This window comes from Phaseolus vulgaris, chromosome 8, assembly GCF_000499845.2.
Source record: "Phaseolus vulgaris cultivar G19833 chromosome 8, P. vulgaris v2.0, whole genome shotgun sequence".
Taxonomy (NCBI): Eukaryota; Viridiplantae; Streptophyta; class Magnoliopsida; order Fabales; family Fabaceae; genus Phaseolus; species Phaseolus vulgaris.
In genome coordinates, this window is record NC_023752.2 from 38,055,631 (window position 1) to 38,127,396 (window position 71,766).

Below are 71,766 nucleotides of genomic sequence, written 5' to 3' on the forward strand. Positions count from 1 at the left end.
TAGCTATTCTAGGTCGATAAGATGTTGGTTTTCCTTCTCCGAGGTGAGAACCATGTCGTCCACATATACTTGGACGTTGCGCCCGAGCATTGGTGAAAGGATGTGATCCATGATTCCTTGGTAGGTCGCCCCAACATTTTTCAAGCCAAAAGGCATGACCTTGTAACAATAAATGGCGACCTCGATCGTAAAAGTTGTCTTACTCTTGTCTTTCGGGTGCATGCGAATTTGATTGTACCATGAAAAAGCATATAGAAAACTCAACAAATCCTGAGGCGTTGTCAACCAGGGAGTCTATGCTCAATAAAGGATAGGAGTCCTTGGGACAAGTCTTGTTCAGATCAGTGAAGTCAACACACATTCTCCACGTTTGCCAACCACTCAGGGTATTGGATTTCCCTTACGTGGCCAGCAGCTAGCATTTTCTGAGTTTCTTCTCGGATGGTGAAACGCTTTTCTTCATTGAATTTCCTCCATCTCTGAACCACGGATTTAACCATTTTATCTATTGTTAGCTGGTGGCACAAGAAATCTGAATCTATTCCAGGAGTGTCCACGGATGACGATGCAAAAGCGCTCATATTCTCCGAGATGACACCAGCTATCTTATCCTCTAGCTCCTTACAAAGCGAGGTGCCAAGCTTGAATTTCTTTCCCTTTATCTCTCTCCCGAGCTTCTTCGGCGGGCATAAGTCGTCTCTCATCGCTGATTTCGGCTTTTGCTACCCATCCCAACTCTCTTGGTTGGATAGTTACTACGTAGGTTCCCCTGTGATTTTTCAAACTACTCTCGTAGCACTTTTGTGATATCTTCTAGTCGGCTTTCATCATAATTATCCCTCCTTCATATGAGAGCAACTTTATTTTCATGTGAGTGGTTGACGCTACTGCACCCAACCTATTCAAGGAGGGTCGCCCCAAAAGCAGGTTGTATGCGGAAGATGCATTGACGACGATGTACTGGATAGTAATCGTCCTGGTCGCGTTATCATGAGAGAAGGTTTTCCTCAGTTCGATGTATCCTCATACTTCCACTAGATAGTCCTCATGGGAAAGCACATCTTCCAGGTCGTAACTTGTGAAATAGAGGAGGGCTCTACAAGGGGGTCCGATCTCCTTGTACCTAGGGACATCACCGTTCGCACATATTGTTTGCGTTTAGAGGCTGAGTTTCCACCTCTAGAGAATCCTCTTGCGATGGTGTTCAGGTCCCCATGGATCGGAGTTTCGAGTGTTTGCTCCATGGAAGTAGCTTCTTCTTTTGGTTCCTCCTGGTTGAGCTCAAGGTATTCCTTCAAGAAAACCTTTGTTCGATGCCATGCCTATAGGCCTTGTGAAAGTCACACCAGGAATCTCTTCGCGATCCCAAGAACCGATCTGTCTTTTGTGGAAATTTTAGCCTATCCGCTACCCCTGTCATGCCTATGAGTTCTTTACAAGGTAATAGGAATCTAGGTCTGATCGTCGTCTCCTCTCTGGCCTTTGTTTTAGGCTCGTCCTTCTTGGCAACATACGAGACATACCTCGGATTCGTTCTCCTCTCGGTGAAAGTTTCATTGTTCCTGACAGAATGATCTCGGTTGTGTTCCTTGTGCCTAGGCTATTTCTACCGTGAGCTACCATTTTTCCTGAGCACAACCTTTATAGCCTTGATATGGGTTGTAGCTCGTTCTCGCACCTTGAACAACATCTTCGTTGGCCTCCTAATTAATTAATCACTGAATGGGCTTGTTGTCATCCCTTATACAAAAGCAACAACCACCATCTCTTCATCCTGAGTTTGAAGTCTTACTGAGACTCACAATATCTATTCAAGTATTCTTTAAGCGACTCCTCATACCTTTGTTTAACATTGAAAAGATCATACAATCGTGGGGGTTAACCTAGTTGGCCGAGAAGTGCTCCTTTCACATTCTAAAGAAATATGGGAAAGAGGTGAGGTGACCATTCGGGATTCCACTAAACCATTGTAGAGTTTTTCCTATGAATGTACTCATGATCATCTTACATTGGATCGCATCTGACCCCTAGAGATGGTCATTTGAGCCCTGAACGCCTTTAGATGACTTTCAAGGTCCTCTACACCAAAGAAAAAGTGATATTGGGTGTGATGTAATGGGGCGACATGGGCTCTTCCATGATTTGTTATGTACCGATCAGGTCATCGGGTGTGATGACGTGGACAAGAGAAAGGTGGGTGGTCAAGAAGGCGACATAGTCGCCGTTTATAGAAGTGGCGTTCTGCGGCATACATAATCGGTTGTCGCCGCTTGGTGTGTCACCAACGTGTTAGATAATGGAAGATCAGGTGGTCTGACATCGCCCAAGAGAGGCATCGCCCAAGAGAGGCATCGCCCAAGAGAGGCATCGCCCAAGAAAGGCATCGCCCAAGAGAGGCATCGCCCAAAGAGGGGCGTCGCCAAGTTAAGGCGTCGCAAGGAGGCTTCGGGCCACGATAATCCAGAACAGTAGCAAGGAGAAGAGAAAGGTGGCTTCAAGGCCATAGTTCTAGCACCAGTAGGGGATATCCTGACTCGTGAAGTATCCACGCCACTGCTGGGAGACCCTGGTACAGATACGACCCATGAGAGGGCCATGACCAGGGGAGAACCACGTGCGTGGTACGAGAGAAAGGTAGATACACCCCCAGGACAAGTGATTAGTGATTGGGACGCATGAGTTGGCACCCATAAAGTCAACCCACGCGCCAAAAGCACTTCGAAGGAAGGAGGGCCCACACAATGGATTAACCCTAAGATTGGGTTGCGGCGCTATGAGACCCTCTGCGCAGAATAATGACCAAGTCAGAAAGGCACGTGGCAATGCACATGTGCTCATTAAAGGTTTCAGTGAAAGTTTGCCAAGGTACGCGTCAATTTAGTTTACGTATCAAATGTTTCAAGGCACATTTTTATACGCCTTCAATGCGCTTCAACGCGCTTTAAATGCAGAAGGTATATAAAAAGGGGCCTTGGGTCGTTTGAAAGAAAGGGGAGTTTTTTGACCTAATTCTCATAAGTTACACATAGCACAAACCCTAGTTGTTTTCGCTGCGCACCCACTGTGAGCACAAGGAAATTAGGGCAGCACAGTTTTAGTCACTCAGTTATCTCTGACCACCTTCAGAGCATTCGTTTACGGTGTTCCGATACGGAGGTGCGTCACCTTTGATGTTTCTCGCTAGCTGACTTGATCGTCGGAGTGCAAACGGCCGCGAGGGCGCCCCTTTGTTCACTTCTTTTTAGGTATTCACAGACGGAGCGGAACAAAGGTGCCATAGCTCGTGAGGACAAGCCCCGCACGAAGATGACCCTGGTCAACCGGCGGGAACATGTTATGAGAATGGCTTGGGGTTATCTCTTGATGATAAGTCTGGGGAACGTTCCCGGGTGGGACGTCAACCCTGTTGGTGTAAGTTCTTCCGGAGCTCCTCCTTGGTCTTGCGCAACTCCTCATTGGCTTGTGTGTGTTCCACCATAATTATTCGGGAGGCCTCAATCTCTGCCATAAGGAGAACCTGGCTCAAACGCATTTCCCCTCGATGGCGTTCTTGGTCGGCTTGGGCTTCTTCCCTAATACCCTCTTGCTCATGTCAGTATTCTTCGTTTGCCTCCTATAGGGACCTCATGGCCTCCATAATTTGTTGCAAGGTGAGGGCCTCGCTTCCTTCAGATCCCAACAGTCCTTGCCTCGCATTTCTCATTACGTCATAATGCTCAGTCATAAATGTGGGTGGGATCAGGTTTTATCGGGCCCCACGGTGGGCACCAAATGTTCTCGTCAGTTGACTTCAGTCGGACTTGGAGGTGAGCTTCGCTCTTGCTTGTCTCTACATGATGATCCGAGATCCTGATGCTTCATGACAAAGGGGGCTCTACCTGTTGATCACACTCTGACGATCAAGTCAGTGAGACCATTCAAATTGTAAACTTGCTTTAGTCTAGAGTTCTCATAAAAACTTACCTTTACTCGGGGTCTTAAACCTCGTTTATAAACATTTCTTCAACAATTTTCATCAACCAGAAAATTATTTCAACAACAAGAATATAACTCAACAAAAATATAATTTCAACAATAAGAACATTATGCTAATTTGTACCTTTATTTTTCGGGTACAATGCCACATCATTCATATTCTTGCTGGTTGACTCAGCCGCCGTTGACTTCAAAGGTAGGTGGTGGCTCCTCCTATCTCCTGGTGGTTTACACTCTCTTCTTGGGTAGCTCAGAGTGGCTCTGTTGAAACAGAGAGGGCCCTACCTATTGATTGCAGTCCAATGATCAAGTCAGTACTGGGCTAAGAAACAATAAGTGTTTAAAGTAGTTTCAGTCTTAGAAACGGCATACCTTTCTAGGGTTCTTACCACCCTTTATATAGGTTGTAATTAGGTCAACTTCGCTATCCCTCAAGCATCTTTCCTTAAGTGGAATTTGTTAGAATGGATGGCTTTAAACTAGAGGGGGGTGAATGGTTTAAAGAGGGATTTCGAAAACTTTTAAGTCAAGAATGAAATTATCTCAAGAAACAATTGATAAGGAATCCAGTTTGCCAAAACAATAAGCAAAAACAACAGCACCAGAAAAACAATCGGTTGTTTATACCAATTTACAAATATCAAAATTGAATTTAAAGAGTTAAGGATAGAGAAAATGCACACAGATGTTTATACTGGTTCACTCTAAACCCAGAGCTACATCCAGTCTTCTCATAAACCACTGAGGAATTCCACTAAGCAATCAAACCTAGATCACTTACAACACAACCAAGAAAGTGACCTTGATCCCCTCAAGACACACATTACTCTTGGCCAACACACCAACACTAAGAATGTTGATCTTGATCCCCTCAAGAACACACAACACTTCTCAGCAAACACACAAAAGAAACTTGTTCAACAAATACAAGGATTACACTTGTTACAGAAGCAAATCTGAAATCAATACAAGCAGAAATCCTATCTCACACTCTTTGATCATCAATCTCTAAGCAATCTCAACTCTTTGAAAATCAGAATCTTGTTGTTCCAAAAAAAAATTATTATTTCTCAAATCTGTTTTACTGAATTTATTCAAAGATGTTTGTTATCAAATCTTAACAAACTTATTCATTGCATTTAAAGATTGGTCAAAGCATTAAAGACTGGAGCGTAATCAGTTAGAATCATTTAAAGCTCAGTCAAAACAAAAACCATTTTTCTGTTATGGTACCAAAACAAACAATCGGTTGTTTTCTCGAATCAATTGGTTGTTTTGGTTTTAATAGCTCAACCATTTGAAAAACAGTTTTCAATCTTTTCTAAAAACATCTAAGTATAAAACAATCGGTTGTTTCGACAAAACAATCGGTTGTTTTTCACTTAGTTTGAAAAACACTTTTCTTTTAAAATATTGAGAATGCCTATGCTTTGGATTCAATCAAGAGTAGATTACAAAACAATCTACCCCAGATCCTATCTAAGACAACTCAGCAACAGCAAGCACAGCCAAGCCTTCAACATCCTTCAAAGGGTTTGGATTCTTCAAAGCTTGAACACCACTTGGTTCAACAGAATTAGGGTTTATTGGTGAGGCATCTTGTGACGCGTTGCACAAGCTTAGCGCAGTCGCGACACAAGACTTACCTCTTCTGGAGTGCAATCTTTCTAACAACATGGCCGCCAGGGTACCAACTCATGTACCAGCGCTGCGGCGTCATCTGTTATGTGGGTGCCCTAATTATTCACGTGCCATGCATGAAGTCTTTCCCTGGAAACCCTAACCCAGCAGTTAATAAAAACATACCAAAACAAATTTAAATGAGATTAAGGATAGAAAGAATCACACAACATATTTATATTGGTTCACTCTTATCCAAGAGCTACATCCAGTCCCCAGAAACCACTGGGTATCCCACTATACAATCAATAACCTTGATTACAACCCACACACCAAAAAGGATGATCTTGAACCCTTCAAGAACACACACCTTATTTGGCAAACAATACACCGAAGATACAGAACACCCTCTAGATCTGCACAGAACACGTTTACACAAAATTACAAGATTCAAGAGAGAAAAGGAATGATCACACCTGATACAGATTGAATTCAAAAGTTACAAAGCAATCATATTCCACTCTTAGCAAAATTCAAAGCTTGAAGAAAATCTTGGAGAAAACTGATTTGAAAGATTTAATCAGATATCTTAACACCAGAAGCGTAAAACAAATCATTTAAACTCCAAAAGTTTGTTAAAAACATTTAATGCAAACAATCAGTTGAAACGTCGAAACAACCAATTGAATTGGTTTGACAGCAAGGTCAACCAATTTCAAGCTTTGTCAAAACCTATTTCAAAAACACTAAGTGTAAAACAACCGATTGAAATGATAAAACAACAGGTTGTTTTTCCAAAGGAATTTGATTTAAACCAACTTTGGATCCTAACTCAGAGTGGATTACAAATTCAAAGTACCCAAAACCCACACACACAAGCAGCAGCAAAGCCTTCAACCAATCTTCATGGATTTAGAGACATCAAAGCATATCTTCAATAATCTCCCCCTATTTCATGAAGACAAATCCCTAGTTTGTTTGCATTGTTCGGTTTGAATTTGAAAGTACTTGCAAAACAATAAATGTGCATGTACCAGAGAGCAATCATATCAAGCTTTCTCTTGCACCAATGAACCAGTTTTCACCATGTGATTTTCATAAAGAAAACCAGCAAAATCAGTGTGAGAAAACCAGTGTGAATGAGGTGCATAATTAGAGTTTTTATAGTAGCATACTAAACCAGTTTTAACCAGATTAAAACATATATGTATCAACATACAAACCAGATAATTCTCCCTCTATTTGTCTTCACAAATAGAGTAGAAGAAGGTATAAAAACATAAAAAAAATGTTCAGCAAGATGAAACGAAATGAGAAAGAAAGCTTTAAAGATCTTCAATCCTCTTTCCCATATTTGTTCATCCAGATTCTAAAATCTCGCCAAACATAACTCATGAGGAATCCTTTGTTCATCTGCAAAGTTGTCCATTCTGCTCACCATCAATCTTTCAAATGGTGACATGTGTTCCCGCCGGCTGACCGAAAACGTCTTCGTGCGTTTACGACAATCTCACGCCCAAGAATCCATGTGTTCACTCGTTCTTTCCTTTCGATTGAACACCTAAAAACACAAAGACAAAGGGCGCCCTAGAGGTCGTTTGCCCTCCGACGCTCAAGTCAATCTTAGGGCTAGGAAACACCAAAATTGTGTGTATATGTGTGTGTTAAGCGGCGCAAATGAATAATGTACCTTACTAAGTTTGTTACTTCCCTTTATATAGCCTAGAGTTTCCACTGTTTCCATTACCCAAAATAGGCTTCCTGAGGGGGTGGGCCCCAACGTTGCAATTACCCACTCATAGGATAACCTAGCGTGTAGGGTCCCCTCAGAATTTTCCAGTGAGTAAATCAATTGCAATAAGGAAAAACAGTAAGCACGTTTTCAGAAAACAGAGGAATCCTAACAGGAATGAAAAACAGAATTAAGAACTAGCAAAGACATAATGGAAAATGATGTATAGGAACTTGTATAGGTCTAAAATACAAGTATGAACTCAATTCTAAAATAGAAAATGCACAAAGGATCAAATATCAAACTCAGAAAAATTATATGACACCAAAGCAAGAAACAAAAAATTCAATAAAAGTACTACAAGAAGTGATGACAATTATGGAAAAACATGACTATGACAAAACTTGTATGGAATCAAAAAGGAAAATACACAAACATATGATAGGCACAATTAAGAAAACAGCAAGAAAACTCAAAATAAGCCTAAAAACAGAAATGTAAACGGTAAGAATTAAAGAGCTCTTGAATTAAAGTGCAACACAACTCAAAAATTAAACAAGAACACACCTAAACTCTAGATACCACATGATATGATTCCAATAGCACAATATGAATGATTCTTGACATTCTTAGGAATCATCTTGAGTTGGATATGAGATAGGCACTTTAAGATAGAATTGGATCAAGGTTTTATGTTCAAGAACTCACCAAGACTAGTACCAAAACCCAAACTCATATGAAAGTTCTATGTATTGTCAAATTGAATCCAAAACAGCAACTAGAAAAGAAGAAGAATCAAAGATGAACGGCAGAAAGTAAATGACCGAAGCAAAAAGCAATAGAAGCTAAAAAACCGAACTGAAAAAGCAAAGGAAACAAGCTAAGACATGAACATAAAAAGAGAAGGAAGGAAGGAGAAGAGAAAACTCATGAAGATGGAGGATTGGTTGGATGATCACGCCACTTAGAGGATGGAGACTCCAAGATGAGTGTGCTATGCCGCCACTTGAGGTAACCAAGAACACTCAAGATAAGACTAAGTGAGGAAGGCACAAAGCTCTCTAATTCTCTCTCAAATTGAGTAGAGTTTCTCTAATTCAAAATTCAAATCTGAAAAATACAAGGGCAGCACCTTAATTTATAGCCTAGAGGTGCTGAAATGCAAAGCTAATTAAATTCAAAATTCCCCCCCAAATTACATGAAAGTGGCGCCAATCCTAGAGCATGAGGAAGGTGTGACCTCCTCTCTTAGTTTGGCACCTCCCTATTACATCTACACCTCCCTACTAAACGCACACCCCCCCTAAGACTCCTAAACTAAAGACCTAAAGATGCTTTTACAAAAGAGGTTTCTTATGTTTCCCTCTAAGCAACTTCAAACAAAGAAATTACAAAAAGAGAAAACAAACGTCCATTAGCTTCTAAAGCCTTGAACATGCTCCTTGTAAGCCTTTGAGGTGGGCTTTGAACTCCATGAGCGTCCTCCATTTGAGCCTCAACCTCTTCTTTCTCTTGATGATTGGCCTCCATGTCCACTTGAGCTTGATCTCCATCAACCTGGATGCCTCCTCGTGCACCTGATCTCTAGGATCACCCGTCCTGGAAGTGCCCTAGTTGTTCACGTGCCATGCATGCAGCTCGCCCCTGGAACATGACCCTCACAGGTCGTATCTTTTCCAGTGGCTCTATACTTGTGTTATGCCTGAACGCGTCATCCACATCACACGCATGGACCCTCGTGACCTAGGCTTCTCTCTAACTGATAACTGGTGTGTGTTGTCTGGGGTCCACCTTTCACGGCCCAGCTCTACTGTTTGAGTCACCGATGTCCGATCTCTCACTGTCCTCATTATACAGTCAATAACACATCACCACATCCTGGTGATCGACGCCTGACCACTCCTCGGCACCTTGGTTCACATGCCTGACGAGGCATTGGCCCACGCCGCTCGTGGGGCCCAGCTTACGTGGCCCCATTATTACTAGTGGTCAACGACGCCCATGGACTGGTCAGTACACAAGCCCCCCCAATCTCGAGCTGTAACTTGTTCAGTGAAGAGACTAAGTATTCGCCCCTGGCGACCTACATGGCTCTGTGTGACAGGACGTGAATAATGCGCCGAAGTGACGCCTTTATGTGCCCATTTTAACTGCGCACGCGTGTTTTGATCAACAGTCAGGGCTTAACGTCGCTTGCGCTTCTTTGTTTACGTTAAGTATTCAAAAACGCGCGCTTCCAATCACTGTTCCATCATTCTTAGAAACATCTTCGATTTCTTCATCTTCTTCCTCGAGCGCTCTCGCGTTTCCCTCTATAAAGTCCAGAACTTTCATCCAATTTTGATCAAAAGGTACGAACTTTACCCATTGATCGCCCTTATTTATCGATTTTGATGCTTAATAACTGTCTGGGACTGTTTAGACTTCTTTTGCATTTTAAGCTTTCTCTGTTTTTTCTCCGTTCCTCTGTTTTTCTGGGTTTTCTTTGAATGTGGGGTTTTTCTGAGTTTTCGCAGAGTTACGCCATAGCCCCTTTCTGAACCTTCGTTTCCTTCTTTTTCTTGTTTTCTAGCTTTCTTAGATATGGCTCGAACGAAAACGACATCCAACCCTCCACCCCATGTAGATTACAAAGCCTTGTACCCCTGGGCCTTTACGGAGCTTCTCGCCGAGACCTCTACCCTCACCTCTAGCGAGGATGTGAGGAAACACAAGGACGGAGAGCCTGGCTGTGCAGGGCGCGTCTTCGGGCATGAGAGCGACGCTTACATTTTCGTTCGACCCTGCGCTAAGGGAGAACCCGTGTGCTCCGACGAACAGACCAACGATGGAGAGCCCTACTTTTTCCTGTAGCAAACCGTCTTCAAACGGACTAAGTTGCGTCTTCCCCTCACTGGCTTCGAGAGGGCATTGTTGACAGAAATCAACGTGGCCCCCACCCAGCTGCATCCCAACAGCTGGGCCTTCATGAGGGCCTTCTCAATTCTGTGCAACCACTTTGGGCATCCTCCCTCTGTGGACGTTTTCCTCCATTTTTTCGAGGCTAAGAGTTCGGGGAAGAATCTCTGGGTGAGTTTCAATGGCGTGGCAGGGAGAGTTCTCCTCACACTGTTCCAACAATCATATAAGGGCTTCAAAGGGAAGTTCTTCAGAGTGTGTTGCACCGACCATGAAGAGGTGACTTTGAATCCCACAAAGCCTACTCACCCTCTTTGCACACCACACACACCTCAAGCCAGAATCACACTGACTTTACAGGATTTTACACATTTATACAGAATGTTATATGAACAATTACAAGAACTTGAACAGGATTAGAAAACACCTGGTAAAACATAATAAACCAGCACCCTATAGATCAATTCTTTTAACCATAACAAAGCACAAAGCAATCTTGCTAAAAACTTGGTAGAAACCTTTTCACAAACAGTTTTGTAATCTCTCAAATCAATCTCAACTCAGAGTATCAAAAGTTTTATGGTTTCGTAAATCTTTAAACGTTTGAATTAAAAACATATTTATAATACTTGAAATGTTAATGTTAAAGCAAATCTAAACAACCAAATCAGTTGAAACAGAGTTTCAAAAAGCTATTACAAGGACATACATTTAATCGATTAAAACCACGATTTAACCGGTTGAATGCTTTTGTCAGTTATAAAACAATTTCAAAACCTTCTTTGCCAGCTAAGTTACAAACAACCGATTATTTCGAAACTTTAATCGGTTGTTTTTCCCTTTGCATGGAAAAATACTTTAATCTTTAAAATTGATTAAAATGAGCTTTGTCTGAGATTCAAAACTGCTCTTTACAAAGATTCTAAACCCCATACCAAAACCTAAACCTAAAACATCACACAGCTTCAGGCTTCATTTGGATTTGACACATCAAAGCTTCCCATCTTCAACAATCTCCCCCTATTTGATGGAGACAAATCCCTGAGATGGTTTTAGAAAATATCTTTGTTGAGAATCTGTTGAAACCTGCAAACACTGAACAAACACAGAATAGTCTAGTCCAAACAGATTTGCTGAATTTCTTGGTCAGCAAGCTTAGTGCTTCTCCTTCACTGTCATCACTTGAGTCTTGACTGTTTTTATGTCCAGATCCTTCAAGGGATTGTTCCTCACATGCTTATCCCCACTTTCTTGAACATTCAGCCTATTCATCTCTAATTCATGTTCTTTGAGCTTTCCAAATAGTGAAGTTGTGGTCATAAATGTTAAATCCTTAGACTCGGAGATAACAGTGACCTTGGGCTGCCAAGATCTATTTAGGCACTTGAGAATTTTGATGTTGAGTTCCTCTTTTTCGAACATCTTCCCAAGACTCATGAGGTGGTTGACAATATAGGTAAACCAATGTTGTACATCAGCAATTGTCTTCCTTTTCTGCATCCTAAACATCTCATATTCTTGAATGAGAGCATGCTTCCTTGCTCTTTTCACGTCATTTGTTCCTTCATGAGTAACTTCTAGAGTATCCCACATTTCCTTTGCTGATTCACATTGTGATACCCTGAAAAACTCATCAAAACTTAAGGTAGATGTAATAATATTCTTTGCAATACAATCATATTTAGCCTTTTTGCTTTCATGCTCAGTCCATTGGGACTAAGGTTTTTCATAAATAACTTTATCATTTTCAAGCATAGGAACAAAAGGACCATTTTTAATTGCATCCCGAATTCCTTTATTAATTGATTCTACAAAAATCTTAGCCCTAACCTTCCAGAACTGGTAATTTACACCATAGAATAGAGGTGGTCTATTAATAGATGCACCCTCCCCAAAGAGTAGTTTATCATCCATGAAAAAATATTTTTTGGATCAAAACTTGAATGACTTTCTAGAACCTAGCTCTTGATGCCAATTGTTAGAATTGTAGGCCTTAAACAAGAGGGGGGTGAATTGTTTTTAAAAATTTTTGCAAATATTGAAGGTATAGAGAAAGCTAATAAAGAATCAAAGAGAAAGAAATCCAGTTGCCAAGAAACAAATATGTTTTATTATGTTTCTAGAAAATCAATTGGTTGTTTATGAGATTCAAACGGTTGTTTTTATCAACAGTTAATAAAAACAAATCAAAATAGATTTAAATGAGATTAAGGATAGAAAGAATCACACAACAAATTTATACTGGTTCACTTTTATCCAAGAGCTACATCCAGTCCCCAGAAATCACTGGGTATTCCACTAAACAATCAATAACCTTGATTACAACCCACACACCAAAGAGCTGATCTTGAACCCTTTAAGAACACACACCTTATTTGACAAAGATTACACCACAAATCATAGAACACCCTCTGGATCTGCACAGAACACGTTCACACAAAATTACAGTATTCAAGATAGAAAAGTAATTATCACAACTGATACAAATTGAATTCAAAAGTTACAAAGCAATCATATTCCACTCTTAGCAAAATTTTATTCCACTCTTAGCAAAATTCTTGAAGGAAACTTATTTGAAAGATTTAATCTGATATCTTAACACCAGGAGCGTAAAAGAGATTATTTAAACTCCAAAAGGTTGTTAAGAACATTTAATGCAAAAGCCAAATCAGTTTTGAATCAATTAAAACAGATTTACTAAACTTGAAAAATTTTGTTAAGCAGTTTTAAAAAACAATTGGTTGAAAAGTCGAAACAATCGATTGAATTGGTTTGACTGCAAGGTCAACCCATTTCAAGCTTTTTCAAAACCTATTTCAAAAACATTAAGTGTAAAACAACCGATTGAAACGATAAAACAACAGGTTGTTTTTCCACTTCTCTGGAAAACACTCTTTTTCAAAGGAATTTGATTTAAACCAACTTTGGATCCTAACTAAGAGTGGATTACAAAATCAAACTACCCAGAACCCACACACACAAGCAGCAACAAAACCTTCATCCAATCTGCATGGATTTGGAGACATCAAACCCTATCTTCAACAGGCGTAACCTATCTTAAGCTTCATCATCATTCTCCATACACCAAAACTTCACAATTTCTTTCACTCATTTTAGCCACCCAATCCCTCCAAATTCTGCACCCTAAAATACAAAACAAAAGACTCAAAGCAATGCAAGCTAGGATTGCATCAAAGAGGAAAGGAAAAAGGGAACAAAGATGAACTTACTCTATCAGATATTTTTATCTCGCAGTCTTGTAGTCTTCACTGTCAGGAGTCTAATGGCGTACTCCTATCCTCAAACAGATGAGCAAGGAGGTCAGAATCTTAGAGAGAAGGCAGAGGAAAAGAAAATAGAGTTTTTAGAAAGATGATGGTTCTCTTAAAATGAAACCTGAATAACTGAATTTCTATTTATATGCTCTTTTAAATTTAATAATAAAGTATTCAGGTGTCATTTTAATTATACCACTTCTACGTTAAAACTAATTTTCTCAGTCTTTACACCTACAATAAGAGCATTTGTTTGACTTATTTGGAAGTGGTTTATCCATTTCATTATGTATATGATTAGTTATTAGTTTTCTTGATTCCATATGGCATATGTAGGGGTCTGGGATGAAATCTGATCCCATATAAGTAATGTAACACCTCAAAAATACATCTAACTATTATAATACAAGTTCTATAGGTTTCTATACAAGATTAGAGTATTTCAAAAGGTTCATATGCACGATTAGGAATTATATAAATACAATATTTACATTATAAGGTTCAAAACAACATCCTAAAGCCCTTCAGACCCTCCGACACCTATATGATCATCTGCTCATGTGCGTAGTACAGTCATCACAGTTCAAATACAACAAGAAAAAGCAAGGGTAAGCTAATAAAAAGAAATTTCATAACATAATCATTTATATACATTTCTTTAAATGTTTTCATACAATTTTCACCATTCATATATGATACATTTCATTCAATCACATAACCTTTAAAAATTCACAACATTCAAGAACCTTTCCAACATCAAAACAATATTTAACCTCCAACTATCAAAACCTAATATTTATACATTTCCACACAACATAAAATCAAACAGTTTTATCAAATAATATCTCTACAAGAGAAATTGAAACTTGGGTCACGTCCCCTCCACATTCAGATCTTCTAACCTAAGGTACTAGTGAAAGTTAAAGTTAGCTTCCCTTCACTACAAAAAAACATGTATATTGCGGCGGTTATTTTTGCAAAAACTGGCGTTTTTAATCGCCGCATTATACGTCTGTGGTGGTACTGCGTACCGCCAGAATTCTTGCTGCCACAAAGTTTAATGTGGCGGTCAATTGAGAACCGTTGCAGCAGACGCCATATTATGCATTGTATAAAGCGGCGATTTTAAGGGTGTAATTGGCGTTAGTTATAAATGTCGTAATTTTAAAGCTGGGTAAACCAATTCTAACGTAAATAGTGGCAGTTTTAACCGCCACTTAATACAGTATAGTATGACATTTATAATACACTTTATAACTGTCATAATTCGAATATTAAATATTTAATTTAATTTTTAATATTTATAATAATTTATTTAATTCTATTTTATAATTTGATTTCATAATATTATTTAATTTCGTATTATAATTAAACTTTAATTTAATTTTTAACATTTATAATAATTTATTTAATTCTATTTTATAATTTGATAAATATAATATAATTAAAATTGATAAATATAATAATCAAAAGATGAGTTCATTCATTCATTGAAAGAACAAAGTTCATAATGTCAAACTAATCCAAACAACAAGTAAATTAAAAATTGACAAAATATAAATTGTTTCACTTTCTAAACATATTACAAGTAAATTCTCAATACTAATTTGTCTTACTCCCTCCTCCACTTGATCTTATATTCTGGTTTGTTGATCGAGCACCACTAGCAACATCCGGTGCCTGAAATAAGTTAAAATATGTTTAAAGTTAATTGACAATTTTTAAAAAATAAATGAAAATAATATTATAATAAAATTTTAAGTATAGTAATTTATACAAGCACATTATACAAGCAATCTGTAAGCTTCAAAATAGATCTGGATGGTTGAATATAAAGTTAGATCCAAACCAATTTGCAAGTTGGTTTGGATCGATTGTTGTCTCTACAAATTTCTTAATCATTCTATAAATAACCATTATCATATAAAGAACATATTGATGATGCAAAAGATTTTTGAAGGTGGTGTCATATTGGTTCAGCCGCAAGGCCAGCAAGGAGTTTAATCATCAACTTAAACCAGTGACAGGTTTCAATGAATCAATGTTTATTAAATAAAAGGTGATCTTTTCAATAATGCAGAATTATTCAAGGTACCAACAGTATTTTATATATGCAAACATGAAATATTTCTTCAACATAGAAATTTGAGTTTCTTAAATATGGAAAATTAGTCTATAAGCTAACACAATGCAGTCAAATTTAAGATCTAATTTTTAAACAATGCAGACATACAAGAACAAGTTGAGATAATTCATTTTATAGAGTTCAATGGTGTCAATTGATCCAAATAGAATTTTGTAAAATGAAGGATAAACCAAATATAGATCCATAATCTAATACAACTTCAATTTTAGTTGAGCCTAATTCAGTACAGTATTTCTCAGGCCTATATAAGCTCTACTATGGTCATATCCACCATTGATGTGAGATCTCAATAAATACTAACAACCTATAACCAATAACTTAGTCAATCATGCCAAATTACTTAGAAAACTATCATACCCCTTGAATAACAAACCATCAATATACTGTAGTTATCTTGGATTTGAATCAAAGAGTGGGCATCACCAGAATAAATATTCACAATAGACTAGGCTACAAAAGTACCACTTACCAAACACTAGATAAAAGAACGTACCTTCCAGAATTTTAGAAAATTTTCTTAAGCTCCCGAATTTCTCAATATAAAAATGGTATAATGGCATTAGTTAGAGGATACAACAATTATTAAATAAAAAACAACCCAAAACAGAATCTGCAACAAAGAATTATATATGATGTGATACATATACAAACTACACTCAAACAACTTTAAAACAGAAACCCCCGGTCAACCACTGCAAAAGGATCCTAATGCCTCTAAACCCAACCATAAAGTTTCTTTTGAAGCAAAATGAAGTTGAGTCCAGAAAGCAAACAGAGGAGCAAAAGCATGCTTGTTTTTGTTGGGAAAATGTTGCACAAATACAATAAACTAATAGACCATTACAATAGCATATAAATATACCAAAAACAAAAATCTGATATATTGCTTATACAAATTTAAAACCAACCTTGCAGCTATAAGGAACAAGGTGCAGGAGTATGTAGAGGCTAGAGTTATAATTCCTTGAGCATTCTGCATTAATAATTTAAAAATTCATCAAACACAAAGAAATGGTGTGAGTTAACATGACACCTGAAGATGCTATGAGCTCCAGTGCTTGAGTGAACCAACTGCACTCACCCTAGTGAACTACAAACCACGTGCAGTAGTGAATCATCTCATACACTTCTTTTGTTTTTCTTTTTCCTATCTCTTCTGCAACTATCTCATTCACTTATTTAGAACGACCTTGGATATATTTCAACAACAATTAGTTTTTTTTTTTACCTTTTGATTCATAAATGGGTTCAATCATTGCATATTATCAACTACTTTTATTATTTTAAACACCATACATCTCTCTAATCAATAACAACTCTAAAAACTTTACGGAGCTAAAATCCATGGTTCCTTGTAAAAAGTTTTATATCACAACGAATCACAACTCTATTAATGTTGCATGCACATATGTTGACTTAAAATCACATAGAGCTACCAATAACATCTTTGTCAGACAAATAATCTTATTTTGAAGCACGTGATAAAAGATCAATCTCAAGATTCTCTAACTATTTCAATAAACCAATCCTTAAGTTTGAGTCAGAAAGTACATTGGATTAATCTAAAGTTATTATACAAAGGGGTTCATATATTTTCATGAATGAAAAGAGTTTAACTTAAGTTGGGAGTATATGCAGATGAGTTAAATAGTTTGAGAAAGAAGTATGTGAGTGATCCTAAATTGCAGAAAATAGTGTAGTAAAAAGTTTTACACGTTCTATGGCTGTGATGAGTATTGTTACTTTTTTTCTTTTTATTATTATTCTGATTTTACCTTAAGAGTGGTCCTCTTGCATAAAGTGGCATGTTGTATGAAGGGTGGTGTGACAAAAAGGGTAACTACCTAACTGGAAGGAGCACATAGCGTGCGTGTTTTCAGTGTAATAGAAAAAGTTACAGCCCCTGTTATGTAAACATTGAGTGACAGAGTACAAGTCCAATGCGTTGTAGTAGCATTATTTATGGCTTCATCAAGAAGCTAGCGGGGTTAAACCCCCATGGTAACGTGCATGCTTACTTATAGCTACAAAGGTATATGCGTGCCCTTTATTACATGTTGGGACTGCATCACCCATTTGCATATGCACACTCTTTGAGTTTAACTATTGTTTCTACTAAACACTTTTCACATATACATGGTGTGCAAGTGCAAAGAGAGAAGTACAGTGTGATTTTACCTGTTGACGATTTTAACCTATAACAATTTCAAATAAAAGATTCTCAAGACAGAGGTTTAGGGCGTGTGAGCACAAATCTTAAACAACCTTGCGCGGAGGCGGCAATGGCGGACAGAGGAGTGAGCATTAGGGTTTTGTGAAGCTCAGCGGAACAACCTTGCACGGAGGCGGCAATGGCGGACAGAGGAGTGAGCGTTAGGGTTTCGTGAAGGTCAGCGGAACAACCTTGCGCGGAGGCGGCAATGGTGGACAAAGGAGTCAGTGTTAGGGTTTCACGAAAGTTGCGTGACGGTTTCGTGAAGGTCGCGTAAGGGTCGTGAAGGTCGCGAAGAGAGTTATCAGAGAGGGGGAAGAGTGGTGGAAGACGCTAGAAGGGGGAAGGGAGTTATCAGGGAGGCACCTGGTTTCAAAAACAAAATTAGTTTTCAACAAATTAAAAAAAAATGAAAATAAAGAGATATGGTGTAGGAGGGAAAGCAAACACGGGAATTTTATTCTGAAGGATAATTATGACAGTTAAAAATGCCATATTCTAAAAGATCATTGTGGCGGTTACTAAAATGTCGTATTATACGGCAGATTGTGGCAGTTATTAATAACCGCCATATTAAAATCGCCACTTTATACACGTTTTTTTGTAGTGCTTACCTTAATTGATTATTTTCCAAGCAACCTCTAGAATTTTATCTCCTCAGTTTGGATAAGCTTCAAGATATAAGGGCTTAATGCAAGTTACCCAAACAAAACAAAAATTCAATATACATTAGAATAAGTTGAGAGGAGTACTTTTTTCAGCTGACCCAATCAAGATTGATGACTACATCATAGAGAAAAACAAAGAATAAGAGATCTTTGATTCCTTGTTTTTTTTACGGAGGTTACAAGTAGACCAATAATCTTGATTTCGAATGGGATGAGATTCACCTAAGTAAACCTTCAAACTCTACGAAATATTTTATGGAAACTTATTTAAGTAAAAAAATATTTTATAAAAATCTAATTTTCTTTAATATATAAAAAAAGTTATAATAGTAAATTAAACTTATTTTGTTTTATTTTAAATACTAAAAAGCGTATATTTAAATTATTATATATTAAAATATTATAAACATATTACATATATAATTCAAGTTATTATATATATATATATTTTTATTTTTTTTAATTTGTATATATTAATTTATATTATTGTATTCGTCGGACGTGCTCGAATCCTCAACCCAAGCACTTAAGTGTAATAGCTCGGTTATACAGGTCATGTGAGAAATATCCTGCTTGGCCTGGGGTGGGTATAAGCCCAATGACATGTGATGACGTCGACCTAGATAATTGGCAGTCCATATTGAAAAATAATTAAAAGCAAAACCACATGATCAATAACTGAAGTAGTTAAGCGTATATATATTTTCGATGTAAATAAAAGTCGATAGGAATAATGTTGCATTGTATCCGAAAACTAAAGGTGCACATTAACGAAATATTCTTGCGGTTGAGATTATATTCTTGTTGTTGAAGTGATATTCTAGTTGATGAAATTGTTGAAGGAACGTCTATAAAAAGGGGTTAAGACCCTAAGTAGGTAAGTTTTTTTAGAACCCTACACTAGTACAAATTTTATAGTTTGAATGTTCTCACTGACTTTATTGTCGGAGTGTGATCAATAGGTAGAGTCCCCTTCGTTACAATGTGTCCTCATCTCGGTTCAATACACTAAGCAAAATCACTTTAACCCGAAGTCCACTTCCAAGTCTGGCCAAAGTCAACTGGTGAGAACAATTATAATGTAAGATATTAATTTATATTATTATATAAGAAAATGCAAAGTGAGATGTGATTTTCAAATTTATAATGAAATTGTATTTCATGAACACATTTTACTTTTTTAATTTTTTAAAATTTTTATATAAATATATTATAATATTAAAAAATGTAAATGTAGAATGCGATTTTATTTGAAATCGTATTTTGCATGTACGATTTTTTTTTAATTTTTATTTGTTAATTTTATGTTTTGTATTGGTGATTTATCTATTTGAAAATTAGAAAAAAAATTGTCCATTTGAGAAAGAAAAAAAATCACCAGTTTTGGAATAAAAGAACTTCATACAGGCCACAATAATAATATCAACGATTTTCTTCCAACCACCAAACGCATTAAACGTGACTACTATTTTTCGCCAAAATGTGTAATAACAAGCCTCAAGAACAACCAAATTGTGAAGAAAGCTACGTGCGAGGGACCCCCCATGCCACAAGCCCTTTGTGTCTTTGTTTCGAATGTTTGTTTGGTACTGCCTCATAATTCAGGCTACGTGACCACCATGGTCCCGTGGAATCCCTCGCCCTTAGTCTTGCGTACAAATAAATACAAGGACAATGCTGTTGCTTTTCTCCAACAAAATCATCAAACTTACCATCGCACTTAACATTTTAAAAATGAAAGAAACAAAAGTATCACGTAATCGCTAACTTTCCACTCAATTAAATACATGTAATTGGGTGGGCTAAGATAGTGCTTGCTGAGTCTAGGAAATGGGACCTTTAATAAGATATATAGGGAGATAAGATGAAAAAAAATCAGACTAAGATATCATAAAGTGCAGATAAGTTACACCATATATATGGAGATTATAAGGCATTCCCTCTATCTCAGTGTCCAGAGAATTTGGACAAGTGGTTAAGTCGCACTAAAAGGCCAAGAAGTTGTGTACAATGCAATTACAAATGGGGCTCTTTGAAGGGTTACTTTCTAAGGAGGTGACCACCACATGACTGCTATCAATAGGAAGTAAACCGATCCCAACCCAAGTTGTTCGAATAAGTCCTAATATATTAACCACTCATATTTAAAAAAAAAAAATCATATCCATAAAATGCAATTTTAATTAGAAATTATACAATTTTTTAATATTTTAATATATAATTTTTTTTAAAACAAATAAATTATTAAAATCGTATTTGGTACGATTTCTAAGTCGTATTTCACTTACGTTTTCCCCCATATATATATATAACATTTGTTCAGTATATTTTTGAAGACTTAAGAAATTGAATTTATTTCGAAATCAAGATTATTGGTATTTTCTATGAGATTGAATTTTATCCTGAGTCCTTACATACGCGATAAGAAATCAAATAGACCAACAAGATGATATACATAATGAAATGGATGAATCACTTCTAAATAAGCCAAACAAATATTCTTACGGTAGAAATAAAGGTCACAATAAAACAAATTATCCATATCGATAATAGTAACTCTGGTACTATTTTCTACTTTCTATAACAATTAAAATTTTCAGTTAATGTTCTATATTTTAACTTTTCAATTAAAGTTTCTGATTTATTTTTAGTATTTTGAAATTAGGATTTTACATTTTGATTAAATTTACTTTAATAATTTCTTTTAAAATAATTAACTTATATTATTTTATATTGTTGTTTAAAACAAAATTAAATACTACAAAGTCAAATATTAAAATTATTATATATTAAAATATTATAAACATATACATATATACAAACTGAAGTTATTATTTTTTTAATTTTATATATTAATTTATATTATTGTACCGTCCTGGTAGTCGGGTATGATGACGTGGCATCCTGCTACAGTGTAGGCGTGTTGACAAGGCGCCAGGTTGGCAAGAAGGGAAGGAAGTCGGGGGGGCACGCGTAGTCGCCAGTTGTTAAGCTGGCGTGTTCCAACTTCCAGTTTCCCAGAATAGGCGATCGCCAGGTTAAAGATCAAGTCGCCAGATGAAGACCCAGGCGACCAAGCAGTCGGAGATCGCCAGAACAAGCACATCGCCGAAGATGGAGGAGAAGCAGATTATGAAGGCGGCCGGCGAGACCACAGGGAAGGTGTATGAAGGCCCTAACTCGCCAGTTCCAGTAGAGATCGCACTCCTAAGTTAGCTATGCACTGGGCGGTACCATGCATAAGTAACTTAGCCAAAAATGAGAGTAGAAGCAGCGCCAAGTCAGGGAGCCTCCAGATGATGGCACGTGTACAGTCGGATACGAGCCACGTGTCCAAGTCTGTAACTGCCAGGAGAGAGAAAGCCACCAGGTATATAAGAGTTCTTAACAGACTTTCTGAGGTACGCACGTTCAGTTCATACACTTTACGCTTGCGAGTGATAGAGCTGATTGTGAGAGAGGATTTGCACGGTTCTCGTTCTTAGTATTTGGTGATACCGTCACTGACTTGAGCGTCGGAGTGCGATCGGCCGCAGCGGCGCCGTGTCGTTTCTTTGCAGGTTCTTGAAGTAGATCCCGGAGAGGAACGAAGGTGAGAAGCGGTGCGCACGTCGATCCTTTGACGAGGCGTTCTCCAGCGTTCCAGTCAACAGGCAGGATCAATTATAATATAAAAAAAACGCAACATATTAATTTATATAATAAAACGTAATATATATATATATATATATATATATATATATATATATATAAACGTGAAGTAAAATACGATTTCTAATGAAATCCTATCTAATAAATACGATTTTATTTTTTATTTTTTAAATTTTATTATTATAATATTAGAAAACGTATATACGAAATATTGTCATACGATGTATTTTTTAAATTTATATACACGGTTCACGAGTTCTTTTTGTTAAATTCGTTGGTCGCATTGGCAATTTACTCATTTTGGAGATTTTTTTTTTGTCTATTTTGAAAAAAAATAAAAATTGCACCAATTTTTTTAAAAAAAACTATAAATATAACCTTTTTATTAAAATGTTGATATATTTGAAAAGATGATTTTTTTTAAAAAAGTTATAAAACTGGTATTTTTAACTTAGTTGTCAAAATAATTTTTTTTCCGTATATCTTTGCGAAACCTCCCTCACTTACCTCTTATCCAATTTCCAATCAATCTAACTTTTAACGGTGCCAAAGCTGCTCATTTTTTTCCCTCTTCCTATTCTCTATCAACAGAGCTATTTTGCTTTCCTTTTGTTTTTTACCAGTTTCATATAATTCCTTTTTAGGTTTGGACTAAGATAACCCAGGTCAGAAATTTTTTACGTAAGGCTTTTCATCATATTTTAATGTGCTTATCGCGATTAGTTCCTTCCAAACTAATCATTATGCTTACACACATTTTCCAAAATTATCTCTCTCATTAACTTCATCACTTTAGCTTTTTCACCTCATAAATTGCTGCCCACTCTTTTCTATTGTAATAAAATGACATTTTTAAATTTTTATATTTTGTCAAAATATATTATCTAAAATGTATTAAAAGAAATTTATATATTCATTTTATAGCAAAAGTTTAAAAATACATTCCAAAATATATAATTTAAAATTAACTTCCAAATATTTTAGATTATTTATTTATTGTAAGACAAACTTCCAGAAACAATTCTAAATCTATTCTAAACTCTTTTCAGAATGAATGGCTAAACTTTCTTAATGCTTTTATAGTTTTAGTTTACTACATTTTCATAACACCAATCATAATTGTTCCCGCCGGTTGACCGGTGCGTCTTTGTGCGTGGCTTAAACTCGCGAGCTAGGACACCTTCGTCTTCAACCTAGATTCCCGTCTTTGTGAATACCTGAAAAGAAGTAAACAAAGGGGTGCCCTCGCGGCCGTTTGCACTTCGACGATCAAGTCAGCAAGCGAGAAACATCAAAGGTGACACACCTCCGTATCAGAACACCGTGAATGGATGCTCTAAAGGTGGTCAAATAACTGAGTATCTGGTTTTCTCCCTAATTGCCTGTGCGTACAGTGGGTTCGCGAGCAAACAACTAGTGTGTGTGTGTAAACTGAGTAAAAACTGGGTCCCTGTCTCAAACGTCTAAAGCCCCTTTTAAACGTCTAAAGCATTTAAAGCGTCTTAAAGCGCATTTAAAGCATATAAAAACGTTCAACGCGTTTAAAACGTTTAAAGCATTTAAAGCGTTTAAAGTGCTTTAAAGCATTCGAAACGTAAACTAAATTAAAGCGTACCTTAGCGAACTTTCAGGAAAACATTGATGTTTCAGTGCTTACTGCCACGTGTTCTTCTGACTTGATCGCTACTCTTCGTGGAGGGCCTTAGAGCGCCGTAACCCAACTTATGGATAAACCCTTGTGTAAGTCCTCCTTCTCGGAGTGCATCTGGCGCAAGGGGTGACTTTCTGGGTGCCAACTCATGCGCCCCAACTTCTAGTCACTCGCCCTGGGGGTGTATCTACCTTCCTCTCGTACCATGCACGTGGTCCTCCCCTGGGCGTGGCCCTCTCATGGGTCGTATCTGTCCCAGGGGTCTCCCAGCGGTGGCGTGGGTACTTCACGAGTCAGGTTACCCCCTACTGGTACTGGGACTATGGCCTTAAAGCCACCTTTCTCTTCTCTTTATTACTGTTCTGAGGTATTGAGGCCTCTCTTGGTGTCGCCCCCTCCACGGTCTTTCCTACCCATGGGTATCGAGGGTGACACCATCGATGCCTTATCCTAGCGACGCCTCAACCTAGCGACGTCTGAACCTGGCGACGCCTCATTCTGGCGACGCCTTAAGCGATCAACCTGTTGACTTTCTTTCTTTGGGCCCCCTGGATGGGTCCCACCATATGTTTGACTTTGACTTTGACTTTGACTTTGGTCAACGCCCGGGGACGGGACGGTACACAAGCCCCCCAGTCTTGAGCTGACACTTGTTTCAGCAAAAAGACTAAGGCCTCGCCCTATCGTCCACGTGGCATTCCTGCTGACGTGACATTCCCTTGAGCAGTTGACGTGACATTCTTTAAGTGTCTGACGCGACATTCTCTGCGCTGAAGATGTGACGTTTTAAGTTGCGCGTTAATCTCTCAACACGTGGCACGATCCTACGGATGGGGATGAGTGTCGTTAGCGCTTCTCTAAGTTAACGTTATAACTTTTCAAAAACGCGCGCTTGAGGCACTGTTTCATTCGCTCTCTTCGCATTCCTTCTTACTGTTCATCTTCTCTGCAATCTCTGCGACTCTTGCGTTCTTCCTCTTCACGAAAGCTCTCATCTTTTCGACCTTCAACCACAAAAGGTATGGTTTTCCTACTCCGATCGTCCTTTCACTTTACTGTATTGCTATTACGACTGCCTGGGACTGTTTATATTCATGCATTTCTTATGTTCTACTATTTTCCTTCGCATTTCTTCGTTCTCCCATCTTTTCTGGATTTCTCGCGTGGGTAGGGGTCTTCTTAGGGTTTCTTTCCCCTTTTTCGCCTTAACCCTATTCACTTAACCTTTCCTCTTCCTCATTCTTCAGCTTCTTCATCAATCTATGGCACGCACCAAAACAACCGCCAATCCTCCTCCCCCCGGGATCAACTATAGGGTTCAGTACCCCTGGCCCCCTGATGAACTCTTAGTTGAGTGCACGACCCTGACTACCATCGTAGACGTGGAGGACCATCAGGGTGACCCACGAACCTACAACTTCAATGCCTTCTGCAGTAGCCACGAATCCCACATTTCCGTTCGTCACGGAACCCCCAGGGAGCCGGTCTGCGTGGACAATAGGTCCAATGGTGGGAAGCCCTTTTTCTTCCTTTACCAGACGGTGTTCAAACGCACCGGTTTGCGCCTGCCCTTCACAAGCTTCGAGAGGGAGCTGCTCACCGAGATTAACATAGCCCCTGCCCAGGTACACCCCAATAGCTGGGCATTCATCAGGGCCTTCGAGATTCTGTGTGGGTACTTGGGCATTTTACCCTCAGTGGACGTCTTCCTCCACTTCTTTGAGGTGAAGAAACAGGGGAAAAGCCTCTGGGTAAGCTTTTCTGGGGTTGCTGGAAGGATACTCCTAACCCTCTTCCAGAACTCCTACAAGGGATGAAAAGGCAAGTTATTCAGGGTGTGTTGCGCCAAACGCGACCCCACAACCCTGGATGGCTTCCCCTTGTATTGGGTGGAAAAGCCAAAGCTGCTTAAGCCCAAATCTCTGGACGAACTAACCTCTGCTGATAGAGAGGTATGCGTGGCTCTGGGCGGCATGGGAGTCGTCTTCAACACCGCAAAGCTCATAGCTTGTGAGTTCAATGCGGACGCCCTTTCGCGGTACTTTGGTAGGAAAATCTGTGCCCTTACTTGTCTCCTCCATATTTACCTCTTAATGTGCTTTCTCTTATTGTTGTTTGTGTTGTTTGTCTGCTCCAAATTGTGTTGTATGTGCTTTTGATTGGTATTAATTCTAACCTCTTGTTCTTTTGTTTGTCTGGTGCAGCATCAGTGATGGACTCATCGAGGCGTATCGCACTGGCCAAGACCTTGAGGGCTCGCCCCAAGGCAACATCTGCGAAGGCTAGCGCCTCCAGCACAACCTTCCCCCATCACCAACACCACACACAGCCCAAACTCCCAACTCTCCCCATTCCCTTCAAACACCTAACTCACCCCCACCAATTGTTGTAGTCCCACTGGCTGTGGCCGCCAACCTCACCCCAACCCCCCTTGACAAGGGCAAGGTCGTCCTTGTGGTCCCCTCCGATGACGAAGGCTCAGGCGAGGGGCAAGTCTTCAAGAGGAGGAGGACCAATAGAGTCGTTACTTCAAGATCTACATCCCCCCAGCATGGAGAATCTCTAAGGGACAACCCTCCCAGTGCCACATCTCCCCCACCAAAAATAGGCCAAGAGGAGGGGGCATAATCCACACCCCCACCAACACAAACTGCTCCACAAGCTCCCGCCCCAGAGGTCTTGACGATTCCCCTGCAATCATGCAACTAATGAGGGGGTTCAACGAGAGGTCGCCGGGGAGCTATTCTGGCGAGGCTAAGAAGGAAGGTATGCCCTACTACATGGGGGCCTTCCTGGCTATTGCACTCGATTGGCGCGCCCAAGCAAAAATCAAGGCCATCGAGATGCAAACCCTTCAGGCTCTCAAGCGAGAGGTGGCCACCCTAAAGGAAGAAAAGCTGAAGCTGGAAGAGGCTTACCAAGCCTCCCTGGCGGAGACTCGGAAGGTGGAGGAAGCGGCCACCCTGAGGCTGCGCGAGGCTGACCAGAAGCACGCTGACCTTCTGGGCTCCATGGCCCCTCTGCAGGCGGAGGTGGCTGAACTGAGGGAGGTGGTTGAGACCTCCAAGGCCCTTGGGGTAAAGCTGAGTGAAGTCGAGGGGGAGCTAGCTGCAAAGACTGAAGCCTTCAACCTTCTCCAAGCTGAATATGACAAATCCTAAGCTGAAGTGAACAAGCTTCAAGTGGAGAAGGAATTCCTGGAGAAGCAGCTAGCAACCAAGGACTCCAAGATCGAGGAGTTGGAGAAAGCCAACCAGCACCTCCTCGACGATATGGCCGGCACCTTTGATGAGGGGTTCAAAGAGGCTCTGGCCCAAGCCACATGTGAAAACCCAGGGATTAATACTTCCAACTGCGACCCGGGCAATCATATCGTCGACGGGAAGGTGGTGCCCCTCGACCTTGGGGAGTGAACTGCTCTCAATTGATCTTCATCTTTTCTTTTGTAAATTTGTACTTACAATGTTTAACTTTATCTGTAATTCTAACATTTAACTATATTTACTTGAATGCCATTCGAACGTCGCCTTTAAATTCTTGTTCGCTCTTAACTTTTCTTGCCCCCTTACCTGCTTATGCTTTCTTTACTATATCGAAGGTGTTACCTTCGACGCATCTCTTCATCGCGTTTGACTTCAACTCTTTAGGTAGCACGTGACCTTCTCTCTCACTCTTCCCTTCTGAGCCACGATGCATACCCTTCTTCTGATCTTTTTACTTAGAACTTTACTTGGCCTTCGTATCTGCGAGGGATCTTCCTCATGAAGGCGTCGCCTGCCTCGTCATTGCTCAAAGGAAAAGGAGGATTTAACTTCGCGTATTTTTCTTATCTTTGATAACTCATGTTTTTATGCTTCTTCTTCTTACTCTTTGAATTTCTCTTGCCTTCTGAACTTAGAAAAGTTTTCAACTTGATCTTCACTTACCTGTCTTGAGTCCCCAGACACTTATTGCGAAAGGCATTGCTAGCTTTATCATCGCTTAAGATGAAAAAGGGGTCTCATCTTCCTTCCTGGCCTCAACATCGCTCAAGGGCGAGGGAGAACTTGATCTCTTCTATGGCCTCAACATCACTCAAGGGCGAGGAGGACTTGATCTCTTCTAAGGCCTCAACATCACTCGAGGGCGAGGAGGACTTATCTGTTCTTCTGGGGCCTCGACGTCGCTCGAGGGCGAGGGAGGGCTTTATCTGATCTGTACTGTGTGTCCACGCTCGAGGAGAGACCTGCTAAATGCGGGGTCGTATCGTCCTCAGCGTGTCTAAACACTTGGGACAAAGTCACGCTTTGATGCCCACGCCCGTGGAGAGGCTTATTACAACAACGCTGTATCGTCCACGGGGTGTCTAAACACCAAGGCAACTTAGCCCCTATCTCTGCGCGCTTGGTGCCCACGCCTGAGGAGAGGCCCACCCGGGGGTAGTGCCCGCGCTTGGTCCCCAGGGTGTCTGAAAACACCAAGGCGATCAGTGTTCTGGGTGCCCACGTCCAGGGAGAGGCGTGTGGGAAACATCATCGTATCGTCCCTGGTGTGTTTAAACACCTAGATGACTAGGGGTTTTGGTGATTATGCCTAAGGAGAAGGTTTCCCGAAGGATGGCGCTTCTCCTCAAGTGCGTGTATCTGCACCAAGTGAGCTGGTTCTCCACTGCTCCGAAACTTCTTACTGCCTGATGCCCACACTCGAAGGAAACGCCCCCCGCCTCTTCCTTGCGAGGTGTCTAAACATCAGACACCGGGGCCAACTATTCCTACCTGAGGAGGGAGCGTCCCGAAGGAATCCCTTAACCCCTGCTCAGGGACTAGACACCCGGATTTTAACTTTACTGTACGTACCTTGCTAAGGTGTTGATCTCTGCGCACGAGCATGTGCTCCCTTTACTTGCTTTGAATTTGACACCTGCTCCCTTATCTGGCGATGCCTACTCCTGGCAACGCCTTAACCTGGCGACACCTACACCTGGCGACACCTCACCTTGGCGACGCCTCATCTTGGCGACGCCTACACCTGGCGACGCCTACGCCTGGCGACATCTTGAGTTTCTGTTTTGTTTCTTAATTTTTGCTCTTACACCGTGTGGGAGGGAAAAACTGAGACAAAGTTTTTTGAACTTCTTTTTTACTTGGGTGACCACATTAAAATACCCCCGAGAGGGAAAAAGAGTGTCTCCTTTACAACTGTGTGCTTCATAACTTTCAACTGAAATAAAATTTTAAATTGGCCGCATTTCAGCTGCGTGGAATGGGCCCCCCTTCTAGAGTCTCTAGATTGTACGAACCGTTTCCCTTAGCTTCGGTTACTCTGGAGGGTCCGGTCCACTTGGGAGACAACCTGTTCTCCAACTCGTAAGGGTGAGCCTTCCTCATGACCAGATCACCAACTTGGAATTATCGCAGCTTCACCTTAGAGCTGTACTGATGCTCTACTCTTCTCTTCACGGCTTCAGCCTTTATCCTTTCTTCCTCCATGGCCTCATCTAACAGGTCTAGATTCACTTTTCTTTCTTCGTTGGATTCTTCTGCCACAAAGCTTAGGAAACGTGGAGAACTCTCGTGGATCTCTACTGGGATCATGGCATCCGACCCGTATACTAGGTTGAAAGGTGTCTCCATGGTGGAGGATTGAGGCGTGGTGTGGTAAGCCCACACTATTCTTGGTACTTCTTCTGCCCACGCCCCTTTAGCCTTCTCAAGCCTTCGCATCAATCCCCTCAGCAAAACTCTATTCGTTGATTCGACCTGCCCATTCGTCTGGGGGTGTTCGACTGATGCAAACACCTGCTTGATTCCTACTTCTGCACACAACTTCCCCAACTGTTGGCTCGCAAACTGAGTGCCATTATCTGAGATGAGACGCCTTGGCACCCCGAAACGACACACAATGTTCTTCCAAACAAAGTGTTGTACCTTGTGCGCAGTGATCTGTGCCACTGGTTCTACCTCTATCCACTTCGTGAAGTACTCGATGGCGACTATCAAATACTTCATCTGCCTTATCGCCAGAGGAAAAGGCCCCAAAATATCGATTCCCCATGTGTGGAAGGGCCATGGGCTGTAAATCGATCTCAGCTCCTCTGGAGGTGCCTTATGCTAGTCTGCATGCATCTGGCACTGCTTGCATCGCTGGGTATATCTTACACAATCCTCCCTCACCGAAGGCCAATAAAACCCTGCGCGAATCACCTTGGAAGCTAATGATCTTCCCCTCACGTGGCTTCCGCAAATCCCCTCGTGAAGCTCTAACATGATCCTCGTACACTCGTCGCCACTCACACATGTTAAAATTGGATGCGTGAACCCATGTCTAAATAGCACTCCATCAACGAGAGTGTACCTTGCAGAGTTCTTCTTTATCTTCTTTCCTTCTCCAGGCTCTGCTGGGAGAATCCCATCTGCAATGTATCGCCTGTAAGGCGTCATCCACGTGTCGCCTTCCTCCAAGGCACATACTTGCACACACTTCTCTCCTTCGGGCGAGGCCGCATAGGTGCTGATGCGCGGCGCCCTCGCCGTATCCTGAATCAAAGAGCGATGGCTCCTTGGCTTTCCTCTTGCTGCGTTAATGTGAAGAACATCCACCCTGTTGTCTGCCACAAACTTTCGCAGCGTTTTGAGTGTCTCTTGGATGACTGTCCTCTACCTTCCCCCCTTGCCTGAGCTGGCCAGCTTGGCGAGCAGGTCAGCTCTTGCATTTTGTTCTCTAGGGACATGCACTAGCTCAAACGTAGCGAAGGCTCCCTTCAACACTTCGACGTACCTCAAGTACGCAGCCATCTGTGGATCCTTTGCTTGGTACTGCCCCGTTACATACCCTGTGACCAACCGTGAGTCACTCTTCGCCAAGAGGCTTTGCGCGCCCATCTCCTTGGCCAAGAGCATTCCAGTGATCAACGCCTCGTACTCATCTTGGTTATTGCTTGCTTTGAAGGCGAAGCGTAAGGCTTGCTCGATCAACACTCCGGTAGGCCCCTCCAAGATTTTTCTAGCGCCAATCCCTTGCTGATTGGAGGACCCATCCACTGAGAGCATCCACTGTGACCCTAACTCCACCTCTTGAGGGCCTCCTCCTGGTGAGAGCTCTGAGACAAAATCGGCGTAGACTTGTCCTTTGATGGATCCCCTGGGTTCGTACTAGATATCAAACTCTGACAGCTCCACTGCCCAGCGAACCATCCTTCCAGCTACATCTGGCTTCTGAAGTACTTTTTGAATGTGGAGGTTCGTCATCACCACCACTGTGAAACTGCGAAAATAGTGGCGGAGCCTCCTAGCGGAGAACACTACTGCCAATGCCGCCTTCTCCAGCGATTGGTATCTCGACTCTGGGCCTTGCAAAGCCTTGCTTACGAAGTAGATGGGCCTCTGCACTTGCTCCTGCTCCTGGACCAGCACAGAACTGATAGCCCACTCGGTCACGACAAAGTACAAGCGTAGGGGGACGCTAGCCCGTGGTTTGCAAAGCACAGGTGGCGTCACCAAGTACTCCTTCAACTTGAGGAATGCTGCTTCACACTCATCTGTCCATGAAAAATGGCTATTCCTCTTGAGGCACTAAAAATAGGGGTGACCCTTCTCTCCTCCAGCAGATACGAATCTTGACAAAGTTGCCATCCGCCCAGTCAGCTGCTGCACTTCTTTCACTGACGTTGGGCTTCTCATGGCGATGATAGATGCGCACTTGTCAGGGTTCGCCTCTATCCCCCTCTTAGTGAGCATAAATCCCAAGAACTTCTCCGCCTCGACGCCAAAAACGCATTTCTCCGGGTTTAACTTGAGGCGGTATTTGGCTATTGTGGCGAACAGCTCCTCCAGGTCGGCTGGGCGTCGCCCTCTCTCATGCGAAGTCACCACCATGTCATCTACGTAGGCCTGCACGTTCCTTCCCAACATGGGTGCAAGGACCTTGTTCATTAGCCTCTGGTAGGTGGCGCCTGCATTCTTCAGCCCAAATGGCATCACCTTATAACAATAACTACATTTCTCCGTCTTGAACGTCATTTTACTTTCATCCCTTGGGTGCATCTTGATCTGATTGTAACCTGAGAATGCGTCCAAGAAACTCAGCATTTTGCAGCCCGAGGCGCTGTCCACCAATGCGTCGATGTTGGGCAGTGGGTACGAATCTTTAGGGCACGCCTTGTTCAAATCTGTAAAATCGACGCACATCCTCCACTTCCCATTCGCCTTCTTCACCAAAACGAGGTTGGCCAGCCATTCAGGGTATTGTATCTCCCTGATGTGTCCGGCACTTAGCAATTTCTGCGTTTCTTCTTTCACGATGAGGCACCTCTCTTCGTTGAACTTCCTCCTTCTTTGTCGTACCAGGCGAACCTTGGCGTCCATGGTAAGGTGGTGGCACAAAAAATTTGGGTTGATGCCTGACATGTCTGAGGCGGTCCACGCGACTGCATCTAAGTGGCGTGAGATCACGGCTGCCACTTCATCTTGTTCTTCTAGGCTCAACAAACGTCCCAACTTGAACACCTTACCTCCTATCTGTCTTTCCACCACATTGTCCACTGGTTGGGGTGGCCTATCTCGCACGCTCTCTGCACGAGACTCATTCCTACACTCTTCTTCTATGGGCGTCGCCCTATCTGGTGCTTCGGGCGTCGTCTCCTCTGACGCCTCTTCCATGGGCGAGGCCTCCCTGTGTGCTTCTTCCAAATGCGCATCTTCTTCGGGCGTCGCCTCCGCGTGTGAGGCCTCAGCAAGCGTGGACTCCGCGGGCGTCGCCTCTTCCAAGGGCTCTACCTCCATTGGTGTATCCGAAGCGGGCGACCGTTCAAGTACCATGAACACACCTCTCTTTGTCTTCAAGCTATTTTCATAGCATTTTCGGGCCTCCTCTTGATCAGATTTGATCACAATTACCTTGCCGCTAAGATCTGGAAGCTTCATCTCCATGTGGCGCGTGGAGGCCACTGCTCTTATCCTATTCAGCACTGGTCTTCCCAACAAAATGTTGTAAGCTGAATTGGCATTCACGACTAGGTACCGGATGCCTTCGGTACGCGACGCCGTTCCATCAGTAAACGTCGTCCTCAGCTCCAGGTAGCCACGCACCTCAACTTGGTCCCCTGTGAACCCATACAAGCATCCAGTGTAGGGTCTCAACAGGTCAGGGGACAATTGCAATTTATTGAACGTCGACCAAAACATAACATTTGCGGAACTGCCCTGGTCGACGAGAACCCTATGCACCTTTCTCCTAGTTGTGACAACCGAAATGACCATAGGGTCATTGTCATGTGGGACAACATCTTGTAGGTCAGCCCTTGTGAACACAAGGTCTGACTCCCATTGATCGTCTGATTCCCCCTCAGCGGCTGAGTTCACTGCCCTCACATACCTCTTACGCTGAGAGGCAGTGGGCCCTCCTCCAGATAAGCCACCAGAAATGGTGTGCACCTCTCCATGGATCGGCATTTCATGCGCCTGATCCTCCTCTGGCACTGCTAGGGCTGTGGTCGCAGCAGACCCAGCAAGATAATCTTTCAGGAAACCATTCTTCACAAGCTCATCCAACTGATAGCCCAGCGCCAAACAGTTGTTGATATGGTGCACAAACACCTCGTGGAACTCGCACCACGACTCTTTGTGAGGTCCCAGCACCTTGTCAAACTTCACCGGTGGCCTCAACCTGTCAGCTATGTTGGGCACAATAATGAGGTCTTTTAGTTCCACCACAACATTGTGCCTCAATAGTCTATTTCCTTCCCTCGCTGGCTTGTTCCTCTCTACTCGACCCCTGGGCTGGGGCCTCCTTGCCTCGTAGGGGCGTCTCCTCTCCTGGTTCTTCCTTCCCGTCGTGGCCTCGTTGACCCTGGCGAGTTGCGCACGCGTCTGCATTCTTGGGCGCGTGGGCGCAACAGTTGTGTGCTTCTCGTACATCTCACCCTCAGAGGCAATGTGTTCCACTGCGCGACGCCTTATCTCAGCAAAAGTTTTGGGGCGGTTGCGAATGATTGATTCGTAGAATGGCCCAGGGCACACCCCCTTTTTGAATGCGTATAAGATCATGGGTTCTTCTGTGGTCCCAACCTTCACCACTTGCGCCCTGTACCGCCCTGATGGTCGGATGTGATGACGTGGCATCCTGTTGCAGTGTAGGCGTGTTGACAAGGCGCTAGGTTGACAGTTAGGAGGGAAATCGGGAGGCACGTGTAGTCGCCGATAGTTAAGTTGGTGTGTTTCAGTCTCTGGCGTACCAGAATAGGCGATCGCCAGTTTGGGGATGAAGTCGCCAGATTCAGACTCAGGCGACCAGGCAGTCGGAGATCGCCAGAACAAGCACATCGCCGAAAAGATAAAGAAGAAGCAGATTATGAAGGCGGCCGGCGAGACCACAGGGAAGGTGTATGAAGGCCCTACCTCGCCAGTTTCAGTAGAGATCGCACTCCTAAGTTAGCTATGCACTGGGCAGCACCATGCATAGGTAACTTAGCCAAAATGAAAGTAGACGTAACGCCAAGTCAGGGATCTTCCAGATAATGGCACGTGTACAGTCGGATGCAAGCCACGTGTCCAAGTCTGTAACTGCCAGGAGAGAGAAAACCACCAGGTATATAAGAGTTCCTAACAGATTTTCTAAGGTACGCACGTTCAGTTCATACACTTTACGCTTGCGAGTGACAGAGCTGTTTGTGAGAGAGGTTTACACGGTTCCAGTTCTTAGTATTTGGTGATACCGTCACTGACTTGAGCGTCGGAGTGCGATCGGCCGCAGCGGCGCCGTATCGTTTCTTTGCAGGTTCTTGAGATAGATCCAGAGGAGGAACGGAAGTGAGAAGCGGCGCGCACGTCGATCCTTTGACGAGGCATTCTCCAGCGCTCCGGTCAACAGGCAGGATCATCAGGCGCCCACCGTGGGGCCGTGTAAAACGTGCTCCCATCCACAGCGTGAGTTCGTGGAGGTTTTGAGGTTTTCTGCGCGGATTGTGTGCTGGTGCAACCGTCGTTCTTGGTTTCTCTGAGTTTTGTTCGGTGAAGTTTGTGTTTTAAACCATTCGTTCGGCTTTTCGATCGGTGGATTCGAGTGCTTTCGAGTGGTTGTTTGGTTCGTGGGGAAACGGTGGTTTTTGGTGAAGCTGCGATTTTCTTCGAAGGTTCGCGGTGTTCTTGAAGTTCTTGCACAGTTTCTTGAATCTTCTCCGATCGGTCGCTAGTTCGTTCGTGGTTGAAGTGTTATTTGCTGTATTTCTGTGGTTCGCTGAAGTTGATGAGAAAGATGAGGAGCAATCGTTCCAGTCCTGTGGCTCCCGTCGCAGCTGAAAGCGACGCCGCCATGACCATGGCGCAGATGGCAGAAATGATGCGCTCATTGCAGGCCACTGTAGAAGCCTCGCGCGTCGAGCAGGCGAGGATACATGAAGACCTGGTCGCCTCTCGCGCCAGGAACGAGGAGCTCAGCAAAGTAGCTGAAGAGCTACGACGAGCTCTTCAGGAGCAGCAGGTTCGTTCTTCCGCTGAAGAGGTGGCACCGTCGACGCCGCCTCGCGTTTTCCCAATGCCTTTCGTTCAGGCGATTACCGACACGCCAATTCCCACAAGCGTAGTTCCGGTTAAAGCTGTGTTTACCGGCGTGGAGGATCCAGAGGCTCATCTGACCACGTTCCACACACAGATGATGCTGTCAGGGGGGTCGGATGCTGTCTACTGTAAGATGTTCGTGAGCACGCTCCAGGGAACGACGATGGAGTGGTTTGTGAGCCTACCTAATGGCCACATAACTAATTTTCAGCAATTCTCGAAAATCTTTGTCGAGCAGTATATTGTGAACAAGGCACCGCCCAGGGTGTCCTATGACCTGTTTGATATAAGGCAGTTCCATGGGGAGTCCCTCAGAGACTACCTCAATCGCTTCGGAGCGCAGATGGTCAGGTCGCCGGCCAAGGATGAAGAAATGCTGGTTTATGCCTTCAAGAAGGGCGTGCAGCCAGGGCCATTCTGCGAAGCCTTGATCAGGGCTCATCCAGCGACGTTTGCTGAAGTCAGGCGACTTGCGGTGGCTCACATCGCCGACGAGAGCGAGGTCGCCGAGAAGAGAGGCAGTGTGGCTCCCGTCAGGCCACGCGCCCAGACCAGGATCCAGCCACAGAGGGTGCTGGAAACGGCAGCGGCGACCAGAAAGGATCAAAGGACTCGCTATCCTTACGATAGGAGAAACAAGGGAAGAAGCCAAGCGCGCCAACCGCCAGCACGCGAACAACCAGCACGCCGGGAATACAATCGCCCGCCTAAGCATAAATTCGTCATGGGACTAGCGGACCTGATCGCTATCCCTAACATAGCTGCTAGGTTGAAGGCGCCCGAGAAGGTGGGTGACAAGGTGTTAGGGTCGAAGCCGGATGTCTGGTGCGAGTTCCACCAGTGCTTTGGCCACAACCTGGACTCGTGTTTGTCTTTAGGGTACCAGCTCGACGATCTGGTTAAGAGCGGGTTCCTAAACGACTATCTGCTGGACAGAAGGACTGGAGGAGCGTCGAGTTCCCAGCCGGCAGGGGGAGAAGCCCAGCAACATGAGATGCCCATCCATGGGGAGATCCACACCATTGCAGGGGGTTTCTCAGGTGGTGGATGCACCGCGTCGCAGAGGAAAAAGTACGCGCGGTCGGTGATGTCATTAGACATGTTTGAAGATCACTCGCCTGAAGTGGACATTACGTTCACCAAACAGGACCTTCGGGACGTTGTGCCTCATGACAACGATCCCATTGTTATTTCGTTGATCACGGCGGGGAGGAAGGTCCACCGAGTTCTGGTGGACCAAGGAAGTTCGGCAGACGTGATGTTCTGGCCGACTTTCACGCAGTTGGAGTTGCCCCTTGACCAGCTAAGGCCCTATGGAGGGTGCTTGTATGGGTTCGCTGGCGACCAGGTGGAGGTCAGGGGGTACGTCGAGCTGAGAACCACGTTTACCGATGAGGCTGGGTCGAGGACGGAGAAAATCAAGTACCTCATCGTAAACGCCCCTTCAGCATACAACATCCTGCTGGGAAGGCCCACTCTCAACAGGATAGGCGCAATTCCATCGACTCGGCACATGAAGGTGAAGCTGCCGTCCATGGAAGGGGTGGTAATCACGATAAAGTCTGATCAGAAGGAAGCGAAAAAGTGCTATGAAAATAGCCTGAAAAATAAAAGATCAGTGAGCTATGTCACAACCACCCCACCGCCCGGCGTGAAGCCCAGACCGCCGATAATGGAGGAGGCCGCGGGAGGGGACGTAGAGATGGTAGATGCTGAGCTGGGGGAGAGGAATGCTGCCCTGGAGGAGGAAGAGGCGCGGAATCGCCCGGAGGAAGCAAGGGAACTCGGAATCACCAAGGCGGTGATCGCCAGAGAGTCCAGGCCCAAACCCGTCGAGCAGTGGCTCGAGAAGGAGATCGGGGGAAAAGTTTTCAAGCTCGGAAGATCTCTGGAGGTCGATCTCCAGGACCAGATCGCCAAGGTGATTGAACGGCATCTGGACGCGTTTGCCTGGTCAGCTTCGGACATGCCCGGGATCGATCCCGACTTCTTGTGCCATCATCTGGCGATGGACAGCATGGTGAGACCGGTGCGGCAGAGAAGGAGGAAGTTTAATGAAGAAAGGAGGCAGGCGATCAAGGATGAGACCCAGAAACTCCTCGCCGCAGGCCACATCAGGGAAGTCCAGTACCCTGAGTGGTTGGCGAATGTCGTGCTGGTGAAGAAGAGCAACGGGAAATGGCGCATGTGCGTCGATTTCACCGACCTGAATAAGGCGTGCCCAAAGGATTCGTATCCTTTGCCAAGCATTGATGCCCTGGTTGATAGTGTTGCAGGGTGCAAGCTGCTGAGTTTCCTGGATGCCTTCTCGGGCTATAATCAGATCAAGATGCATCCCATGGATGAAGAAAAAACAACCTTCATGACGGAGAGGTCGTGCTACTGCTATAAGGTGATGCCGTTCGGGCTGAAGAACGCGGGGGCCACGTACCAAAGGCTGATGGATCGGGTACTTGCACCAATGCTGGGAAGGAACGTGCAAGCTTACGTCGATGACATGGTCGTGACCTCGCAGGAGAAAAGCAAGCACGTTGCAGACTTGGAAGAATTGTTCACGACGATCGCCAAGTTCAAGTTGAAGCTCAACCCGGAGAAATGCATTTTCGGCGTAGAGGCTGGAAAATTTTTGGGTTTTCTCTTGACTGAAAGAGGGATAGAGGCCAACCCGGACAAGTGCTCCGCCATCTTGGCGATGAGAAGCCCGACTACAGTGAAAGAGGTCCAGCAGCTGACGGGTCGGATGGCGGCCCTATCCCGCTTCGTGTCAGCGAGCGGAGAAAAGGGACATCCTTATTTCCAGTGTCTGCGACGCAATAACAAGTTCGCTTGGACGAAAGAGTGCGAGGAAGCTTTCGTCAAGCTGAAGGAATATTTGGCGAGCCCGCCGGTCCTGTGCAAACCACTGGCGGGAATCCCTCTTAGATTGTATTTTGCTGTGACTGAGAGGGCGGTGAGCGCGGTGCTCGCCCAAGACCAAGATCAGGCTCAGAAGCCTATCTATTTTGTGAGCAAGGTGTTGCAGGGCCCAGAAACGAGGTATCAAGCCCTGGAGAAGGCTGCGCTGGCGGTAGTGTTTTCGGCGAGGAGGTTGCGCCACTACTTCCACAGCTTCACGATACTGGTGATGACGGACCTGCCCATCCAGAAGGTCTTGAAGAAGCCTGACGTGGCAGGAAGAATGGTGAAGTGGGCAGTCGAGTTGTCAGAGTTCGACATTAAATATGAGCCTCGAGGCCCGATCAAAGGGCAAATCTTTGCAGATTTTGTAGTCGAGCTCTCTTCAGAGGCGACGCGGGTTGAAGGAGATGATTTCCGTTGGGTACTCTCGGTGGATGGATCATCAAACCAGCAGGGTAGCGGTGCTGGTGTCATATTGGAAGGACCCAACGGCGTGCTGATCGAACAATCGTTGAGATTCGCCTTCAAAGCCAGCAACAATCAAGCAGAGTATGAGGCGCTGATCGCCGGGATTCTGCTGGCTAAAGAGATGGGGGCCAAAGTGCTGATGGCTAAGAGTGACTCGCTGCTAGTCACAGGGCAAGTAACAGGCGAGTTCCAGGCTAAAGATCCACAAATGGCGGCTTACTTGGCGTATGTGCAGGAATTGAAGAGTTCCTTTGCCTCTTTTGAAGTGGTGCATGTGCCCCGAGAGCAGAATGCCCGAGCTGACTTGCTTGCCAAGCTCGCCAGCTCAGGCAAGGGGGGTAGGCAGAGGACGGTGATTCAAGAAACTTTGAAGACGCCGAGGGCATTTGTAGCAGATCACCTGGTCCTTCAGATAAGCAGGTCGACGGAAAGAGCAGCGAGAAGCCATAAGTCTTTGACACAAGAAACTCTGAGATCGCCGAGGATTAGAGCATGGCGAGGAGAGAAGGTGGACGTGATGCAGGTCTGCGCCACCCATGAGCCAGACACATGGATAACACAGTACAAGCGGTGCCTGGCAGATGGCCTCCTCCCGCTAGATCCAACAGAAGCTAGGAAGGTAAAGAAGAATTCCAGCAAGTATACATTGATTGATGGCGATCTGTACAGGTTTGGATTCACTCACCCACTCCTGGAATGCATACACGGCGAGAAGTGCACGAGGATTATGGCAGAGCTCCACGAAGGAATATGTGGAAGTCACGTCGGGGGTCGAGCTCTGGCCGCGAGGACTCTCCGTGCAGGCTACTATTGGCCATCCATGAGAGAAGATTGCAAGAAGTACGCCCAGTGCTGCAAACAATGCCAGCAGCACGCCGATTGGCACAAGGCACCTCCCGAGGAGTTGAAGTCGATCTACAGCCCTTGGCCGTTTCATACTTGGGGAATCGACATCCTGGGACCTTTTCCACTGGCGATCAGGCAGATGAAGTATTTGGTGGTGGCGATTGAGTATTTCACCAAGTGGATTGAAGCAGAACCAGTGGCCCAGATCACCGCGCACAAGATCGAAGGCTTCGTATGGAAGAATATTGTGTGCCGGTTTGGAGTGCCTAAGCGCCTGGTATCAGATAACGGGACTCAGTTTGCGAGCCACCTGTTGAAGAAGCTTTGCGAAGGGGTCGGAATTCAGCAAGTGTTTGCATCCGTCGAGCACCCTCAGACTAATGGCCAGGTGGAATCGGCTAACCGGGTATTGCTGAGAGGTTTGAAGAGAAGGCTCGAGAAAGCCAAGGGAAGTTGGGCTGAGGAGGTACCCCGAATAGTTTGGGCATACCACACCACCGAGCAGTCAGGAACCCATGAGACCCCGTTTAGCTTGGTCTATGGGTGTGATGCCATGATCCCAGTCGAGATTCAGGAGAGCTCGCCGAGATTCCAGAACTTTGTGGAGGAAGACTCGAATGAAGAGCGAAGACTGAACCTGGATCTGCTGGATGAAGTTAGGGAGGAGGCAAGGCTGAAGGCTGAGGCGGTGAAGAGAAGGGTCGAGCGAAGGTACAACTCAAAGGTGATGCCAAGGCAGTTTAGAGAAGGCAATCTGGTGATGAGAAAGGCCCACCAGTACGAGATGGAGAACAAGCTATCACCCAAGTGGACTGGACCGTTCAGAATCACCGAGGCACTCGGGAACGGAGCCTATCGCTTGGAGACGTTGGAGGGGGGGGCGATCCCTCGTACCTGGAACGCCACACACCTGAAGTTGTACTATAGCTAAGAGCTTTGTAAGTAAAGACAAACACAAATATTACATTGCAATGTCTCTGTAAAAACAGTTTTAAGGGGGCACTCTTTTTTCCCTAAGGAGGGTTTTTAATGAGGCCACCCAATAAAAGAAGAGTTTTCGAAGTATAAGGTGTTTTCAGATCGCATATGTGTTATTTCCAAAGGTTTCGAAGAAAGACCTTGCCATTCGTACATGATTTAAGGCACGAAAAGATATGTCGCGAGTTTTCTAAAGTTTTAAAGTCCTCATCGTTTTTCGGCGATTAGAGGCACCAGTTAAGTTTTTAAAGTCCTCATCGTTTTTCGGCGATCGGAGGCACCAGATGAAAGACCTCAACGCCCTCGCGCGTTTTGAGGCAAGTTAAAGACCTCCTCGCCGCTGAGCGAACGCAGGCGAGAAAGAGAAAAAGTCCTCCGTGTTTCTGGGAGCGAGAAGATGTAACTCCCGGGGCAACGTAGAGGCAAGTTAAAGACCTCCTCGCCGTTGAGCGAGCGCAGGCGGGAAAGGTCCTCAGTGCATCCAGGGGGGAGGAGATGTACACCCTGGGCAAGTTGAGGCACCTGACAAAGTCCTTCTCGCCGTCGAGCGAGTTAAGGCTGTTTAAAGTCCTTCTCGCCGATGAGCGAGTTCAGGCGAGTAAAAGTCCTTCTCGCCGATGAGCGAGTTCAGGCGAGTAAAAGTCCTTCTCGCCGTTGAGCGAGTTCAGGCGAGTAAAAGTCCTTCTCGCCGTTGAGCGAGCTCAGGCGAGTTAAAAGACCTTCTCGCTTATGTGCGAGTATAGGCAAGGCAAAATCCTTCTCGTCTTGAACGAGTTCAGGTATGGCGAAGAGGGTGGAAGAAGCTTGAAAGGTGGCTAAGGTAGGTTCGAAGAGAACGCCTAGCCAGCCAGTCTCTAGTTCTGGGGTTCAGGGAGGTAAAGGAAGATCCCAGAAGGCATTTCTGCCTCAGATAAAGAGATGGCTGCCAAAGCCTGAGGCTAAGGAAAGCTGGTGCTGCCAAGAGGTCTAAGTGATCGCGAAAAGTTCAAACACGATGAGAAGGTTGGAAGACTTGTTCGTTAAAGCGGGTCAAGTGGGATGTTGTTTGAACCGATGATCGAACCACGGTTCGGTGCCTAAAACCTTCCTTACGATCAGGTTAGTGCCTCAGGGGCACAAATTGTTTAAAGCGGTTATTGCTTAAGTTTGAATTGGCTCGAAGCAGTTACGCCAAAGGTCATGTTTGCAAAATCGCTAAGTTAAACGCAGCAGAGTTAGACATGCAAAGAAGGTAAAGCACTCAAAGGAAGTCAGAAGATATATCCAAATTTCGCTATCGAAATAAGTAGTTGGTCAAAATACATGTGCAAGAGTTTTTACAAAGTAAATACAAGTGAATTTATAAAGAAGCAGATGGGGTGGAATTGGTTGAGCCTTCAGCGGGGACGACTTTCCCATCTACTACTTCATTGTTTAATGACACCATGCTAAGGTCAAGATCAGGGAAGAGGCATGCAAACTGTTCGCGAGCGGCATCAAACCCAGCAACCAGAATCTGAGCAGAGCTTAGCCTAAGTTCTTCAATTTGCTTCTGAAATCCTTCGACCTGCTGCTTAAGCTCCTTGTTCTGCTGCTCCAGCTCTTCGACCTGTTTTCGGAGCTGTTTGTTGGTCTCTTGAGCTTCAAGAAGGTCGTCAGCCACCTTCTTAGATTCTGTTTGAGCCTGGGCCAGCTCGGCAGCCATCTTCATCTTTTCTTTGCTTGCCTCGGAGAGATCAGCCATGGCGTCATCCCTTGCTTTCTCTACTTGCCCAAGCAGCTTCTCACGGTCGATCGACCTTTGCTCCAGCTTCTGTACCTTATCGGCGTTGGCTTGAATTTGAGCTTCCAGGTCGCTCGCCTTGGTACGAAGAGGGACGATTCTGCTTTCAAGCTCGACCTTTTCCTGGGCAAGTTCGTGGACCTTGCGGCGCAGGTCGACAGCTTCCTTGCGCGCAAGCCTGAGCTCGGTGTTTAGGGCATCCTCTACTCGAGAATGTTCCATTTCCGCAAGCGTCAGGTTGAATGACACCTTCTCCACCTCGACCTTCATTGTGCTGTTCTCGGTCTTTAGGTTGTAGATGTCATCCTGTAGCCGCCTGGTGGAGCTCTCCACAGCTCTCGTTATGATTGATGGGATGTCCTCTGCAATGGTCTTGAGTTTAGCAGTTAGAGGCTCCCACATCCTCGTCACCTCGAGGGAAAGATTTGCAGCTTGGAGAGGCGCCAGGGGGGCTTGTTGGGGGTTCTCGTCGCCGCCTTCCTTAGCAATATTTTCGGTGTTTGCTTCTTGGCGCGGCGACGCAATCGGGGACTCGGTGATTAGGATTGGGGAGGTGTGAGCGACCTCATCCCCGATTGGAGTGATCCCTGCAGCTGAGGTGTTGGAAGGAGGGCCCCCTCCTGCTGATATATGTGGAGTAGAAGCGCTCGGGGGGTCCTCTAAGAAGTTTGGCTCTTGGGCCTCAGTTGCAGGTGGCGCGGTGGCCAATGGGACTGCTTGGACTGGTGGTGAAGGGGCTGGTGGTGCTGGCGGAGAAGAAGGAGGAGCGGGTGTAGACGGCGGCGTTGAAGCTGGAAGAGGGGGCGGGGCAGGTGGAGAAGATGGTGCCACCCTCTTCCTCTTTGTGACAAGGCCATCCTCTGTGACCTCGTCGTCCTCCTCCTCATCCTCTTGGACAACTTGGGGGGCTTTTCGCTTTGGCCTCTTAAGGACCAGCTTCTTTCGTTGGGCGGGCGCCTTAGGCGGTGATCGCCCCTGTATGATGGCCTTCTCGACCGCCGAGTTGGGGACCGTCTGGGAGCCGGTCGCCAACCCATGGTTGCGGGCGAGCGCCTTTAGATCGGCGAGCATATTCTTTCCCAGCATGGTATCTGCGTGAAATGATGCATAAGTTAGCTTAAAGGAGAATGGAGTAAGTATACAAGGTAATGAAACAGCAAAAGCAGGCATATGCAGAAAAGATAAAACCAAAGTCTTGTGTGTGTCGCACAAGACGCCCAGAAACAATACCAGAAGCATGTCAAGACAAGGATGTAGTGTCCTGACCTATTTGAAATTCCAACTGGTCCTCAAAGAACTCGAAGGAAATCAGGGTGGGGGTTAAGAACGTTATGTGGGCATCTGCCACCCTCTTCCAGAAGAGACAAAGGTCTCTATCCAAAGCTCCCATGCTGTCAGGACTTCTGGGCCTCCTGAAGCAGCTCTTAGATTCTTTTTTCCCCTTGTCCACCCAGTACAAGGGGAAACCGTCAAGAAGGGAAGGATCTTTGTCGTTCGCGCGGACCTGAATGAACTTCCCCTTCCAATCCTTATACGACTGCTGGAAGATGGTGAAGATGGATCTCCCAGCGATGGCGTTCAGACTAACCCAAAGGCGATCGCCTGGGTGTTTGGCCTCAAACAGAAACAAAAATACGTCCACTGACGCAGGCAACCCCAGGTGGGCGCATGTTACCTCAAAAGCTCGGACGAACGCCCAGCTGTTGGGGTGAAGCTGGGCGGCTGCTATGTTGAGCTCGGTTAAGAGTTCCCTCTCAAATCGAGTGAGAGGGAACCTGAGTTTAACTTTCTTGAAAAGAGTGGTGTAGACGAAGCAGAAGGGCCCGTCGGCGCTCACTTTATCATCAACACACACTGGCAGAGTGGCTGGGCAAGGCAACACCATCATTCTCTCGTCGTGCTCCTTGTGGAATGATTGGAAGGCCTCGTCCCCATTGGTCAATCGCAGAACCGCTCCCGCGGTGTTCACCGACGACGTTTCCTTTAAGAGGGTGGAGTTAGCCCATGAGTATAACGTCTTGAAGTCTGGCAGTGGGGTAGGGGCTCCTCCAGCGTTTGGTGGAGTCGCCTGGGCCAGAGTGGTTTGAGAAGACGCGGGCCTCACAGCCTGCGAAGAGGGGGCACCACGAACTTGCGTAGAGTCGTGTGCTTGAGAAGGAGGGTTTCGCGCTGATGGAGGGGGGTTCGGGGTGATCTTCGTGCGGGTCATGGTAGCAAACTGCAAACGAAGAAGAAAGGAAAAACAATCAGGAGGGTTACGAAGGCTGACTCGATCAGGGAGGGAAGGTGAAAGACGAACGAATGTGAGTTCGTTGCGACGATCGGCAGAGCCCTAAGTTACGAGAAGGAGAAATGGAAAACAGCCCACAACGTATGCACCAGACAGTTATAGGATGATGCAAATCGGTAAAAATGCGAGAAAACATAGCAGAAGAGGGAAAGTAGTTACCTTTTGATGATCGGGAGAATGTTGAAGGGAGGTGGTGATCTAGAGCGTCGGGAGCTTTCGCAGAGGGAAATAAGAGTGTACGCAAGTGTGAAGAAGGTGATGAAACAGTAGGAGCGTAAGGGGTTTAGAGGTTTTCGAACGGTTTTGGGAAGCGCTAACGGCAGGTGAAGATGACCGTCGATGAAAGCCACGTGTCGAATGATGCGTGAAGAGTTTGGTGGAGCGTCAGAGCGCAGAAAGTACTATCGCTTGGAATTCTGCGCCCATGCCACGTAGACCAGCGTTAACGAAGGCTTGTTCAATCTTTTCGCTAGACAAAGTCTTCGCTTAAGACTGGGGGGCTTGTGTACCGCCCTGATGGTCGGATGCGATGACGTGGCATCCTGTTGCAGTGTAGGCGTGTTGACAAGGCGCCAGGTTGACAGTTAGGAGGGAAATCGGGAGGCACGTGTAGTCGCCGATAGTTAAGTTGGTGTGTTTCAGTCTCTGGCGTACCAGAATAGGCGATCGCCAGTTTGGGGATGAAGTCGCCAGATTCAGACTCAGGCGACCAGGCAGTCGGAGATCGCCAGAACAAGCACATCGCCGAAAAGATAAAGAAGAAGCAGATTATGAAGGCGGCCGGCGAGACCACAGGGAAGGTGTATGAAGGCCCTACCTCGCCAGTTTCAGTAGAGATCGCACTCCTGAGTTAGCTATGCACTGGGCAGCACCATGCATAGGTAACTTAGCCAAAATGAAAGTAGACGTAACGCCAAGTCAGGGATCTTCCAGATAATGGCACGTGTACAGTCGGATGCAAGCCACGTGTCCAAGTCTGTAACTGCCAGGAGAGAGAAAACCACCAGGTATATAAGAGTTCCTAACAGATTTTCTAAGGTACGCACGTTCAGTTCATACACTTTACGCTTGCGAGTGACAGAGCTGTTTGTGAGAGAGGTTTACACGGTTCCAGTTCTTAGTATTTGGTGATACCGTCACTGACTTGAGCGTCGGAGTGCGATCGGCCGCAGCGGCGCCGTATCGTTTCTTTGCAGGTTCTTGAGATAGATCCAGAGGAGGAACGGAAGTGAGAAGCGGCGCGCACGTCGATCCTTTGACGAGGCATTCTCCAGCGCTCCGGTCAACAGGCAGGATCACGCCCCGAAACAATTTATGTATTCCTTCAAGGTCTCGCCTTGATACTGCTTCACGTCGAACAGGTCGTATGAAACTGGTGGTGGAGCCCTGTTGGCTAGATACTGCTCTCTGAATAACTGCGAAAGCTGTGCGAAAGATGTAATATGACCCTCTGGGAGGCTGATGAACAAGTCCATGGCCATCCCAGTCAAGGTGCTCATGAAGAGCTTGCACCTTACGGCGTTAGAGCCGCCTACCAGCATCATCTGTGTGTGGAACGCAGTGAGATGCGCCTCAAGGTCCTCCATCCCTGTGAATGTCACCTTGGGTCCAGTGAATGTGTTGGGGATCACTGTCTCCAAGATCAGCTGCGAGAACGGCGTGGAGAACTCCTTTGGTGGAGCGAAAGGCTCAGGCTCATCAATGTCACATTGTCCTGTGTGGTTGCGCCACCCGCGGCGCAATTCCTCATTCATGCGATACAGCTCATCATTTCTCGCCTGAGACACTGCGAGATCCGCCTGCATGCGCTCTTGCTCAGCCTTCGACGCTGCCATTGCCTCCTGCAATCCCTGCATCATGCCCATTACTTGCTGCATGGTCATCTCTTCACTCTCAGCGCACGTCGTACCTTGCCTCGTGGATCTCATCATCTGCGGTTTCTAAAACTTCTTCTAGCTGTCGTGCAACTCCAAGGGATAAAGAAAGTGTTGGGAACTCGAACTCGAACGAACACGATCAAGCAGCGAATCAACCAAAAGCAATCGGTGAAAACTGCACCAATTTCTCAATGAACAATGGCCCTTGGTAAAACCTCGAGGAAACTGGGTTGGAAACTGCAACTGGAAACTGAGTACTTACGGTGGGACTAATGTTTTAGATCGGCCCCACGGTGGGCGCCAAATGTTCCCGCCGGTTGACCGGGTGCGTCTTCGTGCGTGGCTTAAACTCGCGAGCTAGGGCACCTTCGTCTTCAACCTAGATTCTCGTCTTTGTGAATACCTGAAAAGAAGTAAACAAAGGGGCGCCCTCGCGGCCGTTTGCATTCCGACGATCAAGTCAGCAAGCGAGAAACATCAAAGGTGACACACCTCCGTATCAGAACACTGTGAATGGATGCTCTGAAGGTGGTCAAATAACTGAGTAACTGGTTTTCTCCCTAATTGCCTGTGCGTACAGTGGGTTCGCGAGCAAACAACTAGGGTGTGTGTGTAAACTGAGTAAAAACTGGGTCCCTGTCTCAAACGTCTAAAGCCCCTTTTAAATGTCCAAAGCATTTAAAGCATCTTAAAGCGCATTTAAAGCATATAAAAACTGTACCGCCCTGGTAGTCGGAAGTGATGACGTGGCACCCAGCTACAGTATAGGCGTGTTGACAAGGCGCCAGGTTGGCAGAAGGGAAGGAAGTCGGGGGGCTCGTGAAGTCGCCAGTTATTAAGTTGGCGTGTTCCGATCTCCAGCATACCAGAACCGGCGATCACCAGGTTAGAAATGAAGTCGCCAGATGTAAACTCAGGCGACCTAGTGATTGGAGATCGCCAGAGAAAGCACATCGCCAGAGATGAAGGTGGTGCAGATTATGAAGGCGGCCGGCGAGACCACAGGGAAGGTGTACGAAGGCACCCTAACTCGCCAGTTCCAGTAGAGATCGCACTCCCAAGTTAGCTATGTACTGGGCAGTACCATGCATAGGTAACTTAGCAAAACGAGAGTAGAAGCAGCGCCCAAGTCAAGGAGGCTCCAGATGAAGGCACGTGTACGACTAGATGCGAGCCACGTGTCCAAGTTTGTAACTGCCAGGAGAGAGAAAGTAACAAGGTATATAAGAGTTCTCAACGAACTTTCTGAGGTACGCACGTTCAGATTATACTCTTTACGCTTGCGAGTTCTAGAGCACATTGTGAGAGAGAATTTGCACGGTTCTTGTTCTCTTAGTATTTGGTGGTTCGGCTACTGACTTGGGCGTTGGAGTGCGATTGGCCGCAGCGGCGCCGCTCTGTTCTTTTGCAGGTTCTTGAAGTGGATCTTGGAGAGGGACGGACGTTTGAAGCGGTGCGCAAGTCAATCCTGTGACGAGGCAAGCTCTTACGTCCTGGTCAACAGGCAGGATCATCAGGCGCCCACCGTGGGGCCGTGTAAAACTTGCTCCCATCCACAGCGTGAGTTCTTGAAGGTTTTTCGAAGTTTTCTGCGTGGTTGTATGCTGGTGCAACCATCGTCCGCTATTTGCTTGAAATTTGTTCGGTGAATTCGCGTTTTATACCGTTCGTTTGGGTTTTCGATCGGTGAAGGAAGGTTTTCCTGCTTTTTACGCGTATTTTGTTCGGTGGAGTTGAGCTCTTTCGCTCGTTTGGTTATCCGTGGGAAGATCAGTGGTTTCCGGTGGAGTTGCAGGTCTCTTTGGAGGTTGCGGTGTTCTTTAGTTTCCTTGCGAAGTTTCGCACAATTTCTTCCGATTGATCGCTGAATCGATCGTAGCTGAAGTAAGTGTTGTTCGCTGCATTCTGTGATTCGTTAATGAGAAAAATGAGAAGCAATCGTTCAAGCCCCGTGGCGCCTGTCGCTGCTGAAGGCGACGCCGCCATGACCATGGCGCAGATGGTAGATATTATGCGCTCGTTGCAGGCGACTGTGGAGGCCTCGCGCGTAGAGCAGGCGCGAATGCATGAGGACCTGGCCGCCTCTCGGGCCAGGAATGATGAGCTAACCAAGGTGACTGAGGAGCTGCGTCAAGCTCTTCAGGAGCAGCAAGGGCGTCCTATTGCTGAAGAGGTCGCGCCGTCGTCGCCACCTCGTGTTTTTCCTATGCCTTTCGCTCAGGCGATCACTGACACGCCCATTCCTACGAGCGTGGTCCCTGTCAAGGCTGTTTTTACCGGCGTGGAGGATCCAGAGGCTCATCTGACCACGTTCCATACGCAGATGATGCTGTCGGGAGGGTCAGACGCCGTGTATTGCAAGATGTTCGTAAGCACGCTCCAGGGAACGGCGTTGGAGTGGTTTGTGAGCCTACCTAACGGTCACATAACCAATTTTCAGCAGTTCTCGAAGGTCTTCGTCGAGCAATACTTCGTGAACAAGGCACCGCCCAGGGTGTCTTATGATTTGTTTGATATAAGGCAGTACCAGGGAGAGTCCCTCAGAGACTACCTGAATCGCTTTGGAGCGCAGATGGTCAGATCGCCGGCCAAAGATGAAGAAATGTTGGTCTATGCATTCAAAAAGGGCGTGCTGCCAGGACCGTTCTGCGAGGCCTTGATCAGGGCTCACCCTGCAACGTTTGCTGAGGTCAGGCGACTTGCGGTGGCTCACATCGCCGACGAGAGTGAGGTCGCTGAGAAGAGAGGGAGCGTGGCTCCCGCTAGGCCACGCGCCCAGACCAGGATCCAGCCGCAAAGGGTGCTGGAAACAGCGGCGGCGGCCAGGAAGGACCAGAGGACTCGTCATCCTTATGATAGGAGGAACAAGGGGAAGGGCCAGGGACGCCAGCAACCAGCACGCCGGGAATACAATCGCCCGCCTAAGCACAAGTTTGTTATGGGATTGGCGGACCTGATCGCCATTCCCAATATATCTGCCAGGTTGAAAGCGCCTGAGAAGGTGGGCGACAAGGTGTTGGGACCAAAGCCAGACGCCTGGTGTGAGTTTCACCAGGGCTTTGGCCACACTTTGGACTCGTGTTTGTCCTTAGGGTATCAGCTCGATGATCTGGTTAAGAGCGGGTTCCTAAATGACTATCTGCTGGACAGAAGAACGGGGGGAGCGTCGAGTTCCCAGCCAGTAGGTGGAGAAGCCCAGCAACACGAGATGCCCATCCACGGGGAAATCCACACCATTGCAGGAGGCTTCTCAGGGGGTGGATGCACCGCTTCGCAGAGGAAGAAGTACGCGCGGTCGGTGATGACGGTGGATATGTTCGAAGATCACTCGTCGGAGGTGGACATTACGTTCACCAAGCAGGATCTTAGGGACGTTGTGCCCCATGACAACGATCCCATAGTCATTTCGTTGATTACGGCGGGAAGGAAGGTCCACAGAGTTCTGGTGGACCAGGGAAGCTCGGCAGACGTGATGTTCTGGCCGACCTTCACGCAGCTGGAGTTGCCCCTTGACCAACTAAGGCCCTATGGAGGGTGCTTATATGGGTTCGCTGGTGACCAGGTGGAGGTCAGGGGGTACATTGAGTTGAGAACCACGTTTACAGATGAGGCTGGTTCGAGGATGGAGAAAATCAAGTACCTCATTGTAAACGCCCCTTCAGCATATAACATCCTGTTGGGAAGGCCCACGCTTAACAGGATAGGTGCTATACCATCGACTCGGCACACGAAGGTGAAGTTGCCATCTATGGAGGGGGTGGTGATCACGGTCAAGTCTGATCAGAAAGAAGCAAAAAAGTGCTATGAGAATAGCCTAAAAAACAAGAGATCAGTGAGTTATGTAACAACCACCCCACCTCCCGGTATGAAGCCCAGATCGACGGTAGCAGAAGAGACCGCCGGAAGGGACGTGGATATGGTGGACGCTGAGCTGGGGGAGGGAAACGCTGGTCTGGAGGAGGAAGAGGCGCGGAATCGCCCTGAGGAAGCGAGAGAACAGGGAATCGCCAGGGCAGTAATCGCCAGAGAATCCAGGCCAAAACCTGTCGAGCAGTGGCTCGAGAAAGAGATCGGAGGAAAGATCTTCAAGCTGGGAAGATCTCTGGAGGTCGAGCTCCAGGACCAGATCGCCAAGGTGATTGAGCGGCATCTGGACGCGTTTGCATGGTCCGCTTTGGACATGCCCGGAATTGATCCCGACTTCTTGTGCCATCATCTGGCGATGGACAGCTTGGTGAGACCAGTGCGACAAAGAAGAAGAAAGTTCAACAAAGAAAGGAGGCAGGCAATTAGAGATGAGACACAGAAACTCCTTGCTGCAGGCCACATCAGGGAAGTCCAGTACCCTGAATGGCTGGCGAATGTCGTGCTGGTGAAGAAGAGTAACGGGAAATGGCGCATGTGCGTCGATTTCACCGACCTGAACAAAGCTTGTCCAAAGGATTCGTATCCTTTACCAAGCATAGACGCCCTAGTAGATAGTGCCGCAGGGTGTAAGTTGCTGAGTTTCCTGGATGCCTTCTCGGGGTATAACCAGATCAAGATGCATCCCATGGATGAAGAGAAGACAGCCTTCATGACAGAGAGATCGTGCTACTGCTACAAGGTGATGCCGTTTGGGCTGAAGAACGCGGGGGCCACGTACCAGAGGTTGATGGATCGAGTACTTGCACCGATGCTGGGAAGGAACGTGCAAGCGTATGTCGATGACATGGTCGTAACCTCGCCGGAAAAACGCAAGCACGTTGCAGACTTGGAAGAATTGTTCACAACGATCGCCAAGTTCAGGTTAAAGCTCAATCCAGAGAAATGCATTTTCGGCGTGGAGGCTGGAAAGTTTTTGGGTTTCCTCCTGACCAAAAGGGGCATAGAGGCCAACCCCGATAATTGTGCCGCCATCTTGGCGATGAGGAGCCCAGCTACGGTGAAAGAGGTCCAGCAGCTAACAGGACGGATGGCAGCCCTGTCTCGCTTCGTGTCAGCTAGCGGAGAGAAGGGACATCCCTATTTTCAATGCTTGAGACGCAATAACAAGTTTGCCTGGACGAAGGAGTGCGAGGAAGCCTTCGTCAAGCTGAAGGAATATCTGGCGAGCCCGCCGGTCCTGTGCAAACCGCTGGTGGGAACCCCTCTCAGGTTGTATTTTGCTGTAACTGAGAGGGCGGTGAGTGCGGTGCTCGCCCAGGATCAAGATCAGGTTCAGAAGCCTATTTATTTTGTTAGTAAGGTGTTGCAGGGCCCCGAAACGAGATATCAGGCCCTGGAGAAGGCTGCGCTGGCTGTGGTGTTTTCGGCGAGGAGGTTGCGCCACTATTTCCATAGCTTCACCATACTGGTGATGACTGACCTGCCCATCCAGAAAGTCTTGAAGAAGCCCGACGTTGCGGGAAGCATGGTGAAATAGGCAGTGGAGCTGTCAGAGTTTGACATCAAGTATGAGCCACGAGGCCCGATCAAGGGGCAAATCTTTGCAGATTTCGTGGTCGAGCTCTCGTCTGAGGCGACACGAGTTGAGGGGGACGATTTCCGTTGGGTACTCTCGGTGGATGGATCGTCGAACCAGCAGGGTAGCGGTGCTGGGGTCATTTTAGAAGGGCCCAATGGCGTGCTGATCGAGCAATCTTTGAGATTTGCCTTCAAAGCCAGTAACAATCAAGCAGAGTATGAGGCGCTGATTGCCGGAATTTTGCTGGCCAAGGAGATGGGAGCTAGGGTGCTGATGGCTAAGAGTGACTCGCTGCTAGTTACAGGGCAAGTAACAGGTGAGTTCCAGGCTAAAGATCCGCAAATGGCGGCCTATCTGGAATATGTGCAGGAGTTGAAGAGTTCTTTTGCCTCCTTCGAAGTAGTGCATGTGCCCAGAGAGCAGAATGCCCGAGCTGACTTGCTAGCTAAGCTCGCCAGTTCAGGCAAGGGGGGTAGGCAGAGGACGGTGATTCAAGAAACTCTGAAGACGCCGAGAGCATTTGTGGCAGATCACCTGGTCCTTCAGATAAGCAAATCGACGGAGAAAGCAGCGAGAAGCCATAAGTCCCTGACGCAAGAAACTCTGAGATCGCCGAGAATCAGAGCATGTCGGGGAGAGAAGGTGAACGTGATGCAGGTCTGCGCTACCCATGAGCCAGACACTTGGATAACCCAGTACAAACGGTGCCTGGCAGATGGCCTTCTCCCACTAGATTCGACAGAGGCTAGGAAGGTAAAGAAGAATTCTAGCAAGTACACCCTGATTGATGGCGATCTGTACAGGTTTGGGTTCACTCACCCGCTCCTGGAATGTATACATGGCGAGAAGTGCACGAGAATCATGGCGGAGCTCCACGAAGGTATATGCGGAAGCCACGTCGGGGGTCGAGCTCTGGCCGCGAGGACTCTCCGTGCAGGCTACTACTGGCCAACGATGAGAGAAGACTGCAAGAAGTATGCGCAGTGTTGCAAACAGTGCCAACAGCACGCCGATTGGCACAAGGCCCCTCCTGAGGAGTTGAAGTCGATCTACAGCCCTTGGCCATTTCATACCTGGGGAATCGACATCCTGGGACCTTTTCCGCTGGCGATCAGGCAGATGAAGTACTTGGTGGTGGCGATTGAATATTTCACCAAGTGGATCGAAGCAGAACCAGTGGCCCAGATCACCGCACACAAGATCGAAGGTTTCGTGTGGAAGAACATTGTGTGCCGGTTTGGTGTGCCCAAGCGCCTGGTGTCGGACAATGGGACTCAGTTTGCAAGTCACCTGTTGAAGAAGCTTTGCGAAGGGGTGGGAATTCAACAAGTGTTTGCATCCGTCGAGCACCCTCAGACGAATGGCCAGGTGGAGTCAGCCAATCGGGTGTTGCTGAGAGGATTGAAGAGGAGGCTCGAGAAAGCCAAGGGAAGTTGGGTTGAGGAGGTACCCCGTATAGTCTGGGCATACCACACCACCGAGCAGTCAGGAACCCATGAGACCCCGTTCAGTTTGGTCTATGGGTGTGATGCGATGATTCCAGTAGAGATCCAGGAGAGCTCGTCGAGATTCCAGAACTTTGTAGAAGAGGACTCGAATGAAGAGAGAAGGCTGAACCTGGACCTACTGGACGAGGTCAGGGAAGAGGCGAGATTGAAGGCTGAGGCGGTGAAGAGAAGGATTGAACGGAGATATAACTCGAAGGTGATGCCAAGACAATTTAGAGAAGGCGACCTGGTGATGAGAAAAGCCCACCAGTACGAGATGGAGAATAAACTGTCGCCTAAGTGGACGGGACCGTTCAGAATAACCGAGGCGCTCGGGAACGGCGCCTACCGCTTAGAGACGCTGGAAGGAGGGGCGATTCCTCGCACTTGGAACGCCACGCACCTGAAGTTGTACTATAGTTAAGAGCTTTGTAAGTAAAGACAAACACAAAAGTTACATTACAATGTCTCTGATAAAACAGTTTGAAGGGGGCACTCTTTTTTCCCTAAGGAGGGTTTTTAATGAGGCCACCCAATAAAAGAAGAGTTTTCGAAGTATAAGGCGTTTTCAGATTGCATGCTTGCTGTTTTCCAAAAAGGTTTTGAAGAAAGACCTTGTCACTTGTACGTGACTCAAGGCGAGTTAAAGATATATTGCATGCTTTCTAAAAAGTTTTTAAGTCCTCATCGTTTTTCGGCGATTGAAGGCATCAGTTAAAGTTTTTAAGTCCTCATCGTTTTTCGGCGATTGGAGGCATCAGTTAAAGTTTTTAAGTCCTCATCGTTTTTCGGCGATTGAAGGCATCAGTTAAAGTTTTCAAGTCCTCATCGTCTTTCGGCGATCGGAGGCACCAGTTAAAAGACCTCAACGCCCTCGCGCGTCCTGAGGAAAGTTAAAGACCTCCTCGTCGCTGAGCGAGTGCAGGCAAGGAAGAGCGAAAAGTCCTCAGTGTTTCTGGGGGCGGGAAGATGTAACCCCTGGGGCAATGTAGAGGCAAGTAAAAGACCTCCTCGCCGACGAGCGAGTGCAGGTGAGAAAAAGTAAAAGTCCTCAGTGTTTCTGGGGGCGAGAAGATGTAACCCCTGGGGCAATGTAGAGGCACCAGTGAAAGTCCTCAGTGTTTCTAGGGGGGGAGGAGATGTAACCCCTGGGGCAATGTAGAGGCACGATTTAAAGACCTTCTCGCCTATGAGCGAGTTCAGGCGAGTTAAAGACCTTCTCGCCTATGAGCGAGTTCAAGCGAGTTAAAGACCTTCTCGCCTATGAGCGAGTTCAGGCAAGATAAAATCCTTCTCGTCTCGAACGAGTTCAGGTATGGTGTATAGGGTGGAAGAAGTTCTGAGGGTGGCTAAGGCAGGTTCGAAGAGAACGCCTAGCCACCCGGTCTCTTGCTCTGAAGCACAAGGAGGTGGAGAAGGATCCGAAAGGCGCCTCTACCCCCAGATGAAAGAGCAATGGCCAAGGTGTGAAGGCAGGAAGAAGCTGGTGTTGCCAAGAGTCTCTGGCGACCAGGAAACGATCAAGCAATGGAGAGAAGTCAAAAACCCGCTTTGATGAAGCAGATCGGGCGTAGCGACGTTATAAAGCCAGGGGCTGAGTTAAAGTCCATTGCTTGAGCCAAGTACAAGATCATGCCTACGAGATTGCTAAGTTATTTCGTTGAAGCAAATCACGCAAGGAAAAGTTAAAAGTAGACGAAGAGGTTACAAGAAGAAATGCGAAAGTAACTTCATTAAGTAAAGTATCAGTTCAAAAAATACACGCCAACGTAATAAATACATGTCCAAGAAAATGTGAGTTTATTACAGAAGTGTACGCAAGGGAAAGGCACGAAGGTAGCAGATGGAGAGAATCGATTAATCTTCAGCAGGAACCACCTTTCCATCCACTACCTCGTTATCAAGGGACACCATGCTGAGGTCCAGGTCGGGGAACAAGCAGGCAAATTGTTCCCGCGCAGCTTCGAATCCAGCAGCTAGAATTTGAGCAGAATTCAGCTTGAGTTCTTCAATCTGTTTCTGAAGTTCCTCAATCCGCTTCTTGAGATCTTCAGTTTGCTCTTTCAGCTCCTTATTCTGCTGCTCCAGCTCTTCAACTTGTTTCTTGAGTTGCTCATTAGTTTCTCGAGCCTGGAGAAGGTCTTCAGCAACCTTCTTGGATTCTGCTTGCGCTTGTCCCAATTCGGCGGCCAGCTCCCCATTTTTCTTGTTGGCTTCAGCAAGCTCAGCCATGGCGTCATCCCTTGCCTTTTCCACCTTTCCAAGGAGGGTCTCTCGGTCGGCTGACCTTTGCTCCAATTTCTTCACCTTGGCGGCGTCAGTTTTTATGAGAGCCTCCAGGTCAGCCACCTTGACGCGATAAGGCACAATCTTGCTCTCCAGTTCAATCTTTTCTTGAGCCAGTTGCTGCACCTTATGGCGGAGATCTGTGGCCTCCTTGCGCGCCAATCTGAGCTCAGTGCTCATTGCGTCTTCGACCCGGGAGTGTTCAATCTCCGCGAGCGTCAAGTTGAAGGACAACTTCTCCACCTCAACCTTCATGGTGCTGTTCTCTGTTTTAAGGTTGAAGAGGTCGTCCTGGAGCTTCCTGGTGGAGCTCTGCACCGCCCTCGTTATGATGGCAGGAATATCTTCCGCTATCGTCTTCAGCTTAGCGGACAAAGGCTCCCACATCCTCGTGACCTCGAGAGGGAGGTTTGCTGCTTGGAGAGGCGCTGGTGGGGCCTGTTGTTGGTTTCCGTCGCCACCCTCTTTAGTTGGTTCTTCAATGGGTGCTTCTGCTCGTGGTGGCGACGTCGGGGACTCGGTGATCAGAATCGGAGAGGTGTAGGCAACCTCATCCCCGATTGGAGCGGCATCTGCAGCTGAGGCGTTAGAGGGAGGACCCCCTCCAGCTGATACATGTGGCGTGGAGGCGCTTGGGGGGTCCTCCAAGAAATTGTCTTCGGCGGCCTCGACCGCAGGTGGCGCAATTGCCAATGGAATGGCTTGGACTGGGGAGGCGGGAGCTGGTGGAGATGGCATTGTTGGAGGCGGAGCAGGTGTGGATGGCGGTGTTGAGGTTGGAAGAGGGGGCGGGGCAGGTGGTGAAGAAGGTGCCACCCTCTTCCTCTTTGTAACAAGGCCATCCTCGGTGACCTCGTCATCTTCTTCCTCATCCTCGTGGACTATCTGGGGAGCTTTCCTCTTAGCCCTCTTGAGGACAAGTTTCTTTCGCTGGGCGGCGGGTTGGACGTCGGAGGGCGCTGGGCCCTTAGGTGGCGATCGACCCTGAGTGGCGGCGATCTCCACCATGGAATTTGGTACTGTTTGAGAGCCCGTCGCCAACCCGTGGGTTCGGGCGAGCTCCCTCAATTCAGCGAGCATACCCTTGCCCAACATGTTATCTGCATAAAACGAAAATGCGTGAGTTAACTCAGAGAGAAAATAAGTGCATAAGGCAGTATGCAGCAAAGCAGATGATCGGTGCAGAAAAACAAACCCAAAGTCTTGCGCATAACGCACAAGACGCCCAGAAACAGTTAAACAAAAGCAGTATTAAAACAACAGTTTAAATGTTCTAACCTATTCGAATTTCGAGTTGATCCTCGTAGAATTCGAAGCAGATCAGGGTGGTGGTAAGGAAGGTGATGTTGGCATCCGCCACCTTTTTCCAGAAAAGGCAGAGATCTGTGTCCAACGCTCCCATACTATCAGGACTTCTGGGTCTCCTGAAGCAGCTCTTGGACTCTTTTTCCCCTTGTCCACCCAGTACAAGGGGAAGCCGTCGAGTAGGGAGTCGTCTTTGTCGTTGGGGCGCACTTGGACGAACTTCCCTTTCCAGTCCTTATAGGATTGCTGGAAGATGGAGAAGATCGACCTCCCAGCAATCGCATTCAAGCTAATCCACAGGCGGTCTCCTGGGTGCTTGGCCTCGAAGAGAAACAGAAACACGTCCACGGATGCGGGCAACCCCAGATGGTCGCACATCACTTGGAACGCTCGCACAAACGCCCAGCTGTTGGGATGAAGCTGGGCGGCGGCGATGTTGAGCTCGGTAAGGAGCTCCCTTTCGAAACGAGTGAACGGGAACTTGAGCTTCACCTTCTTGAATAAGGTTGTGTAGACGAAGCAGAAGGGCCCGTCAGCGCTCACCTTATCGTCGGCACAAACGGGCAGATCGGGGGGGCAAGGCAGCACTATCATCTTTTCATCGTGCTCCTTATGAAATGATTGATGAGGCTCATCCCCCTTAGTCAATCGCATGACTGCTCCAGCAGTGTTCACGGAAGACGTTTCCCTCAACAGGGTCGAGTTGGCCCATGGGTAGAGTTTTTCGAAGTCTGGCGGGGGAACGGGGGCTCCTCCGGCGATAGGTGGAGTCGCCTGGGCCAGGTTGGGGCGGGAAGGTGCAGGCCTCTCAGCCTGGGAAGATGAAGCACCGCGTGCTCGCGGTGGGATGAGTGCTTGAGAAGATGGGTGTCGCGATGAAGGAGGAGGATTCGGGGTGATCTTTGAGCGGGTCATTCTCGAAGCTGCAAAGGAAGAAGAAAAGGAAAAATGGTCAGGGTTCGCAGAGGCTGACTCGATCGTGGGAGAAGGGTGAAAAGCGAACGAACGAGGTTCGTTGCAACGATTGACGAAGCCCTAAGTTACGCAGAAGGAGAAATGGAAAAAGCAACCCACAACGTATGCACCAGACAGTTACAGGATGATGCGAATCGGTTAAAATGCAAGAAAAACCAGCAGAAGAAGGAAAGTAGGTACCTTTTGATGATCAGGAAGACGATGAAAGATGATGGTGATTCAGAATGTTGGAGAGCGCTGAGAGTTTTTTGCAGGAGGAAGTTAGAACGTCTGTGAATACGAAGAAAAGTGATGGAACAGTGTGGAGTGAAAATGGGTTTAAGAGTTTTTTCGAAATAGGTTTGGGAAGCGCAAACGGTAACTGAAGGTAACCGTTGATGAAGCCACGTGTCGAACGATGGGTGAGGGGTTTGGTGGAGCGTCAGAGAAGCAGAAGGTACAACAGCTTGGAATTCTGCGTCAGTGCCACGTAGATCGGTGTTGACGTGACTCCTCTAGTCTTTTCGCTGGACAAGTCTTCGCTTAAGACTGGGGGACTTGTATACCGCCCTGGTACTCGGAAGTGATGACGTGGCACCCAGCTACAGTATAGGCGTGTTGACAAGGCGCCAGGTTGGCAGAAGGGAAGGAAGTCGGGGGGCTCGTGAAGTCGCCAGTTATTAAGTTGGCGTGTTCCGATCTCCAGCATACCAGAACCGGCGATCACCAGGTTAGAAATGAAGTCGCCAGATGTAAACTCAGGCGACCTAGTGATTGGATATCGCCAGAGAAAGCACATCGCCAGAGATGAAGGTGGTGCAGATTATGAAGGCGGCCGGCGAGACCACAGGGAAGGTGTACGAAGGCACCCTAACTCGCCAGTTCCAGTAGAGATCGCACTCCCAAGTTAGCTATGTACTGGGCAGTACCATGCATAGGTAACTTAGCAAAACGAGAGTAGAAGCAGCGCCCAAGTCAAGGAGGCTCCAGATGAAGGCACGTGTACGACTAGATGCGAGCCACGTGTCCAAGTCTGTAACTGCCAGGAGAGAGAAAGTAACCAGGTATATAAGAGTTCTCAACGAACTTTCTGAGGTACGCACGTTCAGATTATACTCTTTACGCTTGCGAGTTCTAGAGCACACTGTGAGAGAGAATTTGCACGGTTCTTGTTCTCTTAGTATTTGGTGGTTCGGCTACTGACTTGGGCGTTGGAGTGCGATCGGCCGCAGCGGCGCCGCTCTGTTCTTTTGCAGGTTCTTGAAGTGGATCTTGGAGAGGGACGGACGTTTGAAGCGATGCGCAAGTCGATCCTGTGACGAGGCAAGCTCCTACGTCCTGGTCAACAGGCAGGATCAAAAACGTTCAACGCGTTTAAAATTTTAAAGCATTTAAAGCGTTTAAAATGCTTTAAAGCATTCGAAACATAAACTAAATTAAAGCGTACCTTAGCGAACTTTGAGGAAAACATAGATGTTTCAGTGCTTACTGCCACGTGTTCTTCTGACTTGATCGCTACTCTTCGTGGAGGGCCTTACAGCGCTGTACCGCCCTGGTAGTCGGGAGTGATGACATGGCACGCTGCTACAGTATAGGCGTGTTGGCAAGGCGCCAGGTTGGCAAGAGGGAAGGAAGTCGGGGGGCTCGTGTAGTCGCCAGTTGTTAAATTGGCGTGTTCCGATCTCCAGCCTACCAGAATCGGCGATCACCAGGTTGAAGATGAAGTCGCCAGATGATGTTCCAGGCGACCTAATCATCGGAGATCGCCAGAGCAAGCACATCGCCAAAGATGAAGGAGAAGCAGATTATGAAGGCGGCCGGCGAGACCACAGGGAAGGTTTATGAAGGCCCCTAACTCGCCAGTTCCAGTAGAGATCGCACTCCCAAGTTAGCTATGCACTGGGCAGTACCATGCATAAGTAACTTAGCCAAAATGAGAGTAGAAGCAGCGCCAAGTCAAGGAGGCTCCAGATGATGGCACGTGTACGACTGGATGCGAGCCACGTGTCCAGGTCTGTAACTGCCAGGAGAGAGAAAACAGCCAGGTATATAAGAGTTCTCAACAAACTTTCTGAGGTACGCACGTTCAGTTTATACTCTTTACGCTTGCGAGTTATAGAGCTGACTGTGAGAGAGGATTTGCACGGTTCTTGTTCTCTTAGTATTTGGTGATACCGTCACTGACTTGAGCGTTGGAGTGCGATCGGCCGCAGCGGCGCCGCTCTGTTTCTTTGCAGGTTCTTGAGGTGGATCTCGAAGAGGAACGGAGGTTCGAAGCGGTGCGCACGTCGATCCTTTGACGAGGCAGTTTCCAGCGTTCCGGTCAACAGGCAGGATCAACAAGCGCCCACCGTGGGGCCGTGTAAAACTTGTTCCCATCCACAGCGTGAGTTCTTGGAAGTTTTCGAAGTTTTCTGCGTGGTTGTGTGCTGGTGCAACCATCGTTCGCTGTTTGTTTGAGTTTCGTTCGGAGGATTTGCATTTTGTACCGTTCGTTTGGTTTTTCGATTGGTGGAGTGAGGTTTCCTGCTGTTTACATGTAATCTGTTTGGTGGAAGTTCGAGTTCTTTCACTCGTTTGGTTGTCCGCGGGGAAGCGTTGGTTTCTGGTGAAGTTGTGGTTTTCTTCGAAGGTTTACGGTGTTCTTGAGTTTTCTTGCGCAGTTTCGCGCTGTTTTCTCCGATTGATCGCTGATTCGATCGTGGTTGAAGTGTTGTTCGCTGCATCCTGTGATTCGCTGAAGTTCATGAGAAAAATGAGAAGCAATCGTTCAAGCCCCGTGGCGCCTGTCGCTGCTGAAGGCGACGCCGCCATGACCATGGCGCAGATGGCAGAGATGATGCGCTCGTTGCAGGCGACTGTGGAAGCCTCACGCGTAGAGCAGGCGAGAATACATGAGGACCTGGTCGCCTCTCGCGCCAGGAATGAGGAGCTTAGCAAGGTGACTGAGGAGCTGCGTCAAGCTCTTCGGGAGCAACAAGGACGTTCTGCTGAAGAGGTGGTGCCGTCGACGCCACCTCGTGTTTTCCCTATGCCTTTTGTTCAGGCGATTACCGACACGCCTATTCCCACGAGTGTGGTTCCGGTTAAGGCTGTCTTTACCGGCGTGGAGGATCCAGAGGCTCATCTGACCACGTTCCATACGCAGATGATGTTGTCGGGAGGGTCAGACGCCGTCTACTGCAAGATGTTCGTGAGTACGCTCCAGGGAACGGCGATGGAGTGGTTTGTGAGCCTGCCTAACGGCCACATAACCAATTTTCAACAGTTCTCGAAGATTTTTGTCGAGCAGTACATCGTGAATAAGGCACCGCCCAGGGTGTCTTATGATCTGTTTGATATAAGGCAGTACCAGGGAGAGTCCCTCAGAGACTACCTGAATCGCTTTGGGGCGCAGATGGTCAGATCGCCGGCCAAGGATGAAGAAATGCTGGTCTATGCCTTCAAGAAGGGCGTGCAGCCAGGACCATTCTGCGAGGCCTCGATCAGGGCTCACCCAGCGACGTTTGCTGAAGTCAGGCGGCTTGCGGTGGCTCACATCGCCGACGAGAGTGAAGTCGCCGAGAAGAGAGGCAGCGTGGCTCCCGCCAGGCCACGCGCCCAGACCAGGATCCAGCCGTAGAGGGTGCTGGAAACAGCGGCGGCGGCCAGAAAGGACCAGAGGACTCGCCATCCTTACGACAGGAGGAACAAGGGAAGGAGCCAGGGGCGCCAGCAACCAGCACGCCGGGAATACAATCGCCCGCCTAAGCACAAGTTTGTCATGGGACTAGCGGATCTAATCGCCATTCCTAATATATCTGCTAGGTTGAAAGCGCCTGAGAAGGTGGGCGACAAGGTGCTGGGGTCAAAGCCGGATGCCTGGTGCGAGTTCCACCAATGTTTTGGCCACACTTTGGACTCGTGTTTGTCTTTGGGATATCAGCTCGACGATCTGGTTAAGAGCGGGTTCCTAAATGACTATCTGCTGGACAGGAGGACGGGGGGAGCGTCGAGTTCCCAGCCAGCAGGTGGAGAAGCCCAGCAACACGAGATGCCTATCCACGGGGAGATCCACACCATTGCAGGGGGCTTCTCAGGTGGTGGATGCACCGCATCGCAGAGGAAGAAGTACGCGCGATCGGTGATGACAGTGGATATGTTTGAAGATCACTCACCGGAAGTGGACATTACGTTCACCAAGCAGGATCTTCGGGACGTTGTGCCTCATGACAACGATCCCATAGTTATTTCGTTGGTTACAGCGGGAAGGAAGGTCCACAGAATTCTGGTGGACCAAGGAAGCTCGGCAGACGTGATGTTCTGGCCGACTTTCACGCAGCTGGAGTTGCCCCTTGACCAGCTAAGGCCCTATGGAGGGTGCCTATATGGGTTCGCTGGTGACCAGGTGGAGGTCAGGGGGTACATTGAGCTGAGAACCACGTTTACGGATGAGGCTGGGTCAGGGACGGAGAAAATCAAGTACCTCATCGTAAACGCCCCTTCAGCATATAACATCCTGTTGGGAAGGCCCACGCTTAACAGGATAGGTGCCATTCCGTCGACTCGGCACATGAAGGTAAAGTTGTCGTCCATGGAAGGGGTGGTGATCACGATCAAGTCTGATCAGAAAGAAGCGAAAAGGTGCTATGAGAATAGCCTGAAAAACAAGAGATCAGTGAGTTATGTAACAACCACCCCACCTCCGGGTGCGAAGCCCAGATCGACGGTAACAGAGGAGGCCGCCGGAAGAGATGTGGAGATGGTAGACGCTGAGCTAGGGGAGAGGAATGCTGGCCTGGAGGAGGAAGAGGCGTGGAATCGCCCTGAGGAAGCAAGGGAGCAGGGAATCGCCAGGGCGGTGATCGCCAGAGAATCCAGGCCTAAACCTGTCGAGCAGTGGTTCGAAAAGGAGATCGGAGGAAAAATCTTCAAGCTGGGAAGATCTCTGGAGGTCGAGCTCCAGGACCAAATCGCCAAGGTGATTGAGCGGCATCTGGACGCGTTTGCATGGTCCGCTTCGGACATGCCCGGGATTGATCCCGACTTCTTGTGCCATCATCTGGCGATGGACAATTTGGTGAGACCGGTGCGACAAAGGAGAAGAAAGTTCAACGAGGAGAGGAGGCAGGCGATTAGGGACGAAACACAGAAACTCCTCGCTGCAGGCCACATCAGGGAAGTCCAGTACCCTGAATGGTTGGCAAATGTCGTGCTGGTGAAGAAGAGTAATGGGAAATGGCGCATGTGCGTCGATTTCACCGACCTGAACAAAGCTTGCCCAAAGGATTCGTATCCTTTACCAAGCATTGATGCCCTAGTCGATAGTGTTGCAGGGTGCAAGTTGCTGAGTTTCCTGGATGCCTTCTCGGGATACAATCAGATCAAGATGCATCCCATGGATGAAGAGAAAACAGCCTTCATGACGGAGAGATCGTGCTACTTCTATAAGGTGATGCCGTTTGGGCTGAAGAACGCGGGGGCCACGTACCAGAGGCTGATGGATCGAGTACTTGCACCAATGCTGGGAAGGAACGTCCAAGCTTACGTCGATGACATGGTCGTGACCTCGCAGGAAAAAAGCAAGCACGTTCCAGACTTGGAAGAATTGTTCACGACGATCGCCAAGTTCAAGTTAAAGCTCAATCCGGAGAAATGCATTTTCGGCGTGGAGGCTGGAAAGTTTTTGGGTTTCCTCTTGACTGAAAGAGGAATAGAAGCCAACCCAGACAAGTGTGCCGCCATCTTGGCGATGAGGAGCCCAGCTACGGTGAAAGAAGTCCAACAGCTAACAGGTCGGATGGCAGCCCTATCTCGCTTCGTATCAGCTAGCGGAGAAAAGGGGCATCCCTATTTTCAATGTCTGCGGCGCAATAATAAATTTGTTTGGACGAAAGAGTGCGAGGAAGCTTTCGTCAAACTGAAGGAGTATCTGGTGAGCCCGCCGGTTCTGTGCAAACCGCTGGTGGGTATCCCTCTCAGGTTGTATTTTGCTGTAACTGAGAGGGCCGTGAGTGCGGTGCTCGCCCAGGATCAAGATCAGGCTCAGAAGCCTATCTATTTTGTGAGCAAGGTGTTGCAGGGACCCGAAACGAGATATCAGGCCCTAGAGAAGGCTGCGCTGGCTGTGGTGTTTTCGGCGAGGAGGTTGCGCCACTACTTCCATAGTTTCACAATACTGGTGATGACTGACCTGCCCATCCAGAAGGTCTTGAAGAAACCCGACGTTGCGGGAAGGATGGTGAAGTGGGCGGTAGAGTTGTCAGAGTTTCATATTAAATATGAGCCCCGAGGCCCGATCAAGGGGCAAATCTTTGCAGATTTCGTGGTTGAGCTCTCATCAGAGGCGACGCGGGTTGAAGGAGACGATTTCCGTTGGGTACTTTCGGTGGATGGATCGTCGAACCAGCAGGGCAGCGGTGCTGGAGTCATATTGCAAGGACCCAACGGCGTGCTGATCGAACAATCTCTGAGGTTCGCCTTCAAAGCCAGCAACAATCAAGCAAAGTATGAGGCGCTGATCGCCGGGATTCTGCTGGCCAAGGAGATGGGAGTTAGGGTGCTGATGGCTAAGAGTGACTCGCTGCTAGTCACGGGGCAAGTAACAGGCGAGTTCCAGGCTAAAGATCCACAAATGGCGGCTTACTTGGCGTCCGTACAGGAATTGAGGAGTTCCTTTGCCTCTTTTGAAGTAGTACATGTACCCAGAGAGCAGAATGCCCGAGCTGACTTGCTTGCTAAGCTCGCCAGCTCAGGCAAGGGGGGTAGGCAGAGGACGGTGATTCAAGAAACTCTGAAGACGCCAAGGGCATTTGTAGCAGATCACCTGGTCCTTCAGATAAGCAAGTCGACGGAGAAAGCAGCGAGAAGCCATAAGTCCTTGACACAAGAAACTCTGAGATCGCCGAGAATTAGAGCATGTCGAGGAGAGAAGGTGAATGTGATGCAGGTCTGCGCCGCCCATGAGCCAGACACTTGGATAACACAGTACAAGCGGTGCCTGGCAGATGGCCTTCTCCCGCTGGATCCGACAGAAGCTAGGAAGGTAAAGAAAAATTCCAGCAAGTACACATTGATTGATGGCAATCTGTACAGGTTTGGGTTCACTCACCCACTCCTGGAATGCGTACACGGCGAGAAGTGCACGAGAATCATGGCGGAGCTCCACGAAGGTATATGCGGAAGCCACGTCGGGGGTCGAGCTCTAGCCGCAAGGACTCTCCGTGCAGGCTACTACTGGCCATCGATGAGAGAAGATTGCAAGAAATATGCCCAGTGTTGCAAACAATGCCAACAGCACGCCGATTGGCACAAGGCACCTCCCGAGGAGTTGAAGTCGATCTATAGCCCTTGGCCGTTTCATACTTGGGGAATCGACATCCTGGGACCTTTCCTGCTGGCGATCAGGCAGATGAAGTACTTGGTGGTGGCGATTGAGTATTTCACCAAGTGGATCGAAGCAGAACCAGTGGCCCAGATCACCGCACACAAGATCGAAGGTTTCGTGTGGAAGAACATCGTGTGCCGGTTTGGAGTGCCTAAACGCCTGGTGTCGGATAATGGGACGCAGTTTGCAAGCCACCTGTTGAAGAAGCTTTGCGAAGGGGTGGGAATTCAACAAGTGTTTGCATCCGTCGAGCACCCTCAGACAAATGGCCAAGTGGAGTCAGCTAATCGGGTGTTGTTGAGAGGTTTGAAGAGAAGGCTTAGAAAGCCAAGGGAAGTTGGGCTGAGGAGGTACCCCATATAGTCTGGGCGTACCACACCACCGAACAGTCAGGAACCCATGAGACCCCGTTCAGCTTGGTCTATGGGTGTGATGCCATGATTCCGGTGGAGATCCAGGAGAGCTCGCCGAGATTCCAGCACTTCGTAGAGGAAGACTCGAATGAAGAGACAAGGCTGAACCTGGATCTACTGGATGAAGTCAGGGAAGAGGCGAGGTTGAAGGCTAAAGCCGTGAAGAGAAGGGTCGAACGAAGATACAACTCGAAGGTGATGCCAAGGCAGTTTAGAGAAGGCGATCTGGTGATTAGGAAGGCCCACCAGTACGAGATGGAGAATAAACTGTCACCCAAGTGGACTGGACCGTTCAGAATAACCGAGGCGCTCGGGAACGGAGCCTACCGCTTAAAGACGCTGGAAGGAGGGGTGATTCCTCGCACCTGGAACGCCACACACCTGAAGTTGTACTATAGTTAAGAGCTTTGTAAGTAAAGACAAACACAAAGTCATATTACAATGTCTCTGATGAAACAGTTTGAAAGGGGGCACTCTTTTTTCCCTAAGGAGGGTTTTTAATGAGGCCACCCAATAAAAGAAGAGTTTTCGAAGTATAAGGCGTTTTCAGATTGCATGTTTGCTTTTTTCCAAGAGTTTTGAAGAAAGACCTTGTCGCTTGTACGTGATTTAAGGCAAGAAAAGATATATCGCATGCTTTCTAAAAAGTTTTTAAGTCCTCATCGTTTTTCGGCGATTGGAGGCACCAGTTAAAGTTTTTAAGTCCTCATCGTTTTTCGGCGATTGGAGGCACCAGTTAAAGTTTTTAAGTCCTCATCGTTTTTCGGCGATTGGAGGCACCAGTTAAAGTTTTAAAGTCCTCATCGTCTTTTGGCGATCGGAGGCACCAGATGAAAGACCTCAACGCCCTCGCGTGTTCTGAGGCAAGATAAAGACCTCCTCGCCGTCGAGCGAGTGCAGGCGAGGAAGAGTAAAAGTCCTCCGTGTTTCTGGGGGCGAGAAGATGTAACCCCTGGGGCAATGTAGAGGCACCAGTGAAAAGTCCTCCGTGTTTCTGGGGGCGAGAAGATGTAACCCCTGGGGCAATGTAGAGGCGCCAGTGAAAAGTCCTCCGTGTTTCTGGGGGCGAGAAGATGTAACCCCTGGGGCAATGTAGAGGCGAGTTAAAGACCTTCTCGCCGATGAGCGAGTTCAGGCAAGATAAAGACCTTCTCGCCGATGAGCGAGTTCAGGCGAGTTAAAGACCTTCTCGCCGATGAGCGAGTTCAGGCGAGTTAAAGACCTTCTCGCCTACATGCGAGCTTAGGCAAGATAAAATCCTTCTCGTCTCGAACGAGTTCAGGTATGGTGCAGAGGGTGGAAGAAGTTTGGAAGGTGGCTAAGGTAGGTTCGAAGAGAACGCCTAGTCAACCGGTCTTTGTTCTGAAGTTCAGGGAGGTAAAGAAGGATCCCAAAAGGCGTCTCTACCCCCAGACAAAGAAACAATGGCTAAAGCATGAGGCTAGAAAGAAGCTGATATCACCAACAGTCTTTGGCGATCAGGAAGAGCTCGAACAGCGGCGGGAAGGTTAAAAGACCTGTTTGATGAAGCAGGTCAGGTGGAGCGTGTTTAAGCCAGCAACTGAGTTCCAGTTCATTGCTTGAAGGATATTTTTACGATAAGGTTAATTGCCTTAAGGTTACGAATTGTTAAGTGTTTATTGCTTAGGGCTGAAGTGATCCGAAGCGATTAAGTCAAAGGTTGTACCTACCGTTTTCCTAAGTCATTTCTTTGAAATTAAACAAGCAAGGAAAGTTGAAGCGAGTGAAGAAGTTATAAAAGGAAAAGCGCAAACCTTTGTCATTAACAAATAGCAATGAATAACAGTTTAGAGCATATATACGAGGGGACATAAAAGTTTATTACAAGTTATAATACAAGGGAAAGCACAAGAGGTGGCAGATGAAGAAGAATTGATTAGTCTTCAGCAGGAACGACTTTTCCATCCACCACCTCATTGTTCAGCGACACCATGCTTCGGGGAATAGGCAAGCAAATTGTTCCCGCGCAGCTTCGAATCCAGCAGCCAGAATTTGAGCAGAGTTTAGCTTGAGTTCTTCAATTTGCCTCTGAAGTTCCTCAATCCGCTTCTTGAGGTCTTCAGTTTGCTCTTTCAGCTCTTTATTCTGTTGCTCCAGCTCTTCAACCTGTTTTTTGAGTTGTTTGTTGGTCTCTTGAGCTTGGAGAAGGTCTTCAGTAACCTTCTTGGATTCCGCTTGCGCTTGGGCCAATTCAGCAGCCACCTCTCCCTTCTCTTTGTTGGCCTCGGCAAGGTCAGCTATGGCGTCGTCCCTCGCCTTTTCCACTTGCCCAAGTAATTTCTCTCGGTCGATCGACCTCTGCTCCAATTTTTGCACCTTAGCGGCGTCAGCTTTCAGGAGAGCCTCCAGGTCAACCGCCCTGGCGCGAAGAGGCACAATCTTGCTCTCCAGTTCGACCTTCTCTTGAGCAAGTTGATGCACTTTGTGGCGAAGGTCAGTGGCCTCTTTGCGCGCCAGCCTGAGCTCGGTGTTCATTGCATCCTCCACTCGGGAGTGTTCGATTTCTGCGAGCGTCAGGCTGAAAGACAACTTCTCCACCTCGACCCTCATGGTGCTGTTTTCGGTTTTGAGGTTGAAGAGGTCGTCTTGGAGCCTCCTGGTTGAGCTCTCCACAGCTCTGGTTATGATCGCCGGGATATCCTCTGCTATGGTTTTCAGCTTGGCAATTAGAGGCTCCCACATCCTTATGACCTCCAAAGGGAGGTTTGCTGCTTGGAGAGGCACCAGGTGGGCTTGTTGTGGGTTCTCGTCGCCACCTTCCTTAGCAGGTTCTTCAGTAGTTGCTTCCTGGCGTGGCGACGGGATCGAGGATTCGGTGATCAGAATCGGAGAGGTATGAGCAACCTCATCCCCGATTGGAGCATCTTCTGCAGCTGAAGCGTTTGAAGGGGGACCCCCTCCAGCTGACATATATGGTGTAGAGGCGCTTGGGGGGTCCTCCAGGAAGTTTGGCTCTTGGGCCTCAGCTGCAGGTGGCGTAGTGGCCAGTGGGACCGCTTGGACTGGTGAGGCAGGAGCCTGTGGGGGTGGCGATGATGGAGGGGGAGCAGGCGTCGATGGAGGTGTGGATGTTGGAAGAGGAGGGGGAGCAGGCGGTGAAGAAGGTGCCACCCTCTTCCTCTTTGAGACCAAACCATCTTCGGTGGCTTCGTCATCTTCTTCCTCTTCCTCGTGGATCACCTGAGGAGCTTTCCTTTTAGGTCTCTTGAGGACCAATTTCTTGCGTTGGGTAGGTTCCTTGGGAGGTGATCGCCCTTGGACGATGGCTGTCTCCACCACCGAGTTGGGCACCGTTTGCGAACCCGTCGCCAACCCATGGTTTCGGGCGAGCGCCTTTAGTTCAGCGAGCATGCCTTTGCCCAACATGTTGTCTGCATGGAACGAAAATGCATGGGTCAACTCAAGGAAAAAATAAGTGCATAAGGTAGTACACAAGCAGATGATATGTGCAGGAAAGATAAAACCAAAGTCTTGCACATAACGCGCAAGACGCCCAGAAACAGTTAAACAGAAGCAATATTTAAACGATAGCTTTAAATGTTCTAACCTATTCGAATTTCTAGCTGGTCTTCGTAGAATTCGAAGCAGATCAAGGTGGTTGTAAGGAAAGTAATGTTGGCGTCCGCCACCCTTTTCCAGAAAAGACAGAGATCTCTGTCCAATGCTCCCATGCTGTCAGGACTTCTGGGTCTCCTGAAACAGCTCTTGGACTCTTTCTTCCCCTTGTCCACCCAGTACAAGGGGAAGCCGTCGAGAAGGGAGGCGTCCTTGTCATTGGCACGCACTTGGACGAATTTTCCCTTCCAGTCCTTGTAGGATTGCTGGAAGATAGCAAAGATGGACCTCCCAGCAATTGCGTTCAAGCTAACCCACAGGCGGTCTCCTGGGTGCTTGGCTTCGAAGAGGAACAGGAATACGTCCACCGATGCGGGCAACCCCAGGTGGTCGCACATCACTTGAAAAGCTCGAACAAACGCCCAGCTGTTGGGGTGAAGCTGGGCGGCAGCAATGTTGAGCTCGGTAAGAAGTTCCCTCTCGAATCGGGTGAAAGGGAACTTGAGCTTGACCTTCTTGAATAAAGTCGTATAGACAAAGCAGAAGGGCCCGTCGGCGCTTACTTTGTCATCAGCACAAACAAGCAGATCGGGGGGGCAAGGCAGCACCATCATCTTCTCGTCGTGCTCCTTGTGAAACGATTGATGAATCTCGTTCCCCTTAGTCAGCCGCAAAACTGCTCCCGCAGTGTTCACAGAGGATGTCTCCCTCAGAAGGGTCGAGTTGGCCCAGGGGTACAAGGTTTTGAAGTCTGGCGGGGGAACGGGGGCTCCTCCAGCGATAGGTGGAGTCGCCTGGGCCAGGACAGGACGGGAAGACGCAGGCCTCTCAGCCTGTGAAGATGAAGCGCCACGAACTCGTGGTGGGTCGTGTGCTTGTGAAGGGAGGTTTCGTGATGAAGGAGGAGGATTCGGGGTGATCTTTGTGCGAGTCATGATAGCAGCTGCAAAGGAAGAAGAAAGGAAAAATGATCAGGGGTTACAAAGGCTGACTCGATCATAGAAGGAAGGTGAAAAACGAACGAATGTAGGTTCGTTGCGACGATTGACGAAGCCCTAAGTTACGCAGAAGGAGAAATGGAAAAACAACCCACAGCGTATGCACCAGGCAGTTACAGGATGATGCGAATCGGTTAAAATGCAAGGAAAACCAGCAGAAGAAGGAAAGTAGGTACCATTTGATGATCAGGAAGACGATGAAGATTGATGGTGATTCAGAATGCTGGAGAGCGCTGAGAGTTTTTCGCAGAAGGAAGTTAGAGCGTTCGTGAATGCGAGGGAAAGTGATGGAACAGTGTTCAGTGAAAATGGGTTTAAGGGTTTTTTCGAAATGGGTTTAGGAAGCGCAAACGGCAATTGAAGAGAGCCGTTGATGAAGCCACGCGTCAAGCGATGAGTAAGGGGTTTGGTGGAGCGTCAGAGCAGCAGAAGGTACAACCGCTTGGAATTCTGCGTCAGTGCCACGTAGACCGGTGTTGACGTGACTTTTTCAGTCTTTTCGCTAGACAAGTCTTCGCTTAAGACTGGGGGGCTTGTGTACCGCCCTGGTAGTCGGGAGTGATGACGTGGCACCCTGCTACAGTATAGGCGTGTTGGCAAGGCGCCAGGTTGGCAAGAGGGAAGGAAGTCGGGGGGCTCGTGTAGTCGCCAGTTGTTAAATTGGCGTGTTCCGATCTCCAGCCTACCAGAATCGGCGATCACCAGGTTGAAGATGAAGTCGCCAGATGATGTTCCAGGCGACCTAATCATCGGAGATCGCCAGAGCAAGCACATCGCCAAAGATGAAGGAGAAGTAGATTATGAAGGCGGCCGGCGAGACCACAGGGAAGGTGTATGAAGGCCCCTAACTCGCCAGTTCCAGTAGAGATCGCACTCCCAAGTTAGCCATGCACTGGGCAGTACCATGCATAAGTAACTTAGCCAAAATGAGAGTAGAAGCAGCGCCAAGTCAAGGAGGCTCCAGATGATGGCACGTGTACGACTGGATGCGAGCCACGTGTCCAGGTCTGTAACTGCCAGGAGAGAGAAAACAGCCAGGTATATAAGAGTTCTCAACAAACTTTCTGAGGTACGCACGTTCAGTTTATACTCTTTACGCTTGCGAGTTATAGAGCTGACTGTGAGAGAGGATTTGCACGGTTCTTGTTCTCTTAGTATTTGGTGATACCGTCACTGACTTGAGCGTTGGAGTGCGATCGGCCGCAGCGGCGCCGCTCTGTTTCTTTGCAGGTTCTTGAGGTGGATCTCGAAGAGGAACGGAGGTTCGAAGCGGTGCGCACGTCGATCCTTTGACGAGGCAGTTTCCAGCGTTCCGGTCAACAGGCAGGATCAAGCGCCGTAACCCAACTTAGGGATAAACCCTCGTATAAGTCCTCCTTCTCGGAGTGCATCTGGCGCAAGGGGTGACTTTCTGGGTGCCAACTCATGTGCCCCAACTTCTAGTCACTCGCCCTGGG

The 71,766-nt window shown here is 47.1% G+C and overlaps 1 protein-coding gene and 1 long non-coding RNA gene across 2 annotated transcripts; both read right to left on the reverse strand.

The window, feature by feature from the left end:
• Positions 1-14,963: 14,963 nt before the first annotated feature.
• LOC137825593 (uncharacterized) lies at positions 14,964-18,262 on the reverse strand. Its single transcript, XR_011083315.1, has 3 exons — positions 17,912-18,262; positions 16,555-16,619; positions 14,964-15,180 (listed from the first exon to the last, which is right to left on the reverse strand). It is a non-coding gene; the product is annotated as an uncharacterized lncRNA (long non-coding RNA).
• A 10,953-nt stretch (positions 18,263-29,215) lies between these two features.
• LOC137825064 (uncharacterized) lies at positions 29,216-29,530 on the reverse strand. The gene has a single exon (XM_068630738.1). The coding sequence runs from the start codon at positions 29,528-29,530 to the stop codon at positions 29,216-29,218; it is 315 nt and encodes a 104-aa protein (XP_068486839.1).
• Positions 29,531-71,766: the final 42,236 nt, after the last annotated feature.

Excerpts from the sequence above, each read along its gene's own strand:
- LOC137825064 (XM_068630738.1), bottom strand. The coding sequence starts at position 29,530 with ATGCGAAGGCTTGAGAAGGCTAAAGGGGCGTGGGCAGAAGAAGTACCA.